At 30.5% G+C, this 72,089-nt stretch overlaps 3 protein-coding genes across 5 annotated transcripts; 2 read left to right on the forward strand and 1 right to left on the reverse strand.

Moving 5' to 3' along the window:
• Positions 1-3,305: 3,305 nt before the first annotated feature.
• LOC129309354 (putative chloride channel-like protein CLC-g) lies at positions 3,306-9,057 on the forward strand. Of its 3 annotated transcripts, none has more exons than XM_054950918.1 (7): positions 3,306-3,829; positions 3,930-4,130; positions 4,382-4,514; positions 5,110-5,372; positions 6,028-6,297; positions 6,377-7,505; positions 8,466-9,057. In XM_054950918.1, exons 1-7 carry the CDS (start codon positions 3,690-3,692, stop codon positions 8,598-8,600), a joined length of 2,271 nt encoding a protein of 756 aa, XP_054806893.1. In that variant the 5' UTR covers positions 3,306-3,689; the 3' UTR covers positions 8,601-9,057. The 3 variants fall into 3 exon arrangements, with proteins under 3 accessions (XP_054806893.1, XP_054806894.1, XP_054806892.1); XM_054950919.1 differs by having other exon boundaries at positions 4,382-4,493; XM_054950917.1 differs by having other exon boundaries at positions 3,307-3,829; positions 4,382-4,559.
• Positions 9,058-22,431: 13,374 nt separating this feature from the next.
• On the reverse strand, positions 22,432-27,068 carry LOC129309458 (calmodulin-binding receptor-like cytoplasmic kinase 3). The gene is made up of 8 exons (XM_054951045.1): positions 26,677-27,068; positions 25,992-26,304; positions 25,643-25,834; positions 25,092-25,357; positions 24,256-24,421; positions 24,081-24,170; positions 23,054-23,352; positions 22,432-22,721 (listed from the first exon to the last, which is right to left on the reverse strand). The coding sequence occupies exons 2-8, from the start codon at positions 26,248-26,250 to the stop codon at positions 22,512-22,514; spliced, it is 1,482 nt and encodes a 493-aa protein (XP_054807020.1). The 5' UTR covers positions 26,251-26,304; positions 26,677-27,068; the 3' UTR covers positions 22,432-22,511.
• Positions 27,069-50,775: 23,707 nt separating this feature from the next.
• Positions 50,776-54,136, forward strand: LOC129308897 (probable glycosyltransferase At5g11130). The gene is made up of 2 exons (XM_054950269.1): positions 50,776-51,117; positions 53,468-54,136. The coding sequence occupies exons 1-2, from the start codon at positions 50,776-50,778 to the stop codon at positions 54,134-54,136; spliced, it is 1,011 nt and encodes a 336-aa protein (XP_054806244.1).
• The last annotated feature ends 17,953 nt before the right edge of the window (positions 54,137-72,089 follow it).

Genomic DNA, 72,089 nt, shown 5'->3' on the forward strand with positions numbered 1-72,089 from the left:
TTTTTACAGATCTACTCTAAATTGAAGTTTGAAGAGATGATGGATGATTTATATTAAAATCCAGTATTGAGATTGATAAGGGAAAAGCCAAAATGCCAAATGCTGAATTATATCATCAATCATATTTGCAATTTTTGTTAAGTTTTACACCTTGAAAAGTTTCAATATCCATATTAATGTTTAAATTATCAATATGCCATGAAATATAAAAATGTATTAAAATTATGAATTATATTACACACACATATATCGTTAATAGCTTTAGATTTAATTTATAAAATAAATGGTTTAAGTTCTTCTATTTATGATAATTTTTTTACCATTAAGTTAAAGTATACTTTTTATTTTTTGGTTTTATATAAAGTTTTAATTTGATCACTTAATTTTATAAATTATCTTTTTAATCCTAACAACATTTGTTTTAAATGATTATTTTTTATGCCAGTTATTTTTATTTTAAAAAATAAAATATGTCAACATTTAAGAATGTTTTGTCAATATTATATTCTTTCTGTTAAAAAATATAAAGCATTTTTTAAAGAGTTAAATATTAAAAAATATAAGGTTAAAATCTTTCGAGATGTAATCATTGTATTTTTTTTAAAAGTACCTTTATTGATTAATGACTTTATATTTATTGTAAGTTGTTTAATATGAATAAATATAGAAAAATAAGGTTAGCTTAAAAGTAGATAACTACTTTATTGGGAGATGAGATTCGGTTGAAAATGTCTTATATTTTTTAACGAAGGGAGTATATAACTTTTTGTGATAAAACTAACAGTGTTGGGCTTAAATGATTAGAAATATACTTTATAAAATAAAAGATTAAAATGAAATCTTACATAAAGTTAAATGACTAAATATATATTTTAACCTTATTATTTACATATTTCATCAAATAATTTTATAGCTTATAATATTATTATTGAAAAACAATAAACACAAATAAATATTAAAAATAAAATATCTAAACTAACATTTGGCCCCCTACCATTGACCCATCTCCGTTATTGAATCATGAATCCTATTTTAATTGTATAGTATAACAATCTTAAGATACGTACGTTGAGATTCTTGAATGTAAGATTCCTTCGACAAATTGTATATAATAACATATGAATTTGATATATTATAAAATTTTGATTGGATAAGAGCTGCAAATTGAAAGGGATCGAAAAATAAAAATTAATGTGTAAGATGATTAAGATGCATCAGCAAGCGTATAAAAAATTTAAATACTCTCTCTTTTAAAAAATATAAGATATTTTTAACTGAATCTCACATCTCAATAAAATAGTTACCTACTTTTTAACTAATCTTATTTTTTATATTTATCCCTATTAAACACCCAACAATAAATATAAAATTATTTTTAATAGGGGTACTTTTGGAAAAAAATAATGATTATATCTTAAAAGACTAAAAATACCTTATATTTTTGAATATCTAACTTCTCAAAAAATACCTTATATTTTTTATTAGAGAGAGTATTAATTTAAATCTATCAAATTTATTAATAGTTCTAAAATCATCTGCTGATAGATCTTATACAGCACAAAACATGAACTTAAATTTTTTTAAAAAGGCCAACTCAAATCTAAATTATATATAATAAAATAAAATTTACAAAAAAAGATATACTCATACTAATTATGTACAGTTGTACACCATCTAATCCTAAGTCATTTTGATTTCAATGTGTTTATTCAATCAAGAAAAACCTTAAAATTTATTATTTTTTATTAAAATTTAATAATTTTCTAACTTTTTTTGGTAAATAATAATTTTTTAACTTTAATCTTATTAAGTATACATCTTTAATAATATACTCTCTCACACTAATATTTATTAGAGGTAAAAGAAAAAAATTTATAATAAAAATTAATGGTAGACTTTATAATTGGGATAAAAAAAATTTCCTTCTCTACCTTAAAAAAATAAGAAATGAGGGAATAATTCACTTATATTTTTCCAAGAATATTAGGGTGATGAGCATCAAAGAAGGTGATGAAATTTGTATCATCTAAAGCTATAAGCTATGTTTGGTTCAAGAGGAGGAGAGGGAAGGGGAGGAAAAATTTAATGTCTTTATTTTATATATATAAAATAAAAATTATAAAATTTTTAACAATTTTGTTAATCATCTATCTAGTCTAGATTTAATTTGGAGTGTTCAAATTTAATATTAAATTTTTTACACTTATTTTACTATGAATTGTTTAGATTTAAAATTTTTTTACTTATAATTTTTAAAAATATGTTTTTTGAAAGTACCAGTTAGGAGATTATTTTAATTTTTAATAAAATATTTATCAAAATAAAAATTTATAAAAAATTAATATTAAATATGAACTATTTAAATATCTAGATAGTTAATATATAAAAATTATAAAAATTTTTAATATTAAATTTGACCCCCAGTTAAATATAAAAATTTTAAAAATTTAATATTAAATTTGACGTTTCAAATTAAATTCGGACCAGATTGATGATGAATATATTTATTAAAAATTTGTTTTAATAAATATATATTAAAAATATAAGATAAATACTTTAAATCTAAATAATCCAAATTAAAATTTAGACTATTCAAATTTCATGATAGATGACCATAGAAGCTGAACCATGTGCATAGCATGGTGTTCGGTTTTATAGTTTGGTTACTTAAAATAGGGTTTGGTTCGAAAGAGGGAAGAGGAGGGGAGGTTAATGAAAGGAAGGGAATGAGAGGTGAAGGGATGAGTTTAGCTTTAATGAGTTCTTATTTGGTTTGGAAGGAGGAGGGTGGAAGTGTTTTAATGATTTTTGTTTGATTTGAGAAGGGAGGAGAGGGGAGTTAATTATAAAATGATATATATGCTTTTATGTTATTTACTTCTTTTCTTTTATAGAAAAATGTTTTTGTATCAAAATTTATTTTTTATTTTTGAATCTAAAAAATATTTTATCTCATCTATTTATGATATTCAACTAGAAAATTTTTTATAACAAATTCTAGTAATGTTTTAAGAAAATGTTATTTTATTAATTTTAACAAATTATCTCATTAATTTTAAATGTATTTTTAGTATAAAAATATGCTAGGGTTGGGATTGAAGACACATATATAACAACTAGTAATTGATAGTTGATGGCATGTAGAAGCGGTGTCATGTTTTTTATTTAATTGAAACAATAATATTTAGAATATAATAAAATTGATAAGGACGTTTTAGTCCTAAAATTTGCCTCGGCCCACAAATACTCCCAAATTAGAGGGGAGAATAGGAAAAGATGAAGAGGGGAGGAAAGAGAGAAAATTTGCCTCCTCTCCCTTCCAATTATTTCAACCGAACTTTTTTTTCCTCACCTTCCCCCTCCCCCTTGCTTCCCTATCAAGCACTTTGCCCCAACCAAACCCAAGCCTGATAGGAAAGTCCGGCCCTCATCCGGAGAAGGTTCACAACACAAGAAGCCAATCCCCGGAAGCCACGTACGTCGTCGTTTAGCGTTCGGGAATCGTCTCCACTCTCCACTCTCGTCTCTCGCCTACACGCACCTTCCGAGCCGAACTTCATATAACTCACAACTCAACCTCTTTTCAACTCTCCAACTCTCCAACTCCACCAGCACACTCATACTCTCTCTCTCTCTCCTTTCTACGTACTCATATGCTTATTTTCTGCGTACTCTTTTAGATTTCTTCGATGTCCCCAGACCACTCGAATGGGGACTGCGAGTCCCTCCATGAACCCTTGCTTCATTCCGAAAGATCCAGAATCAATTCCACGTCGCAGGTTGCCATCGTTGGCGCCAATGTCTGTCCCATTGAGAGCCTTGACTACGAGTCTGTGGTTTTTCATCTGCCCTTTGAAAATTTTCGTAGGATTTTGTCTGTTGTGAATGAATTAGTTCTCAATTCTTCACCTTTTGTTCTGGGTATGCAGGATTTTCGAGAACGAGTTGTTCAAGCAGGACTGGAGGAGCCGAGGGAAGATTCAGATATTCCAGTACCTTTTCATGAAGTGGGTTTTGTGCTTGTTGATTGGCGCGATTGTTAGCCTGGTTGGATTTTGCAATAATCTTGCGGTTGAGAATATGGCTGGTCTCAAGTTCGTGATCACATCTAACTTAATGTTACAAAGGAGGTAATGCCTATGATTCTGTATCATGTTACGTATGTGGTGTGTGTGTGTAGTATCTAATTTGACTACTTCCATCGGTTGAATTGATTGAATCACACACTACAATCTTCTTTCATATTGGGCGAGGACTTGATTACCTTTCAAGTTTTTTTTTCCCTTTTTAAATTTGTAGAAACAAATATGATTTGTTATTATCTCTACTCTTCTCAAGTAAAGCTACTTACGAATTTGAGTTTTTTTTTTTTTTTTTGCAGGTTTCTGTTGGCCTTTGCAGTATTTTTTTCTTCGAATTTGGTTCTCACGCTTTTTTCTTCTATAATCACGGCTTTTATAGCACCTGCTGCCACGGGTTCTGGTATACCAGAGGTGAAAGCCTACTTAAATGGGGTAGATGCTCCTGGAATATTTACCATCAGAACTCTGTTCGTTAAGGTATACTCCCTCCGGTCCTATTTATAAGTCATTTCTACCAACCTCATCAATACCGATACAATAAAAGTACAAGGAATAAAAGTAAGTAAAATTCCAAACATGCCCCTATATAACAAATCTAAAAAGTAATGTCCTGTTGCTTTTTCTCTCTCATGAAGGGTAATTTTGGAAATACCTCTCAAATATTATCTAAAAAGACGCACCGTGACTTATAAATGGGACCAAATACACCTTCTAGAATTGGACTTATAAATGGGACCGGAGGGAGTACAATACTTTTTCGGTATTAGAGATTTATTCATACTGTTACTCTACGTCGATTGAACTTAATGATGAGATGGGTTACTCTAATAAACAATCTATGATTTGTATACTTCGACAACCTTAGTTTTTGATGCTGTTGAATCAGTTAATGTTTGATTCATTTGATGTGAATTTTTTGGGCATCTTACATAATTTAGGCCTGCTACATTGAAGTGGTAGATGAAATCTGAGATTTTTCATATTTTTCTTGAAGAGCAGATTTAATTTATGTTCATTCTTTCTACAGATTATTGGAAGCATTTCAGCAGTTTCATCATCCCTTCTTATTGGAAAGGCTGGGCCTATGGTGCATACAGGTGCATGTGTGGGATCATTGTTGGGTCAGGGTGGTTCAAAGAGATATGGATTAACATGGAAATGGTTAAGTTTTTTTAAGAACGACCGAGATCGAAGGGATCTAATAACATGTGGATCAGCTGCTGGAATTGCTGCGGCCTTCCGTGCCCCAGTTGGTGGGGTGTTATTTGCTCTAGAAGAGATGGCGTCTTGGTGCGTTTTAGTGGTTTCATTTTCCCTTCCATCCTACGAACCGAAACTTTGTCACAATAGATGTACTGAGGACCTTTGACTAAAGATGACTGACTAACTTGTTTATATGTGTGGGGTGTGTGTGTGTGTGTTCAGTTCAGGCTTGTCAATACATTGTTGTTGTGGTCTTTTTTCGTTTCAGTGTGTTGGGTCTGAGGAAATGGCATCCTTATTTTCTTTGGCTTTAATGTTGTAATCTTTTTACTTTGTTTTTTTAATAAAGTCTGCTTCTTGATTAAAAGAAAAAAAACTTGTTTATATATGTGTTCTATACAACAGCCTGATCTAAATTGTCAGATGGCTATTATGATGGCAAATTCTCTCATCCCCCTTCTTGTTTTCCCTTGTCTATCTTTCTCATCAATGGTTTCTATAATCTATATAGATCTATACATGATATAATAGGAACTCACATTATTTTTAAGCTATAAACAGGATAACTCTAGCTCACTTTAGATTCAGTCCAAGTACTGGTTGTTTCTCCAATTTTTTCAGTTTCCATTAATTATTTTGGATTATTTTTGAGAAATTTGCCTTTTCAATCTAAAATTCCATAACTAGATTTTGTTTCCTTTGGCTTTCCAAATGTATATTATGTTTCTGTCCTGTTCTACAGGTGGAGAAGTGCCCTTCTTTGGAGAACTTTCTTCACTACAGCAGTAGTTGCACTTGTGCTTCGTGCATTAATAGATGTTTGTTTAAGCGGTAAATGTGGGTTATTTGGTAAAGGTGGGCTGATAATGTTTGATGTTTATTCAGCAAGTATTTCATATCATCTGAAGGATGTACCTCCTGCAATAATTCTTGGGGTTATAGGAGGCATACTTGGAAGCTTATATAATGCTCTGTTGAGCAGGGTTCTCCGTATCTACAACATAATCCATGAGTAAGATAATTGTATTGTATGCTAACTTTGTATAATGTTTTTTAGCTAAGCTCATACTTCTGATCATTTTCTCCTGTAGGAAAGGCATTGCATGCAAAATTTTGCTTGCTTGCTTAATCTCCATTATCACTTCTGGTCTTCTTTTTGGATTGCCATGGCTTGTTTCTTGTCAACCTTGTCCAGTTGATGCAGTTGAGGACTGTCCTACAATTGGCCGCTCTGGTAACTACAAGAAATTCCAATGCCCTCCTGGTCATTACAATGATCTTGCCAGCCTTTTTTTTAATACATGTGATGATGCTATCAGAAATCTATTTAGTGAAAACACAGATGAGGAGTTTTCATATCCATCAATTATCATCTTTTTCATCACATGCTTTTTTCTAAGCATCTTTAGCTATGGGATTGTCGCTCCAGCTGGTCTTTTTGTGCCGAATATTGTGATTGGTGCATCTTACGGGCGTTTGGTTGGGATGTTGGTTGGCAAAAATTCCACTCTTAACCATGGCCTTTATGCTGTACTTGGTGCTGCTTCTTTTGTTGGAGGATCCATGAGAATGACAGTTTCCCTATGTGTAATCTTTCTAGAACTAACAAATAATTTGTTATTGCTACCCTTGATGATGCTGGTTCTTCTGATATCTAAGACAGTAGCTGATGCTTTCAATGAAAATATGTATGACCTTATCATGAAAGCAAAGGGGTTTCCTTATTTAGAAACTCATGCTGAGCCATACATGAGACAGCTGACAGTAGGTGATGTAGTCACGGGCCCACTACAGCTCTTTAATGGCTTTGAGAAGGTTCGCAACATTGTGTTTGTTCTCAAGACTTCAAGGCACAATGGGTTCCCTGTGGTTGACGAGCCTCCATATTCGGAAGCTCCAGTTTTATTCGGTATAATCCTTCGTGGCCATCTTCTGGCATTGTTAAAGAAGAAAGATTTCTTGCCCACACCAATGGCAATGGGAGATGATGCCTTCAGTAAGTTTTCTGCAGATGACTTTGCAAAGAAGGGTTCTGACAATAGTGATGATATAGATGATATACAGTTAACTGAGGAAGAGATGGACCTGTTCATAGATCTCCATCCATTTTGTAATGCTTCACCTTATACTGTTGTGGAGACAATGTCACTGGGAAAGGCCCTTACCCTTTTTCGAGAAGTCGGTTTAAGGCATCTTCTGGTGATACCCAAGATCTCCAATGTAAGTCACTTTGTCTTGCCTTATTGCCACAAGTACGTTTTAGCCTTTTAGAGGGTTGTATGTTGTCTGCACATTTTTTCCCCTCATTAAATGTTTCCTTATGTTAATTTTGTGCCAACCTGTTGTAGCTTCTATTTTTTATGTGATGAATGAGCTTCTGTTTGCTTATTTGATAGGAACGTAAATTTATTAGTGAAAGAATATTTCCATACATTGGTAAATTTTCTTTGTTTTACTCAAAAGCTGCTCTGATTTCATCATGCATAGTAACTGCATCTGACTTGGATGTGAGGCATTTTTCGTTTAAAAGTGTTTAAAAATATAAAACATTTTTAGTTTTTCAATGTGCAGTTAATGAGTTCTCCCCCCCTAAAAATGCCTTTGATAAATAAATTACTCAACTCTTCACCTTTAAGTGTGACACCCTATTAAATAAGGGTATATATGAAAAGATGATGTTAGTTCCAAGACAATTAACTAACTTATTGGGGAGTGTGATTCAATTGAAAATGCCTTTTATTTTTTAATGGAGGGAGTATCTTTGACTTTTGGTGTGGGGAAAGAGCCTAGGTGGGCGTTGAAACCCCATGAATTACTTCCTGGTAGAAATTTAACAATCTATATCCTCTATAATCATAAAAGTTGATTCATATAGTGTGTTTAAAGAAAGATTAAAATTTGAAGAGATGATGGGCATGGAGAATTGGAGATGGCATGTTGATGTGATACAATTACATTCTTAAGCATGAATACATGAATCTAGAAGATTCAATTTTAGAGATTGGTTGTCACAATTAAAAGCCATTGGGTCTGTTCATAGTAAATTAAGATCTTCATGAACATAACTAACTTGTTTAAGAATGCCTTGTTTTGTGTTGTTCATGTTAATTATAGCTCATCATTACCATTAACGTTCTTTGTTTTTTTTACTCATGTTAGTTCTATGCTTACTAACTGCAGAGATCGCCCATTGTTGGTATACTGACACGGCACGATTTCATGCCGGAACACATTTTGGATTTGCATCCTTTGTTGGCAAGAAGCAGATGGAAAAGATTAAGAATTAGGTTGCCTTTCATGGACAAAATCTTTTAAGGATCAAGTTCGGCCTTCAAAACATGTAAATTGTCCCTAGTTGCATACCAGTAAAATCGTTCTTTTGCCAAAACTTAATGGAGGAGCTCAGAGTTATACAGGACTCTCATTGCCCACATTGCTTCTTATTTCTGTAGTGGGTTACATCAGAATTCAGATGGGATATGAATGCTTTCATTAGAAATGGAATATCAACTTGGGGATGTTGGTTTAGGTCTTTGATGAAGAGGTTTTTCTTTTTTATTTTATTTATTTATTTTTCTTCAATTTCGTGTAGTCATTGGGGTACTGGGTTAGTTGAGCTAGTCAATAAATGTCAGCTTTATACCTCATATCTGATATGGTGAACACAGAACACCCCCACCCCCCGCCCCCCCGGGGGGGGGGGGGGCCTCACTTTTTTGCTTGTAATTGGAATACATTTCTCTCTTTAGTGCATGCGTTTAGTTTCGAGGCTTCCATTGTTGAAGTTGGTTTTATTAATTTAAGGCTTTCTGTTAACATCCTTTTATTCAATTTATATTATTTATTTAATAATTATTTACTTCAACTTTTTATGTAGTTTGTAAATTTTGTTTTTGATGCACATTAAATTTTTTGCTTTAAGGCAAGAAGATTTAATGGTGACTTAGTATAGAAAGTAATTGTGTATAAATTTTTCAATTGATGACAATGAATTTTCAAGTAAATATTGTTCTTGCATTGGTTACAATTCTGGTTCATGAATAGTTTTGTTTTTGTATATTTGGGAGAATTGCAGTAAACAATCACAGAAGTAACTTATTTACCAACTGGGTCCCGGAATTTTGACAATGCATTGCAAGCTGTTAGGACTGAAATAAGAATAAGATTGAAAGGTAAATGACAAGATACCTTTAAATTGAAATGAAGAATAGTGTCTTTGAAAAATCTTTCCTCCACGATTGAAGAAATTCTTTGAGCAAGAACAAACTTCTTGTGGATGTCTCCTCTCGTTGAACACGATTTCCTAGAAGATTGAATCATATATCTCCACACTCTTCATCCAAAAACATTGCTCACTTTTCTAAATCCAAGTAACATCTCCATTTCCTTGAGTGCCTCAATCTTTTTGAACACAATCATCTAGTACATCGTTGTTCTGTGGAATTGAGTTAATATATGAGGATAAGATTATATTTAAAAGACTTATAACAAAAGGGATGGCATATGAAGAACTACTGATGAATAGAGGATTGACAAGTGGAAGATTGATAACTTTTTGCAACTTGTTTCTGTGTCAATTTGTGTAATCTGATTCAAATGGCTGTGAAATTTCATGATAGTACTTGCTCAAAAACTGTGACAAATGTCAATATGAAATTAATTGTCAATAATGTAAGTTTACTTGTATATCCAACCATGTGAAGTTGTTATTTTCTTAATAATTGTTGTTACTGATGTAAATCTATTCCCTCTTGTACCTAAACTTGTTAATCATGATATTTTACATGTCAAACAGTTGCTCTTGCTTGTCACTTTAGAGGGCAGGCCACTGATATCAAGTTCTAATATAAAAATTCAGAATTATTCATGAACATGCAGAATGATTCTATTTATAACTTAAAATTGACTTGTTATTTCATTGACACAACTTGTCAATTAATTGCAAAAGGATAACAGCTTTAACTTAACATCCCACTACTTGCATGAAGTTATTGTCAAAGGCGATTTTGCTAAAATTGGAAGGTGGTTTGCTTGTGTTATGAGCTATGATATAAATCTTCTATTGGGTGAATCGGAGTGTATGAACAAGTATCAGAACCACAATAACAAGTAGACTTAAAAAAATTAATAAGTAGATTAACAGAGTGACTTGTTGTGTATGTTCTAACAAATGATTAGACTGCAAGGAACTTTTTAAAGATGTACAAGTGAAGGCATAGCTAGAAGTGTGTAATTGAATATTTTTGTGAACAAGTACAATTAATGAATTAACAAGTGTATGCATGCTTGATTAATGAAGATGATCGAAATTGTTTAATCAAGTAGCATTTTGAAAATGACAAGTTGAGCATAGGATACTAACAAGTGAAATTTAACATATTAATAAGTGTAGTTAATGATAAACTTAATGATTGATTTATTGTTAATCTGTGCAGGGGTAAGGAAATGGTGAACAAAGAAAGAGGATAAAGGAATTAACAGATTTCATGAAGGCAAATGGCAATGTGTGAGAGAGAGAGAGAGAGAGAGAGAGAGAGAGAGAGAGAGAGAGAGAGAGAGAGAGAGAGAGAGAGAGAGAGAGGGAGGGAGAAGATTGGTTTTTGGAAGACTACTTGATATTAGGTGCAAAAGAACTCTCGAGAGCTTTGCATAGAGCTAATGCGCGCATTTGGCCTTGTCAAAAAAAAAAAAGAAAGAAAGAAAAGAAAATGAAAAAAAAGACTATTAGAAGGAAGACAATCAAAATGAAGGATGAAGATGTTGAAAGCTTGACAATAATGTTGAGGATTTAACATGTATAACTAAAATAACAAGTTACCATATGTTTATCACAATCAAATCTCCATTTTCACAGTGATGTAACAGGCTTTAACAGATTGACACATATGAGTTAACAAAATGATAATTCAACTTGCCAAAATGACAAGTTTTGTACCTAAGAATATGTTTCTTGTTAAATACCAACTAGTGTAACAACCCCGAAATTCTAGTTAAGTTAAAATTTATGGTTAAGTATTTTGACTTAATTTAATTTAATTTTGAAATAGATATTACACGAGGGAATGATGGGTTAGTGGAAATTGTGCCAGCAACTTATCCTCAGATTCTAGGTGTGAATCTTCTCATTGTGTAAGTGGAACATTTTATTGTTTGCCTTAGCCTCACGAAAGTACCAAAATGCCACTAAAAAAAGCGATGAACAATAGATTAATATTTTTATTTCTCTCCCAATTTTCATTTTGCTTTAACGACCAGAAAAGCAAAGCTTTGTTCAATTTTTATCCTCGTCCATTTGCTAGTTGTTGGTGACCGTGGTGTGTTTGTAACATCCTAAATATTTAATTTTAAATTTTTAAGTAAATAAGGGGTAATTTGGTAAGAGTCAATCAAATTGGAGATTATTAAGGATGACTAATGGGCTCATTAGATTACCAGCCTTGAAACTAGGCTTGAGAGTGAATTAAGCCACATTGACCTAGTTGAAGGAGCCAAATTTCGAGTTGAGCCCTCTGCATCATCCATCATGGCGAATGACACCTTGTATTGCAACAGATTGTCACGCTTTGACTTAAATTAGCTCGTGAATGACAAAAAGAAAGAGGAGGAAAGAAAGAGAGAACAAAGGAGAATGCCTTTGGCCACGGCTTTGGATTTTCACCACTTAGAGGTTATTTTGGATCTCAAAATACTCAGCTAAGCTCCACATTTCCCTCCCCTACCTCTTTACATGAATTTTAGTTAGGGTTTGGGTTGGATTTGTTGGATACACTTTGTTTTGGTAATTATAAAATTTGAAAAAAAGTTTTGTTACATGTGTAGATAATATAACGACAAAATCATCTAAAGAGAGTAAAGGAACAATAACAATAGAAGAAATAAATTCGATTGGTTTATTCTTTTTTTTCTCTTTGTTCTTATGTTAAATACTTTTTTAGAGAACTTGCATTTTCATTCAATGGTGAAACCATTTTTGAAAGACATGTCATAGGCTCACACACCTTGTTTTAATTTAGAAAAACATATTAGAAATCATTTTATTGTTTATAACCATTTTCATGAGTTCTAGTTGGAACACATGTGTTTTAGATGAAATGCCTAAAATTTATTTTGTGTGTTAAATGTATTTTCGGAAGTTTTGGTTTGCATGCTTACTTGAACTAGAATTTCAGAATAACCTTAAGTTCTACCATGCTTAAATACATGAAAATCAAAATGATGCACATGAGTTTTAGAGCTATAGAATGTAAGTTGTAACATCTCAAAATTTAATTCAAGATTAATTAACTGATTAATGAAAAATGAGTAATTTTAAAAGAATATTTAGAGATAAATAATTTTAGTGAGGGGATTATTATTTGGATCTAATTTATATAAAATACTAAGTTATAATTTTTTAGAAAATATAAATAATATTAACATTAAAAAGAAAAGAAGAAAAGAGATATAAAAAAACAAAGAAAAGAGGTGGGGGAAACAGTATTTCTTGTGTGCGCGTTAGTGGGTAAATATTATTATTAACAAAAAAGAATATAAGGAGGGAAACGGATTGCAAATCTGAGTGGGTGCGTGCGTGCGTTGGTTGTACCATTAAAAAAAAAAAAGGGCAAGAGAAAGAGAATGTGGGGCCCAACAATGTGGCAATTACATTGCCAATTTCAACACAACAGCTTTGTTTTGTTTTTCCCTTTCCGAGCGACACCAACAGGGAGCGAGAGGGAGAGTACATCGGCGAGAGAGGAGCTACTGGAAAAGAGAGCTTCATATTAAAATATTTTGGATGAGATTTCAAGACAAGTGCTTTAAATATTTTTTTTAATTATCTGTCCTCTTTAACTGTTGATTTTGAGATTATGAAAAATTTAAGATTTGTCAAAAGGATAAATTTTTTATGAATAAATATGGTTATTATGATTGTTGATAATATAATAAATATTTTAAAGTATTATTTTTTAATAAAATTTGATTTTGAGGCTTTTGAGTTAAACTTTAGACCTATATGGATAGATTTTTAGTTAAATATAAAAATATAAATTGATTTGTTGATATTTAGATAATTATTTGGGATAAAAAATAGATTATTAGGGCTATAGAATGATGATTCTAAACTTGAGACTAAGTTTGCAATTTTTGGGTATTCTTATGTGCAGATTTTTGGAATAAAAAGAAAAATTTTAATATTAGGAAATTGTTTGAAGGATAATTTTAACCAAACTTTAATGAAACTATTGCAAAGTACGTAAAACCGGACCGGTCATTAAACGAGTCATGACACTGGGTCATGGGTTAGTGGTTCAACTATGGTGGCAAATTGATCATGATTAAAATAATACAATTTAAATGAATAACATTGATTATAAAAACATTCAACCAAATCTAACCACTCAAAAGTTTAACAATAATAAAATATATTTCAAATATCTATCATTACAATTACAACCCTTTAATCATTAACAAGTCTAAAACTAATATTCACCAACACCAAAGTTATCATTAGTTTCATTCAAATCTTTAGGTATTCAGACATTAGGAGTTGAATGAGAAAAACTAGAACCACTAGCAACATCAACAGGCGAAGATGGGGGCTCTAGAACATTCATATATTCATCACCTACAATAAACAAAAATTAATACTAATGAATGACATTTCAAGAAATTCATATACTTGTATCAGACATGATAGTATATTTAATAAACCTTCATAATCCCTCTCAAGAGTTGAGGGAGCAGCTATGGTTTCATTGTGAATGTCACTTTCAAGATTTGCAACATCTTGAGAATTAAACTCAGGAGCCGGCTCTTCCTCTTCTTTAGCCACCTAAAAGTCAAGTCAACTTTGTCAAGTGATTCATAATCAATGGGATCATAACTTTTATCTTTCCTCAATTGTCTCCTTGAAAAAAAAAATAAAGTAATCAAATATGATAGACAATAATAAAATTCATATTCAATTATAAAACTATAAAAGCATTCAAAACTTTGATTCTTACCTATGCTTCAATCGCAGATTATAATTTGTAAAAACCAAATAATTCAATCTTTAATGTCGTAATCTATTTCTTCTTTTGGTATGGATGCGTTTGAAAAAATTTCAATTTCTTTCACAGCTAGAAGAAGAAGTTTGGCTAAAAACACGCATTACAAGAGTTTACAATTTTGGAACAGAATCTCCATATAATGACCACCATTCATCTGCAAATGAAAGACATTTAGTTAGATGTTAATCATATTATAACTAGAATTACCATAAACATGTTAACTAATAAATATGAATATTCAAAAGGATCTAATTTTTAGGTTGTTCTCTGATATGAAGTTTTGTCAAAAGATTCTTTATGATCATAATACAAACTCAACTGCTTCATCATCACAATATAATCAATTTCTGCACCTTCATTTGACTCAAATACATTAAGCATTGCATCCATTAACCTTCTCTTATGAACAAAGTTGTCATCACACAAGAATGCAATATTTAACAAATATGCTACTACATGAAGATTTGCTTTAAAGTTCTTATCCTATCGAACTTGAATAATGTTTGTGTAGGACTTGTGATGATCTTTCTTATTGTTGAATGTTGCCTCAATTGCTTTTTTTTCCCTTTGCATGCTTTCATAAACATAAGGCAAAGAAGGTTTCTCATTCAAATCTACAATTCTCAACAACTTTATAAGAGGAGACACAACCTTTACAATTTCTAAGTAATCACCCAAAAACTTGTTATGGTAGTAACAATTATTCCAGCTTTAGTCTTTGATAGTTTATGATCCACAAAGTGCTTATTAGTCACCAAAGCTTGCAAGTCATGCTTATACATATATATGCTATGCAATGTGATAAATGTAGTAGCAAATCTTGTTACACCAGGACGCATAATTTCTTTCCAACTTAGTCTTTTCCTAAGCCATCACAAGAAGACCATATGATTATAAACAAAAACAATTATCTTTAATTCCTTAGTTGCAAGTGCTAACACATTATCTAAGCTTGCTATGTCTTTTAAAGTAAGGTTCAAACAATGAGTAGCATAAAGTGACCAATAAATACTTTGATATTTTTCCTTAATTAACTTGCCACATGCTACATAGTTTATAGCATTATCAGTCACCACATGAACAATATTCTTGAGACCAACCTGCTCAATCACTTTATAGAAAAATGAGAACAAAGTCTTAGCATCTTTTACTAAATCTAAAGCATCAATAAATTTCACAAAAACCATTCCATATGTAGAATAGACTAAGAAATTTATCAAAGTTTGCTGCCTCACATCTGTCCAACCATCAACCATGAGTGTACATCTAGTGTTTTTCCATTTAGCTCAATGACTCTCAATAAGTAATTGACATTCTTTTTTCCAATATGTCAACAAATTGATTCTAAATTCTTAAGCATTAAGGGGTTTGAACCTTGTCCTAATTGAAGCAATAACATCTATAGCTTTTTGAAATAAAGGGAAATCTAATGCATTAAATGGAATGCAATTGATGATAATCCATTCAACAATAGCCATTTTTGCATTGTACTGTGCTTTTTTAGTTGCAAACACACTCTTGATGCCAGGTTGGGAACTAGGAATTGTCCTAAGGCAAAATAATTCCCAACTAAAGTAGTAGAAGCCTGCCTCTTATTGGTACTTCTCTCAGTGACTGTCTTAATTGAAGTAGGAGCAATTTGATTATTAGTTTCAAGGTCCCCAATGTCTGCTTGTTCTTGTTTTTATTCCTTTCTATCATCAACCTTCCTTTTTCTCCCACCTGTCAAAGACTACCATCCTATGATGTACATCATGAGGAACTTTCTTACAAGAAGTTACTTGACCACTCGCACTAGCAAGATGTTGTTTCATTCTATTAATCCCACCTCTTCCATTGTTTGATGCACAATAAAAGCAAGTGTATATATTTTTATTGCCCTCTTTTCTTAAGGCAACATGTGCCCAAGCAGGATCAATTCTTCCATGCATAGATGAGGCCCCAGATGTTGAGTCATTACCACTAAGAGAGGGATTATTAGAATTGGGGGTGAAATTCTCATTTCCATCACTATTGGGATTACTTCCTATATCCATGTTCAGTACAGTAACCATATTTTAATCTACAAGCTAAAATATTGACCAAGCTTCAATTTCATTTTTCAACACAAATGCAAAATTCAAAGAATAAATTAGCAACAAAGCTAAATTAAGAAACAATTAGGCACGAGCTGATAATCATCTCTAAGAACAACAATCACAAAAAGGAACAACAATCATGAGCTAAATCAAGAAAATAACAATCATCTTCTTCACTTAAGAAAAGAGGCCAAACATATTAGCAACAACCATATTCTTCATTTAAGCTAAATCAATATTAGCAATGAATTGTATTCTACATGAACAAGGCCAAACATAATTAAAGAATACAAAAGAGGTGACATAAAAAAATAAAAAAAAGCATGCCTTGCTAAATTTAAAATAGATAGTGGCTATTGAAAATAAACAAATAAAGCTAAAGGAACTAATCAGGAATTGAATTACCTCAGCAGTGAAAGAAATATATTTCAAGAAACAACAATTAGGAGCTAAATCAAGAAACAATAGAGTGCAATTGTAACTTTGTAAGTAATATTTTCAACTTCAAAGCTTAAAGTAACAATTAGCCAAAGTAAAATAAAAAATGCAAAGGGGAGAGGGAAGAGAAGACGAGACATGAGTTACAAAGACTGACTTGATACAAAGGGAATACGAGTACGAGATAGGATGTAGAAGACTTCAATAGTGAAGGTGAGAAGAGAAAGAACATCGATGGTGGACGATGAGACTCATAAAGACGAACACTAGGATGTGTTGATTACAACATCACTCGAGCACGAGCTAGGATGTAAAACTCGAGCACGAGCTACCGAGCAGAGCCATTAGGCTGTATGCTATTGATGGTGAGAAGAACTACAACATTTGATTAGGTTTACAGCTAGCAGAGGTTACAGAGCAAAGGAGAAGGGACAAAGATGAGAGCGATTGGATGATTAGGTTAGGGTAAGAGATGAATGTCTGCACTCTACTCTGCCTTTGATTTAATTTTTTTAATTTCTTCATTCAATTTCAAAATTTAAAAACTTAAAAAAAATCCCCTAAAACAACATCGTTTTAAGGGTTTTGCAAACAAAAAATAATAACCCAACCAACTTGATCAACCTATTGGGTTATCCTGAGCTAATCCTGGATTGATCAAGTTACATTGAATCAACTAGTGATTGGGTTAGGAGGAAACTCAGACCAGGTCGTCGGGTTACGTGTTGACTCGACCGGTCTGGGTTCCATATCATGAATTATTGTGAAGGAAGCTATTGAGCCAAGTTGATAGATTCAAATATATGAAATTAATTTTTAGAACTCAAGAGGCTAAGACTAAGATCTTAAAAAGAAAATGAAATAAAATAAAATAAATATCTAAGTGTTGGGATATGAGTGCAAATTTGTAATAATATTATTGACATATTAAGATATGATTAATTATTGATTAATTTTTATTTGGAACCATTCAAGCTTTGAAAAGCTTTGAAAGTATTAATTCAAGGAGTAACCCTTGACCATCCAAAGGTTGAGGTAATTGAGAAAAATCTATTTTATATAATTGTGTGTTAATTAATTGTTTATGTTTGTGAAACAAATATATGCTTACAAAGTAGTTAGCCGGAGGCACTCAATGTCCTAAAGTGGGAAAAAAAGGCAAAAATATTTATAAGATTACATGGGTAGGTATAAAGATAACCAAACCATTAACTTTAACCTAACGCCATTAACTTTAACTGTTAATTGCTAATTATGCATGCCATGTGTCAGTATTTGCTGACATGGACTAATAAAGGGACAAAAATATCCATGAAGTCATTGGCCAGGAGAAAAAAATATAAACTTGTCAGCTAGGAGCAAAAATACTCATAACATTTATAGAATTGGTGCAAAAGTGATCAATCCATCAAATCCCTTAAATGTTGATCATTTAGCTAACATCTAAGTAGAAGTTGACCATTTTTTTGCTGATATGGATGAAAAATATTTTCAGATAAAATTCTTTGGAGGTTAATTGGTTATTGCATGAATACTATGTGAGAAAATATCATTTTAATCGAATATCAAATTAAATCATTTGTTTATTTGCAATAGTGGCGAAAATCATATGAAAATTTTGAGCCTATCACGAATAAGATCACTTAAGGTTGTGATAATGTTCTTAAGGTAAGGCAGCATAGGAGGTATGCTCAATCTCGATATTTGATTGTGTACAACCTATCTCACTATGTTGAATCTCAAGTTTTGCAGAGAAAAAAAATGAGTAGAGAGGGAGGAAGGAAGGGGGTGAGATACATGGCGATGGAAAAAAATCATGTGACATGAATTTTGACAAATTAGTCACTATTGCACCTATTAAAGTAACGTTGTGGGTACTCATACGATAATCAATCAACATTCATAAAAATTCATTTGGGAATTTTTTTGTCTACATTAATGAAAAAATAATCAACTTTACTTAAATGTCAGCTAAACGATCCATATTTAAGGGATTTGATGAATTGATCACTTTTGCACTAACTCTAGAAATGTTATGGATATTTTTGCTCATGGTTAATGACTTTGTAGGTATTTTTGCTCCTGGTCAATGACTTTGTGGATATTTTTACACTTTTATTAGTCCTTGTTAGCAAAAACTGACATGTGGCATGCATAGTCACCATTTAACAGTCAAAGTTAACAGTGTTAGGTCAAAGTTAATGGTTTGATCACTTTTGCACCCACCCATATAACGTTATGAGTATTTTTTTTACTTTTCTCACTTTAGAATACTAAGTGCCCTTGACTGATCACTCTGTGAGTATTTTTGTCCCTTTACCCTTATTAATATTAATTTATGCTTTCATGGGATAATGTGACATGATTTGAGTAATGAGATTGAGGGTTGATAATGATATACATACTCTTGATTATAAATTGTGGATTGTACATAGTAATGAATTGTGTATGAGCATATTGAGTTTTCATATGATGCTAATGTGATTTATGTAGTAACATGAAAAATGACGCATGAGGTATGATTGAGATATGATGATTCTTGATGCTTATTAAGCATGAAAATTAAGGAACATGTGGGTTAATTGTGAATTACATATATGAGTTATTGAAATGGATTTTCTCATAAGTATGATCATATGGTGGGAGTTCGCCTTGGTGAAGGAGCTAGTAATTGTGCAAAATTCATATGGTACTTGGCTATTAATGAATAATCTTAGGTGTTATAACTGCTACTTATCTTGTAAGGTATTATAGCATTATTCTTATTAAGGGACTTAACCTTATTGGCCTACTTGGACTTTTGGGTAGAGCTAGTCTTGGGTATGGCGCCTTATAGTGTGTGATTTAGGGGAAATCATGTTCATAAGTGTGTAAGGTAACCCTGGCCTGATAGTTCTTATGAGGTGATTAAGGTCTTAGGTAGTCTTACCACATGGATGATTCCTTCTGATTGTTGGTCCATGGATTTCATGTCAGAGAAAATAAGGGAGGATATACGAAAGAGATTGATCATGCATTTTATTATTATTATACCATTTGAGTGATTGATGGCTATGCTATGATTGTAATTGTAAAAATGAAAACATGTGTTAAATATGTGAATAATGTATATGTGGCCACTTGTGTCAATTTTGTACGAACATTTAGTACTTATGGGCAATTGTGCTAATTTTATACTTGACTTTATTTTTGAAATTATTTATTTGAGTTAGATGTTAACGTGATTAACATGATCTTGATGTGATTGTTTACATAGTTATCTTGATAAATTTATCAGCCACTTGTATTCATGATTAATTATCATACATTTATATAACTTAGATGTACATTAGTTATTGAGTGGTTGTACTCACCCCTCTCTTTTAACATATTACAGGAGCTAGGTCATTTGAGATGAATAGAAGAAATGAGCATTAGGCCAAGTGATAATAATTACTTTTGTAGACCTTCCTTTTTTTTATTTTGATACGTGTATATAATTTATGATATTGCCAACTAGAACAATATATTCTTGATCCACTTGCATTATGAATTTTGTGTTGGATGAAAGTGTATTTTGGGCCTTTAGGAATGTGGTTTGGTGCCTATATTTATATTAGTGGCCCAAAATATTTGTGTAAGTGGAAATAGTTATTATATGAAAAAAAAAATTGAATGTTAGTAGAACTTGAATATTACTATGGTCTCCCATTGTATTTTTAATGTCCAAGGGTTAGGAATTGATATTGACTATACATGAATGAAAATAGAAATTCATACATGTGATGAACTATTGATTAATAGATGATATATAGAGTATGATAACTAAGTAATAATCATTGTGATAAATGTGAATGAGACCTTAGTCCTCCGCTACTAGTTATGGAAAGGTTTGAGTGGCTAAGTGTTATGTTAGTGAATATATATATATATATATATATTATGTGTAGTAGGACACAGAGAGAAAATAAAGGTAAAAGTTTTTCTCCCATCTTGAAATGTGTTTCTTAATGCTTAATCAATTTTATGCTTCTACACAGGTTTAATTAAATTGTGTGAGTTATTGAAATATTTTAAAAACTTGGGATCTCTTTATTTTAAATAATTTGTGAAGATACATGTTGATGACTTGTTTAGGTTAATCTCTTATAGGATAATATTTTTGGGTTAGTTCTTGATTAATCATAGTTAGTATGATAATTTAAGTCTTAATTTAGGGCATCACTTACATAGGTTGGTTTTGTCCATTTATATCACACGAGTTTGAGAGGTGATGCATGTAATGTCTCCTAACATTACCAAGACACTTAATAGAAAATGAGGAAGACCAATTTTTTTTAATTACTTTATCAGCCTTTACCCCTGAAATGCCTGGCTGTATAAGAACAAAGATTACATGTTTAAAGTTAGAAACAAAAGGATTTAATTATAGAGGGGAGCCTCTTATCTAAGGCTCCTTGGCAGTTCCAATCGATAATAGACATAAATAAAGCATAATTTATTGCTTTGGGTTTGAGATAAAATCCACCCATTCAACCAGCATGGCAATAGCCTCGTCTTTAACATTTTCTGCAACTTCCTCATGCATTCCGTGAGCAATTTCTTTCAATTCCCGAACAAAGGTCCAGCACCATTGTCACTGGGTTTGTCTTTAAGCTTGTGAATTTGAAGCCTAACGGAGAGTTTTCTGCCCACGTTTATCTACCTCAAGATCAAGACGTTTGGGCTGAGGTGCTACTTGCCCAATAGTTGAAGGTTGGCCTTGAGACACTGGAGAGCGGCCCAAAGTTTTGGGGGGGGGGGGTCTTGGGGTTGCTTTCACGGAGTGCCTTTGTCATCATGGATGACGACAGCCTGGTTGCAAGAAGTATCCAGAGTTGTAGTTGCTTGCATGGCCATACATGTATGTAGCTAGGCTGTATTATTAAAAATGCATTCCATGCTAGATGCCCCTAGACAGTTGTCCTTTGGCTTATTCCCTAATCCTACCTTTTTGTTATCTTTTGTCTCCCTAATTGTTCATTTTAGATAAGGCTATGTAAAATTTTGATTATCCTGTCCAACTTAGTTAATTAAATTGTTACCTTATCTTTATATTAACTTTTAGATAACTTTTAGATTTCATGCTTTTGTCATTTAAGCATTCCTTTTATTTTCATTTTTTAATTAAATTGTTACCTTATCTTTATATTAACATTCAATATAAGATTTAACATAGTTAATTACACCACAAATAATATAACTCTACTAATGCCATATCAGCGTTCCTATAAGAACATTTAAAAATAGATGGAAGAATGTTGTATGGGGGGGGAAAATTAAAAACACCTAAAACATTGAAAAAAAGTACAAGAACCAATAACTAAACACAATAATACTATAAAAATCAATAATTATGCTTTTTAATTAAAATATCCAGATCTAACAACTCGAGAGGGTATCTTTAGTTATAAACAAAATCTGGCACTCGATAAAATTAAACTCAATACTTAAAATAAGGCAATTCATTCTCGAAGCACACAAGCACATCATGTAAAAGGAGACCGAACCTAAAATCTACAATTTTCAGACCGTTGAGAACACAAGTTATTGTAGTGGACTAGTGCAAAGAAGATATGAATAATAATAATAATAATAACAACAAAAAGTAATGAACACTGAATCGAATTAGTACAATCTCGAAATATTTTCAATAATTACACCCTCTTTGGACTCTTGAGGAATTCTGCTCTGATCGTCCACAGTTGTTCTCCCACCGATTTCATGTCCGGCCTATCGGCTCGACTCGGTGCTGCACATTGAATTGCTAAACCAATCATCTTCATCAGAACCTCTACATTTATACCTTCCTCCATTAAAGGATCCGCCATTTCCACTACATTTCCTTCATTATACTTTCTGAAAGCCTGAAAGAGATCAGAATCATATGATCTTTGTTCAGCAGTAAGCTCGTTGTGCTTTGTTAATTAACAAGAATTCATGCATAGAATTTCATTGGGGGGTTTACATCAATTCACTTAACACATTCAAAACCATTAAAACATGCGCGAAAAATTGGACTTGGTAGGAAACCTTCGACAGAAAAAGTTGTCTAGGATGAAATCACACCAGTTTACAGCGCCGCCATCAACGTCATTCTTCTTTTAGGACAATAAACAAATATAAAACCAGTAAAATCATGACATATAATGAGATATTAATCTGAAGTAGAGAAGATAAGAAAAGGATATGAATTTACCCATCTCAGTGTCACCCTCTCTTCAACAGGCTTCTTTACCTCCACAGGACGGCGGCCTGTCACAATTTCTATAAGCAAAACTCCAAATGAATAAACATCACTCTTGGGAGTAAGCTGATATGTTTTCATGTATTCTGGGTCCAAGTAGCCAACTGTTCCCTTCACTTTAGTAGAGATGTGTGTTTGATCAGAGTCCATTGGACCAAGTCTTGCAAATCCAAAATCAGCTACCTTAGCTCTCATGCTTTCCGTTAGAAGAATGTTGGATGATTTCACATCTCTATGGATAATTGGCTTTTCTGTTCTACGATAAGCAAGAAGTCAAGAAACTTTTCACAAATTGATGAATATCCAGGAGTACAAGATATGTTGCATGAACCATGCTATATTAAAAATAAATAAATAAATAAGTAACTACACAATGGCATTGCGAGTCCATTGTCCCCAGGTATAAAATATTTATCAGTGTTTGTGGTAGTAGAAAGGAAGATAGCAGGTAGCGAGAAGAAGAGAAAGACAAGCATCAACTGACATAATTGTCAAATTCCCCTGTTACAAGCTAATATAGGCATTTACAGCGACTCTTAACAAACTGACTCTCCCAAACAGACATCCATCCTATAACAGAATTGACAACTATTCTATTATATTCCTACTATTCTTTTATTAACTATTACACCTAGCAATTTGACCCATAATAGAATAGCCAGTTCTTATGGTTTTCTAACTTGGAACAACTTAGTCCTTATAATTTCTTAACTTGATTAATTTCAAGAGTTAAATTGTTCTAAGTTGAAGTTCAACAATTGAATCAATAATTGAGAGAAAGTTCAGGAACTAAGTTATATTTTCCTTTTTTTTTTAAAAAAAGGTAAACAATCATGCCTAAAATGATTTTCTTTGATTCAGGCTTCACTCCACTCATTTACACTCTGAATTGAAGTCTAGATTCAAATGTCTGATATTCAGCTTCTGTGGAGAACGTGGAGAAGGTGAAAAGAATAGCTCAAGTGGAAGGATGTCTGACCTGCATAACGATGTAGATAGGTCAAGCCATGAGCAACATCAATGGCAATTTCAAGGCGCTGATTGAAGTCAAGGATCCTTCCACGCAAACCTGCAAGGAACATCCACCAAATATTCTAAATTAGCTTTTTATAGAGGTACAATCATTGGTCAATATCAAAAGTGCCTGAGCTTACCATCCAAATGTTCTCTAAGAGTGCCATTAGGGACATACTCTGCAATAAGAAGACGTTCATTTCCTTGGTCAATGTAACCTAGTAACTTCACCAGGTTTCGGTGATCAATTTTGGCCAGAAGTTCAACTTCACTGCTGAATTCAGTTCTCAAACTCTCAAAATGTTCCTATGCAATTTATTCATGTTAGCATAGGGAAAAGAACTATAACTGGAATTCCATTATAAGTCTTAACAGCATATATTTTCTACGGTAAAAGAAGAAATACAGACCTAGAACTCATTGACCTTCCACAGCCTATACTCTCCTTTGCAATTTTTCTACTGTTTGTTCTGTTTTTCACTTTTCTGTGTTTCAATATTTGATTGAATCAACGAAAAACGAGCAAATTACTTGCTAGATTACAATATTATGTTCTCCCTGGGAAGCTAGATTTTTTAAGTCACATTAATTACTAGTTTGGTGTAACTAGCATCTTCACCAAATACAATGAATTGAAAAGGCCACTAGATTAGATGAAGTCCTAAAGGCCGAGGTTTCCAGTGTTTATTCATGTGTTTAAACTAGGAATAACTTGCTGAAGGGTAGGATAAGAAACATAATTTTCTCTGTTTCTGCAAATTTGACCCAATTTTAGATGGATGCATCTCACAATTGAAGGTGTTTTAAACCTTTTCCAACAATCTGAGCTATATGCTCAGTGGTTCAAATGGTCCAAGCACTTTATAATACACAATTGACAAACAAAATCACTGATAAAACACAATTTAAAGCATTAGTATTCCCACGTTTACAGGAATGAAGAATTTCCAGCCACAAATTAAGACAAAGTTTGTACCCTTTTGGCACGTTTTACTGCCACAACCTGGCCACCTTCTAGCTGAGCCTTGTAGACAGTCCCAAAACCTCCTTCTCCTATTTGTAATTTATTTGAGAAATTATGAGTAGCTTTTACAACCTGATTCAAGCTGAGATGTAGTGGCCCAAGTCTACTGGGTTTTGGAGACATTGAAAATCTTGAAGGACTAGGTGGTACCCGATGAAGAGAGCCGCCATGGCTCTTCTCAGAAATAGAGTTTCCTTCCTGGGAGGAAGCTGAATCCACTACAAAAGCAAATTGCCCATTATTTTTCATTCTAAGGGCATAGGAAAAAGAGAAAAGAAAAGAAAGCATAACAGAAAGCACCAGCTACAAAAGGACTAAAGGAGTGTATAAGTTAATAATAGAAATGGAAAATTTAATATAGTATGATAACAAAATGTTATGAAGCGTCCAGGAAGTTATCATTACTTGAATGCACCTACGCCTGGCATGAAAGTTTTTTAAGACATTTCCAATTAAAAATGTCCAGAAAAAGATAATAATTTCATATAGAAATATCAGCTCACTTGAATTTGGATCCTTGGAAGCAGTGGCCTTTTGTCTCTTCCCATAGAAACAAGGACAAAGAAAAACACAGCATACAAACAAAACTCCACTTGCAACTATACCAACTTTTGGGGTTGATAGAGGCTTAGAAACATTCTTGTGGCCTGGGAATGTTGAGTTATTGCTTATATCCTTCTGCAAAAGCTTTCTCCCTGCATTTGAAGGTAAATTAACCGCACAAGTACAAAAAATCAATACATATGTTTAAAAAAAGAAAAGGCTCATATAAATGAACATCTACAAAAATGAGCACAACGGTTTTTTCTAAATTGTACTCAACAAATTATCACAAAGTTCAATATTCCATACCAAAAGAAACTTCCAGCCCACAGCTTGTACTTGCAAAATAGCACTTGGCATCACAACCATTTACCATATACAGCTGAAGGGCCTTGCAGAAAGTGTCTTTGTTAACAACATTCCCGTTTATGTAGAATAGTTCCTGACCATGAGAATAAGAATAGGCTACCCAGTTCGCACCACAACCCTTTGACTGTAAGAAATCCCCAAAGCCAAAAATTCTTGGCAACTGCAGTAATAGCATAAAAGCCAAAGCAGTGATAGCCATTCTTAACCAGTTCGTTTGCACTTTAGTGTCCAAATAGATATTGAAAGCTTTTCACTGTTGTCAATCAATGGAGGACATGTAGACCAACCAAACATAATTAGAAAAATCCTATTCAAGTAGTATATTATAGCCAAACACGTCAAACTTAATCCTCAAAGAATCCTTCTTCAGGAAGTGTCTAAACCCAGAGACTTAATGGTCTCATATCTGAAACATACTCAGCAGCCAACCAAATTATCAGTCGAAATCACCCAATAGGCTAAGAAAACAAAAACCCCGCCGGCCAAGGAGTCAATCATATAGCCAATGAAGCCACCGAAAGTTGCTGCAACTTCAACTTCTCACACATCACCACCAGTTACGGCCAAGCCTTCCAGTAAGAAATTTCCACGAAAAGGGATTAAAAAAAAACAGAATTTCAGATACCTATCACAGAAAGGGTTTGATGTTAAGAACCAGGATCTCCTTGTTGCCCGTACTACAGTTGAGTTCCACTGACGCGTGGTCTACGCAAAAACGGAGCTGAGCCGCGCGCGCGCCCACTTCAGCAAACCGGAGAAGAAACTCAAGCGCCAGAAAATAGATCAGCTAGGAAGAATCCGAATTCATCGACTTACACCTGAAGAATCCTCGAAATTCAACAAAGCAACTCACTGGGAACGCCAAAACCACGAATACGTGGAAGAATCACAGACCAGAGGACTTTTGTACGATCTGTGAAGGCAATAGTTACGAATTACCCAACCTGAAAGGAACGAAAGACGCTCCAGCGTGGACTCCGAAAAACAACAGAGATAGTGATAAGAGCGCGTTAGGATTCTGACTCAAAAGTTCATTCAATACGGTAAGAATATCCCTTGTATGGGACTTACGCCTCAATAAAAACAAATTAAATTTAATAATTAATAATTATTTTATCTTGTTTTTTTAAAAAATGGTTCTATATTATTTCTTTAATTAATTAATTTTTAATATTAATATAATTGAATGAATATTTTATATTCATTTAATATATAATATCAATTATTAATGTCAATTTTTAGAGAAATATAACAGGTAATAAAAAAAATGACAGAGTAAAAGTGTTTATGGGCATGCTTGAATTTCTGTTTTCAAAAAAGTTTTTTTTTAACAATATAAAATAAAAAAATTATTTAAAAATATATTTTTTGTTATTTATTTTTTTAAAAAATTAAAGTTATTGTAAAACACTAAAAACTCAAAATATCTTCATGATGTTTTGTTACTTTTAATTCTACAAAACAAAATTAGGGAAAAGCCAGAAAATATTGTGTTTCCATTAACGATAATTATATTAATAAAATAAATAATTTTTACACCTTTTAATTCACCGCTTTTGATATAGTTTTTGAAATAATGATTCAAATGTAATTTTTTATTTTTTATTTTTAAAAATTATTGTAAAAATTTATTATACATAATTATTTTGAGAGCATAAAAATAAAAAACAGCACCAAGCAAATACTATATTTTTCCCAAAACAAATGAACATAATTTTACTTTTTGGTAATTTTTATATAATTTAAGTTTAACCAAGCATGTCCTATATCATCAATATAAAATATAAAATTTACAACACATTATATTAGTTATAAATTATAAAATTATAGATGAATTAAAAGTTAAAGTTATACTTATCCAAAGAGGGATAATATCTCAAGTTAATTTTTTAATACTCCCTTTCAAATTATGAGATATATTTTTAGAAAGATTCAATGTCCTAAAATACAAAACATTTTTCATAACAAAAAAATTTTTAGTAATTATATTTTTTTAATATTGCTTTTTTTATTATATTTTCTCTCCATAATATTCTTTTATAAATAAAAATGCTTTCAAAAATTAGATTTTTATTTTGAAAAAATAATATTGTAAACTATATTTAATAAATTTTATTAAAAAGTGTAATTTTGTCAAAAAAAATATTTTCTAAATTGTGTCAAACGGAGTAACATTCAAATTAGAAAAAATCTCATTCAATAAATATCATATCATTTCGTTGAAAATAAAGAGGTGAACATCGTATCATATTTATGCTCAGTATAATCATCGTTCATGACGATTTTTTTTGGCCATTAATTCATTTTAGGACTTCAACCAATGGAGTTGAAAATTGCATCATAAATAGAGGGACGACCCCAAGCTACACGTCAGACATTGATGTCATCTCCTTAGCTGCCTACCAAAAACAAAACAAAAAAAAATCCAAAATAAATCATAGCCTGCAAAGAATTCTTAATTAATCTCTTTTTATTGATCCTCCACTTTGTACAGAAAAATAGGGGTTGATAAAAGAGGAAATACTAATAAAATTTTTTAAATTATTTTTTATTGAAGTATTTAAAGACTCTTATGTCACTAAATTTTAAAGTAAAAATATTATTTTATCTTTATTAAAATAAACAACCCCTATTCATAACATTTGCTTAAAAATAATAATTTTTATTTTATAAATCATAAGAGGTGAATAAAAAATTATAATTTATCAAATATAAATTGTGTTATTAAAAAACAAGGCTAATTGCAACTTTTACTTAAAGAATAATAATTTTTATTTTGTGAATTATAATAGTTAAATGAGAAATTACATCTTGTTAAGTGAAATTTTTATTATTGAAAAAAATATTCTTAAAATAGCAAGCCATAATCACAACTTTTATTTAAAGAATAATAACTTTTATTCAAAATTTGTAAAAATTGAACAAAAAAATCGTAACATATTAATAAAGGTAAAATGATATTCTTGATATAAAATTTCTTGACAGTAAAATTATAATATTTTAAAAAATTAAATTATTATTCATATAATTTGAGAGATTTTATTATTTTTTTATAAAGAGTAAAAAAAAATTGGGGCTATTTAAGGTGTGTATGACTAACAAATTGGCACGAGAATGATATTACAGATGTGACAATAAACATAGTTTTAAATCAAATTCGACAGTTTGATTAATTGAATTGTTGACTGGACTTGCTACTCTATTTGAATAAAAAATTATTTTTATGATTGCTGCCGTTGAATCCAAACCTAGAGTTAATTTGGATACTGGAGTGGTTTTCAAAAATTGAAGGAATTTGAATCTAATATATATATATATATATATATAAAGCTAAAAAAACTTTTAAAACCCAGAAGGCAAAAAAACAAAAAAGACCATTTTAAAAGGCAATTTTATTTTAGGCCCTTCACAAGTGTGTGTGTGTGTTATTGGGATCATTTTTCTTGAAAGATGCAGTTATAAATGCAAATGTATATATCCTTTTAAACTTAATCATGCCAAATATAATCAAAATTCACCTATATTTAATAAATTATAAAATTATAATTTACAATATTATTAATTTATACTCATATTATGTTATTATGTTATTTTATTAATAATTGGATATACTATGGATTTATTTCTTTTACATATAATATACATATAATATATATTATATACATTTAATGCTTATTTAATTATTATGCCATTGGACCACCGATCTAATTGATTAAACTATAAAAATTGAGACTTGCTTTCCATTTTAACATTCAATCTGATTTTTAAAACATTTCACAATAAATTTTGGCCCTAAAAATATATAAAAAGGGTAGCAAAAATGAAAGGCCAACATAAAGGTTAAATTATAGGTCCAAAATTGTTTGGGACCTTATAAACTTATTTTTTATGTAATATTTCCTTTAACTTTTGAAAATAATACAATTTGACTTCGATTGTTAATAAAAATTAGCTGTAACTATCAATTGATTAGAAAATGATAAAAAAAGACATCAAAATTACAAAAAAGAAAAAAATTGGTCGTTTTTTTGTGATTTTTTGGGTCCTTGTTGTAATTTTTTGATTATTTACTGTAATTTTTTGTAATTTTTGAGTTTCTTTTATGTCATTTTCTTGTTGACTAACCTGTTAAAGTTAACTTTTATTAACAACAGAAATTAGATTGCATCATTTTTAAAATAGAAGAGAAATATTATATAAAAAATGAGTTTATGATCTCATCTAGTTTTAGACTTATAGTTTAAGAGCTAATATGCTCATTTATTCTAAAATAAGCATCAATAATCAATGCCTACTTTTCAGTCCATAAATATCCCAACCATCTATTTATGATCATTGAGAATGATATTTAAACATTTATAATTAAATGGAAAAAAAGATATATAATGATTTACTTCTATAATATTATTTATAAGTCACTTTTAACATATTTTATCAGTATCAAGAAAAACTTTAAAATTTATTATGTCTTAAAATTTAATAAGTTCTCAACTTTGCTTTTATTAAATATACATATTTTAATAATATATTTTCTCTCTTCAACATTTAATGGAGGGTAAAAAAAAATTTGTTATGAAAATTTAATGACGTAACTTATAAATATGATTAAAGAAATTCTTCTCTTTCTGCCCTATAAATAAGACTAAAAGAAGTATATAACCAAAATTTTAAAACATTAATTAGTAAAAGAATAACTTGTATATTTGAAATTGAAGTATTTATGTTTAATCATTAAGGGATAAAATATATAATATCTTATAAAATAATGATATATAAATAATAATAATATTTCTTATTATTAATCTAAGTAATAGATAATAAACATAATAATTAAAGAAGAAGTGGATTGGGATGGACACAAGAAACCAGAAAGACAAGTTGGCTGCCAGAACAGGACAATAAGTGATAAGATAAAATTTATGAAGATGATAAGACGACTTGGGAAATAAGTTAGCAAATGATAAGATGAAATTTATTATGTAATTAAAATTAAAACGGCAATCGTTATCTCATATATGTTAGAATCTTTCATTATATTATATACAATGAAACATATCTAGAGTGTATGTCTATGTGGTTCTACTATATTATATGTATTTATCTTTACTCATAATTATATTCAAGAATTCTTCTTTCCTTGATTATAAGTACTGACGCGCACACATCAAGGTATTTCTAAAATATTTGACAAGGGGTGTGTGTATATATTACTCCATTTGTCTCAAATTATAAGACACTTTTAAATAAAATTTTAAATATTAATAAATCTCATTAAATACATTTAACAACCTTATCTTTTTAAAATAAAAATATAAACTTTTAAAAATAACCATCATTTAATATATTAAAAAGAGAAGATATAGAAATTAATTATAAAGAGAGAAAAGATAATATTAAAATTGATACATTTAATGAAACCTTAATCTATACAAAGTGTTTTATATTTTAAAATGGAAAAACTCTTTCAAAAATACCTTATAATTTGCTACGGGGGAGTATATACAATTAGGTTGCATTTGGATGGATAAATTTAAGTTTAAAATCTAAATTTAAAATCTCATATTTGATATCTCACATTTAAAATTCATAAATTTTAAATTCTCTTTTTGGATGATATAAAAAAATTTAGATTTAATATTAAAATTCTTTGTTTGAATTCTAATTAAAATTTCAAATTCTATATTTAAATTTAAAGGGAACTTGAATGACAGTGGTCCAGTCTCAACTGGACTACTGATGCCGAAGGGATCAAACCTTTGTCTTCAACTAGAATTGGACCGTTGATGCCCAATTTCTATCAGAACCAAACTAATGGTGCCAATTGAAAAGGCAGTGAAGTCAACGAACAAATGCGAAGCAAAAGAGAGACTTAAATAAAAATTTAAAATAATAAGAATTTAGAAAGAATTTTATATTATAAAAAGATTAAGGTAGGATTTGGATTTGAGTCAAATTTAAATTTATACATTATATTACACATTCAATTCAAATTTTATATTACACATTTTTAATTACCAAAACAATTGATTTGGTTCAAATTCAAATACAAATCTAGATACATCCAAACATAACATTATATTATTCTACTACTTTTCAACAAGATAAGTTTTTTTTAATTATTAGAGTTTTAAGGAATTTGAATTACAAGGAAACATTTTGTCTCTTAAATTTACCTTTTTATATGAATTCTACGTTTAATATATATATATATATATATACACCCAAATATTTATAAAAGTGCGCATAACACACTAAGATCAATCTAAGCACTTATATGTACACACATTTATTTCAGCTTTCTATGTGTATAGTTTCTTAGATCAATCTTATATGATTGTAAACTATGCAGCAGATAGATTCATCACTTATTTATGGTACTGTCTGTCATGCCCCTTAAAAACAAGCATGACTCGCATGAAATACAAGATAAACTTCATTTCATCAGCCTGATCAATGTATAGTGTTTCTAATTACACTTGAAGGAAAAATGACTACATTAGTATAATGACAATTAACGTGCAAAAAATTCAGTATTAACTCCTTCAAGAGTTGGATTATTATTATTATTATTAAAATGAAAATAAAAATGTTTAGAATAGTCAATCAACTTTAGTTTGAACAAGATATAAAAATTCTTCTCTCAATCTTTAAACAATACAAATCAAATAAATGGGCATATTGGTTCTAATTTTATAATAATAATTTGTTTTTACAACAACATCATAAAATAAATTTACCATTAATATGTCTAGAACACAACAAAAATTACAACTATCCAGCAAGAGATCCTCTTTCTAATGCAGGTGTAGGAGGTAGTACATTTCTATTATCTAAAATACAAATAATTTAATAAGTACATAATAAAAAAATTCATAATTAAAATATTTAAAATATAAATGAATAATTAAATAAGAATTTAATTTCCCAAGATGAGAGCTGTGCCTTGATAATTTAAAATTTTTAACATTTAAAGTACATATAAATTGACACGGATATATATTTGTAGTATTGAAGATAGAAATCAAAACAAGATTTTAAAGATATTTTTAATTTTAATTCAATAATAAGAATTTAATAAAAGCATTTTTTCTACAAAAAACAAGTTCATTCAGAGGAACCAACGTAGCACAAGATATCTATCATCGGTAGTGTGCCCATATGGGTAAATCACCAATTCGGCACAATGTAGCCATGAATAACAGACACAGCACAAATGTCATGAATAATAGGCGCAGCTCAAAGGCCTCAAATAACAGGCGCAACTTGAAGGCCTCAAACAACAAGCGCAGCTCAAAGGCCTCGAATAATAGGTATGGACACATAATCAATAAGGATAAATAACAAATTTGAAGTGGCAAGAAACCATGAAAAACAAGCATAAACATGAAATTCATGAATAATAGGCATGCTATGTTTGGTCCCTCTATACATGTTCACAATTATATATGAAATTCTATTCCTTCAATCCATATTTCTATTGTAAAATAAGTAAATAAATAAATATATAATTTCTATATAACATTCATAAACCATATATTAAACTTCCCCTCAAATGCATTACATAAATGTTTTTATATATTCATATATTTATATACACATATATTAAGATAATAGATTACTGAAAGAAATCAAATTAAGATTTCAAGTGAAATGACTAATCATTGACTTCTATTATAGTCATATGCATCTTTCATTGACTTCTATTATACTCCTATGTTTCTGGGACAAATCAATTATCCCAAATGCTTCATTCCAAATTTAGTGGGCAAGACTAAGGAGTTCTCTGAGCTCCTAAAGCTTAAGCACGTTGAGAAATTCATGTGGGCTGAACATCATCAGGCTACCTTTGGAAAGATCAAAGAGTATTTAACAAAGCCTTAGTCTTAGTAGCCTCGAGTGGGAATGCACTTTTTCTATTGTATTTAATTTCCACCACCATGTCCATAGGGGACGTGAGTAGGTGGTATATTATTTAAATAAGTGTTTAACTCTCATTGAGGCTTGATGCTCACTTATTGAGATATCATTTTTGGCCTTATATTACACTTGTACTAAGTTGAGACATTATATAATACATTTAGTTGTGTATGTGTTTTCACATTTTGATTTAATTAAGTACATGTTAAACTAATCTATTATGAAGAATGTATAGGAAAATAAAGCTTGGCCTTAGCAAAATTTTCACTAATATTTTTATCTCAAAAGTCATGAAGAGCCAAGCAATAGTAGACTTATTGGCTTATCATCCTTTAGCTGAAGTCATAGAAGAAGATAAAGAGTTACTAGTATTCTCAATAAACCTAAGGCCTAGGGTACTTAAGTTTGATAGATCTAGAATAGAATGAGCATTCAAGCCTAAGGTCATAATAATCTCTCCAATGAGCATAAAGACAATACTGTCACTTCAATTAAATTTAGAATGTACTAACGACCAAGATGAGTATGAAGCACTACTAATGGGGCTAGAAATATTTTAATAATTGAAAGCTCAAGAGGTAGTCATTAAAGAAGACTCTCAACTAGTCATCAAACACTTGTCAAGTGAGTACAAGTGTACGAGTCTAGCCTTGGTGATGTATTATGTAGGGGTCAGGCCATTTAAATTTTAGAAGACTTTAAGGAAGTGACAATAACATAAGTCCCTCAGGTCTAGAACTAGGAGGCCAACAAAGTAGCATATATAGCGTCGGGACTAAGACTTTCACCAAAACTTACTAGGAAAGTGATTGTGATAGAGTGAAGAGAGCATCCTTTAATACATCAGCAAGGCATAATAGTATAATGTGACATAGTCTCATAAGAGTTAGCTTAAGATAAGGTGTTGGATAGTTAGGGCTTCACTTTTGGACCATATTGGAGGCAATTTACACTAGCTTAGCACTCAGGTAAGCTTCCTAATCGTCCTCCCTTCTCTCAATGCAAAATTTTAGAGTATTTGGATAGAATACCTATTGATTTCTTCCTCCCTTGGGTTGTAACTGTACCCATTGGCTTAGATAGAGCCTTAGGAAGTTAAATTAGGTTTCTAAATCTAGGTTTAAGGATTTTATAGTGATTTGGAGTTTTGGGCTAGGGTTTAAACAAACTTTAAGTAAAAAATCTAAAGATTGGGAGCAATGTGGGTAGAGATTTAATGTTATCTAAGTGTTTGGATATTAAATGAAGTTAATGGAATATGTTGGGAGTGTGGAAATTATTAAAGAGGAAATTTCAATATTACGGGTACCCAAATTTAGGCTAAAAAAGGGGTTATATAGAGTTAAAAATTGATTATTAGTATTTAATCTTGTAGATTAAATACCAATCAAGCTTTGTTGAGCTGGTGGACTCTTGAGGAGTAGCTATTTTGCCATGGTGAGAAAAAGGTTGAGGTAACCTGATAATTTAATCATTTTACTTGTGTATTTGAATGGTTATGAGTTTTGAAAAAGTATACATATATAAAATCTATTATGAAAACTAGTGATTTAATTGTAAGAGTGTTAGTATTTTAGAAACTTGTGTGAAGTGGTGTTAAACTATAATATTATTTCTATGTTTGAAACCTACTTATACTTATATGTAAATCTTTGTGAAATTGGATACAAATTTAAAATGCGAGTATTTGTTGTATGATCATTCCCTATGAACATGATATGTATGACTGGTTAGTATGAGCACGATCATTATGAGGGGTGGGAGTCCACCTTAATGTTATAGGAACATATTGTATGAAATCCATATGGTACACTAGCATTGTGGAGACCTTGTGCAAAGCCTTATTGTTTAGAAGTCTCAATACTATATTGATAATAGATTGGGCATACGACACCCTGAATATTCGAGAAAGAGAGAATCTATGGTTCAAAATGGGTAAAGGTGTCTTTAGCTAAGGTTGTTTCCTATGATTGGTAAGTTTAAGTCGGTCCAGTCACATGGACTTGGTCCTATTATGTTGCTAACACATATATTTAGTCAAAGGAAATAAGGAGAATATAAAGCAGAGAGTGTTGATCATACATTGTATGAAATAGGATATGACAAGCATGTGTATGTTATGTATCTGATGAACTCATTTTATATTGCCACTTTATGCACTCAATGCTATTTTTGTATACTTATTAATATATTAGATTATTTAGTTACTGAGACACCATCTCACCCCGTGATTATATTTTTACGGGTAAAGGCTCTGATAGGGACAAAGGAAAGGTAGATACTACTAAAGACAATTTGAATCTAAAATTGAAATAGAAAAGATTTGAATGTAATTGTAAGAATATGCATGTTGTACACTTTTTTTTGGGATCATAGTTCAATTTGTCAAAGCACAGCCTTATCAAGGCAAAAGTTGCAGGTTCAAGCCCTATCAGTCCTCTTGATGGATAGAAATTCAATAAAAAAATACATCAATTCATTTCTTCTATGAAAGGTATTCAAAATAACAAACATAATCTCATTCCTAACAGGGATCTCTCTCTTTTTCTTTTTATTTTTAATTTCACATTTCTCATCAAACCAATAGGGTAATTTCCATTTCTTCAACTAATATTAATTGATGAAAAAGAAACATTTGTGGAGAAATATTTGAATCTCATCGATCTCATAAGTATCATATCAAATCCCATCAACTGAATCACTTTTTTTAGAAATATGAGACATCTAAGGATTTGAGGAGCTTGTATTTGTATAGCTCTCTCTTTTGGTATTATGTAACAAATTATTTATAAAATTATGCCAACTTAGGACATACATTGTTTTGGGTATACTTGCATGAGAATATAGTGTTTTAGGTGTATTTCAGCCTAGGATATTATACTGTGATGAGAATTATAAGTGGTCAAAATATTAGTGTAAGTGTCGTTATTGTGTTAATTGTATATGTATGAATGATCATGAAATTGTCATGAGAAATTATTGCTATGCCTCTTGATTTACATGGAATTGGGGTTTGGATGGCCAAATTGTGTATAAAAGACATGTTTGTTTGTTTGTTGATTTAATTAGGTGCATTATGGCCCATTTAAGATGGTTTAAGTGATACTAGTGCTATTGACACTTGGTTGGGGGTTTGGACACCTTGGGGTGAGTTTTGAGGGAAAAAAGGGTCATTTTATGCCTAAATGTTCAACTTTTTCATGGTGAAAAATTTTATGATGAAACTAATGCCAATAGATAAGTAGCTCAAAAAGCTACATATGAATACTTGAATTGTTTCAAATCGAACATCAGATGGTAAAATAGTGCACTTTAAAAGTTAGTCCGGAAGTGCTATTATGACAGTAAAAATGTGTCATAGCAAAAGATGTGTGCACCGTAGCGCACTCCACAGCGAGGGGCTTCCCCTATCTATGCCATCCATCGTGGAGGATGAGGCATTATAGGCTATGCCTAATTTGTTTGTTTTTTATCATTTAATGTGTTGATTCTTATTTTCATGCTTCTGCTACTTATTAATGTATGTTTTAAATTATTGTTTGAGTTCGAACATCTTTTCAGAAAGGATTGATTGGGATCCTAACTTTTGAACTTTTTCTTTTAAACCCTTGTCCATTATAGTTACCTAATATAATGATATGCTTAATCTTGATCATTATGATAGTGGTGTGTGTTGTTCTGGTAATGTTAAGATGGGCATTACAACGATGATCTTTGGCCAAGTTACCCCTCTAACATTGGAGAGCTTGAACTAGTTCAGTCACACAAATTGTTCTAGTTATGAATTGTAGCCTTGGACTCAGTCAGAAGAAATGAGGAGGAGATAAGGAGGAAACTTAATTGATCACACATATTTAAATTTTTATTTTGATCTAATATTGTCAGTTATTGTTTTACATGTTGTTAATGCTTATGATTGTATGTGTTAGAACTTAGGATTTTTTGATTACTGAAATGTTTATCTCACTCTGTGTTTAATATTTATAGGTAACACTTTAGGTAGTGGCAAATGGAAGGATTTAGAGGCTTACAATTAGATTGCACCTTGTATAGCCTCTTTTATATTTGTGTACTAGGATATATATATATATATATATATTTGCCAACTTAGGGACATATTATGCATCTATGATTGTAATTGATTTTGTGACTTTAATTTATTGTCTGCCTAGCTTTTTATGTAGGCTAGTGAAATTATTGTGAATTAAATATTGCATTGAAATATTGTTGAATGCGAGATGTCTAGTTGTTTTTGTTAATCCAAGTCTTATCAACTTGTGACATGTTTAGCAAAATTGTGATTGACACTAATGTATGATTTTGATGATAATGTTCATGATTAAATTGTGGTTTGAAATGTGCCATTTGTCTCTCAAAAATTGCTTAGTTGAATTGTTGAGTTGGGAAGTCAACTATAATGTGAATGTTTGTTTTTATGAAAGAACCAATTTATCCCTGTACTGTGGGGTAATCCCAATTAATGGATTATATCTTACTTTTGTTTGTTAATAATTTTGATATAGTGCATTTTTGAGTTCAATGGTTTTGAAAATTGTTTCATTTGAATTCCTTTTTCAAATAGTTTTCTTGTGTCCTGATTTTAGTAATCATGGTTAAACACATTTTACCATGCCAATGACTAATTAGGGACATTGGCTTTAATTATCATGGCAGTAAGGTTTAATTAGTGGGTTAATTGCCTTTGGTATTTCACCTAAAACTATTAATGCTAAATTTAAATAACTTAAATAACTCTCATTAACTCTATTTAAGTTAATGGGTTTGAATCATTATTTCATAAGTTTAAAAATTAACTTCCCACCACAAACCCTAATTCACAAACTTGAAGAAAAAGGAAGTGGGAGGAAGGAAAGGGATTGGAGACTTACCTTAGGTAATTATAAGCTTCAATATGCTCCCAAAGATCTAAAATCTGTAGCCCTAGTAGAGCTAAACATGAATTCCCTCTTTTCTCTCATTTTCTCTTCTAATTTTTCAAAAGTTGCACGCATGCAGCTCACGCCGCTGTGAATGGTACAAATAAAGCATTCATCTAATTTGCTCCCTAGTTGACCTCAAGTGGCCTAATTTCGTTCCAGCTCAATCTAAAGATTGTAACCAAAACCCAAAAAGTTCATTAGCCTTCTCTAACTATCCTTAACTCAATCCCACTCACAATTACTTGATTAACCTTATTAAATTAATTTAGAAGTTAGATTTTAGGATGTTACAAGGCCTTAGAATGACAATTATATATAGTTTTTGAGATCTTGTTTTTTGTACGAAAAATCAGTTTCCTTTGTTTTAATAGAAATTAAAAGAGGTTAACACACTTTGGTTTTACACGTTTTAGAAAGTATAAAAAATGATAATAATTAATTTGTTTGTGTATAAAGCCATTTCTAATACCATTTACTTTTCGGGAAAAAAAAATAGGATCATAATTTATATGTCCAGACTAATGGATCCCGATGTAATCTCATTAAGTCTTTTATCTTTTTTTTTTAAATTTTTATGTCAATTATACAGCGTTCAAGACCATATATTAATTAATTGTTATGTTTAGAGTTGGAAAAATATTAGCTATCCACTGATGATATAAAATGGCAGTTAAAATGGCGTTAAAAAAAAAAATTGAAATGGGATAGAGGGAGTACCTAGTGCATGGATTTTTTTTTTTTAATTACAACTTGATATGATGACGTTTTTATCAAATAATGATAACAAATTAAAACATCTAGTAATGCCGGAAAGATCAAATTCTAAATTATAAATAATTAAAAAAGTATTAAATTTAGGAAGTGCATGCAATTTATTTTTATTGTTGTTGAGAAGTCTTTGTAATATCAAGAAAAAAATGAAAGTTATAACTTCAAAAAAATATGAATATCACTTGAAAAAAATATGTAAGGAAAATGATATTAAAGAATCAAAAGATTGAATGAAATTTATATAATTATGAATGAGAACTAAAGGTTTTTCAATGAATTCACTTAAATCATTTGTTACTATCATCCTATTATTACAACTATCAATATAAGAATTTGTAAGTGAAGTTTGTTAGTTTGTAAAGAAAAAGCTCGTCAAACATGTCACCACTTCTATTAGTTTGTTACTCATATCCTAATTTGCAACCTACAAAGCATGAATTTGCATGTGAAATTCATTAAGTTGTAAAGGAAAATCAAGATATAACTTGTTAAACACATTACCACTTCCAGTGGCTTCCTATTCTCACATCAATGGATTTACGAGTGAATTTTGCTAATATATAAAGGAAAAGTGATTATATAAATTTTAAAACATATCATCGCTTGCATTTTTCTACTCTTGTTCTTTTATTTTGCAACTCATTCACAAATTGCTAGTTAGATTCCTGCTTTCATACATGAAATGAAACTTTTACAAATAACATTATTAGAATAATAAATTAACTTACAGTTTTTATAAGTAATATTATGTAATAACAAATAGTTGTGTTTACTTATAAAAATTATAACTTGACTTGTTATTTCAATCCTCCGAGTCTACGTTAAAATTTTAGAATATTTTGATCCTCAATTAAAATCATGTCACATCCAACAGCCTTTAATGAAATTCTCTCTAATTTTTCTTTTCTTCACAAATAAACCAATTTCACTTGTAAATTCTTGTTTTGATGATTATTAATCATAAAATGAAAGTAGTAGACATTTAAATCAATCATTATATATATAAAATAGAGTTTAAGACTATGAGAGAATGCCACGTGTCCAATTTTAGATTTGCCACATTTTTGTGCTTCAAGATACCTTTTGTGTAATTCTATGTTTCGGAATTAGGTTTGGAGTTAGGTTAGGAAAGTTTTATTATTTTTTATAAAATATAAAATATATTATTTAGGTTTGGAGTTAGGTGTAGAATGAATTATTAATTTTAGATGTGTTTAAAAATCTATTTTTACCTATTTGAAATTCAAGTTTAATTATATTTAAATTTTAATTAATATGTATCTATTTAATAACTCCATCCAATCTAAATATGTGGCAGAATTTTAGGTTCATAATATTTAGAGTATTTTAATAAAATATAAATTAACTGTCAAAATAATCAATTTAATGTGTAAAGCATGTTGATTATTTGATGTATATATGTAGTTAAATGTGAATAAATTAATTCTTAAATCACTTTGATTTTTATTTATATAATCCATAGAGCTACATTTTGTCATTTTGCATTTTAAAATTTATGAATTTTTTTATCTAAATAATTACACTTTCTTTTTTTTATAAGCAATTACACTTTATTAATTTATATGGTTGCCATCAATATTCTATAGTTTACGTTAGCATATTTTAATTGTGTTATCTTCTCTGTAAATAATAAGGATTAGATCAATAAAAGTTAATATCTATTTATTTAAATACTCTATTCAACTTAGACATATAGAGAAGATAAAAGGTGAGAGTGAGAAAAAAGTATTAATTTCACACTCTTGATTATATGTTTCTCTATGATCAAGAGTGAGAAACGTATGACATTTCACATGCTACAAAAGAAACCCATGTTAATAACAAAAAATGGATGATTGAAAAATATAATTTCTAAAAAATACCAAGTATTATATATTTTAGACTAAATTTAATTGAGAAAAAAAGATCTCATAATTTGGATTCGATGCAGCAAAACTTTAAACACTCTATCCACCCTAAACATATAGAGAAATTTTAGGGTATTTGTATGCAAATATATTATGTGTTTAAAAATTTATTGTTACCTATTTGAAATTTAAATCTGATTATATGTGTATTTAAATTAATATCTATTTATTTAAACACTCTATCCAACCTAAATATATGGTAAAATTTTAGGTTCATAATATTTAGAGTATTTGTATGCAGATATATATATATATATATATATTGATATTCAAATTTAAATTAATACATATCTGTTTAGATTAAAAATTAAATTTTTTTTACTATTTAAATCTATCTTCTTGAATCTCAAAAATTATAAATATGATTTTTTATTAATATATGAAATTTGAAATAATATATTTATAGTTATTATATCTAATCTCAACGCTCATAATTTCGTGTATATATACTATATATTATGATTAAAATTTAGAAAAAATTAATCTTTTAGTCTCTCAACTTTTAACTCACCTGTAACTCAGTCCCTCAACTATGACTCGATGCGACTCAGTCCTTCAACTATAATTCGCTGTAACTCAGTCTCTCAACTTTTGATTTACCTATAACTCGGTCCTTATTTTTTAATTTTTTTAAATTTTTTTATCAAATAAGAGGGGTAAAAAATGCTCATATGTTATTTTAAAATATCCTCTTCTTATTCATTAATGTGAGATAGAAGTTAACATGAAAAAAAATTAACAAAAGTTAAGGGACTAATTTGTAAGTGATTCAAAGTTGAGGGACTGAGTCATAGGTGAGTTATAGTTGAGGGACTAAGTCACAGCGAGTCATAGTTGAGGGACTGAGTTACAAGTGACTTAAAAGTTGGAGGATTAAAAGATTAATTTTTCCTAAAATTTATATTAATATATATCTATTTAAATATTTAGAAAAAGTATTATGTGTTTAAAAATTTATTGTTACCTATTTGAAATTCAAATATGATTATATGTGTATTTAAATTAATATCTATTTATTTAAACACTATATCCAACTACAGGGATGAAAGTATGTATACCTCGTATTGCTATGTGTCCATCTGATTCTAGGTTTCCATTATGCTGGCTTTTGCAATGACCATTAATAAAAGCTAAGCCAGAGCATGTGTAATGTCAATTTTTACTTGCCTCGTCCTGTTTTTACGCACGGCCAATTATATATTGCTGTTTCTCGTGTTTGAAGTAGGGAAAGTTTAAAAATATTGATTCTTGATGAGGATAGTCAATCCACAGACAAAACTTTCAATGTTGTTTATAAAAACGTTTCGATAATTTGGTCTAATTAATTATAAATTTTTATGAATATGCTTATTATATTTATTCACACTGTATTCATTTAGTTTTTACATTGACTTAAAACTAATATGCATATTTAACATTAAAAATGATAATTATATAGCCCAATTACATTTATGATGATATGGAGTATTAGAGATGATATGCTATAAGTTATTCTTTTGAGAAAATCTTCCTACAAGATTAATATGTATTTATAAAAACTTTAGTTCGTCGTAAATGACGGATATATCACTTATTAAAAAAATATTGTATATAGCCCATACATCGCATGGGTACTTTACTAGTTCACTAAAAGACTTAGTCCTCATTTATGATTTTCAATTATTTTAATTTTTATTTAAGTTTAATTCAATCGTTTAGGTCTTTAATACTATTCCTCAATAATATATATGCTCGATAAATTAGCTTTAGAGTAAATCAGCCTAACAGTCATGAAAAATATAGTTCCCATAAATTATAAATGAGATTTTTGAATATTTTGAAATATGGCTTATTAACAAAATCGATTAAAGATGATTTTTCCTTTTTATTCATAAAACAAATATATTATTAAAATGTTTTGCATAAACTGGTCCATGAATATATCTCCTATAATTAACTAAATGATTTTAACATTTAACCAACTGAATCAAATCCCTACATCTCCCCCTTTCATAATAATTCCTTCCCTTTTTTGGTAAGTAGAGCAATCAAGATGATATTCATAGATTATTTTTTTTTATTATTCTAACAACTGCACTCTCATGCAAGAGATGTCCCAACATGAGTAGTTCAATTTGTGCCCTGTAAGAGAGTCTCATTGCTAGGCTTCCTTGCGCAAAAATGAATGTAAACTCAAAATTTTCATTGCAGAGGAGTGTTTGATTTTTTATGATAAGTTAGATATCTAGAATTTTTCATGGATTGCATTTGATTTGTTTTGGATAAATGATTATATTTTTTTTTCTAATTCATGATAGTATATCATTGATATACAATTGTTTATCATTAATAAACCATATTAGTGAGAACTTATTAATACCATTTAATTTTGTAGATATGAGGATGCTTAATCTCATCATTTCTTATGATAAAAAATGAGATTTATTAACTTAGGTATTTGATTCATTATGACAAGCTAAGATGTTCAAAATTTTTTACAAACTATGTTTGATTTATCTTGGATAAATGATTGTGTTTTTTTATATTTCTACGATAGTATATCAATGATATATAATTACATACCATTGATAAATTATATCAATGAAAGCCTAACAACACCATTTTATCTTATAGATATGAGGATGTTTAATCTCATCATTTCTTCCCTCCTGATGAAGTGGGTCAAATAAAACTCTCTTTTGTCTTCAGTATTTGAAAGAAGGTTTTTGTTTAAAAAAAGTATTTGAAAGAAGGTCTTCTTTCATATTATTTACAAAGAGGATAGTTTTGTTATATAAAGCTCAATTAAATATTAAAATGACTATAATACAAAATATAACAAATGCCAGATAGTTTATTGAATTTAGTTCTATAAAATGGGCTATATATGCAAAAATTCCTTAGCTTTATCATCCACAAAAAGATTTCGTCTGTGGTATTCACACAAAAAAGAATTTTTATTTTGAAAATCTTCACCTATATATGTAAATTAGAAGTTTTTTCAAGGCTTTTTCTGTTTGATTTTGATAGGAGTGATTAAGATAGCCACATTTCACCGAAAAAAATTAAGATAGACCCAAGTACTATTATTATATAATGTGACCGATATCTTCTTTGTGGCTGATGTAAGCGACAAGAACTCATCACATCAAAATCTCTCTACAAATTAACAAAAAGTTTACTCAAAATCTGCAAAATACAAAAAATCTTTATCTCTTTCATCATTTAAAATCCCGTTTGTTAATAGTACACGACCACTATATAGTAAGTTATGCCTTAAATACATTTCTATGTTAATTTCATTGCGTATTAAACAACGTTACAAAATCAGGTATCGGGCATAGAAAATGCTGCAAGTACTTGTACTCAAGAAACACATACGAATGCAATGGGGACCTCAAACATTAATTACTTTTTAATATGAGTTTACTATTTTAATTATTTGGATCTTGAGAGCTTAATTAATGGTGTATTAATTAATTTAACATTTGGTTGGTATAGAAATGTTTTAGCATTAATACAAATTTATCTCCATTTCTTTAAGAATTGGGTAGATATTTTTTAAGAGTTTCATAAGCCATACGATTCAATTTTTTTAGATTCCATGCCAGGTACGGAAAGTTGTATATATTTGTTTTAAAAATAAATTTTTTTAAAAAAATTAAATTAAATGTAAATACTTAATATATTTTTGCCAAATCATAAAACTTTTTTTATTTCCAAAACTAACGCTATAAATTTTTTTAAAAAAAATAAAAAGTTGTGTGATTTTAGAAATTAAATACTTAAATAAAACTTATGTAAACTAAATTGAACTTAAATATAATATAAAAACTCTAACAAGACATACAACAATAATGTTTCTTTTTCTGATCCACTTCGTATTATGCTCAAGATTCACACAAATATTTATCATTATTCATCAACAACAAAATTGTGTTGAAGATATATACTTCCTCAATTTAAAATTATAAGACATTTTTAATATTTCAAGATGTAATTATTGTCTTTTTTTAAAGTTCCTCTAATGAATAAATTATTTTATATTTATTCAAAGTAAAACATCCTATTAAATAGAAGTAAATATAAAAAGATAATATTAATTTTTTAAAAAAGTAACTACTTAATTAAAGGTGATGTTTGGTTAAAATGCTATATATTTTTTAACAGAGGGAGTATATAAGTAAAATTTGCATAATTTAACAAAACTCATGTATGAGAGGTACTATAATCCACTTATTATTATTATTTTCCTAAGACATGTGCGTGGGTAATAAGTTTCAAAGATAAAAAATGAAACTTGTCCATTTTTAGAAAGCTCAGTCAAAGTCCATGTAATATCCACATTATATTTCTCATTAATATTTATTATAAATAACATTGGCTATAGCTTGAAGAGATCTAGAACTAATAAGAAAGCATCGGAAGTAGCCATGGCAGCAATCTTCAGATTATGCTTAAATCTTTTGATAAGTTTCTTGTTGAGCCTTCTCTTCGTTAGCATCTACACTTTCAATTACCAAAGAGATCATGTTAGCAATATTCTTCTGCCCCTAAGACTCCAAACTCAAAATCACAAACCAACCCTTCAAGATCCCAATCCTCATTATTATATTAAAGTGAGTCCTTTTACTTCGATGTTGTCATTTGATGTCTTTGTTGTTGCTTCTTATTGTTTCTTTTGTGTTTGAAGTTAATTAATTGATTCTGTTATATGTTTATAGGAGAAAAAATGGAAGACGATGGTTGAGGAGTTGGATGAAGCAAGGAAAACTATAAGCAAAGCGATTAAAAGAAGGATATTTTCTTCAGACAAAGATGATAGCTTCATCCATAGAGGAAGCATTTACCATAATGCTTATGCTTTTTATCAGTTAAGCTCCTCTCCCCCTCCCTCCCTCCCTCCCTCTCTCTCTCTCTCTCTACGTTCTCTCTTGTTTTCTGTGTGCGCAATGTATGTGATATAACAGATGAACATTGGATTTGAATCTGGTAAGTGATAATCTACTCACCCAATGAGTGTTATAATTATATTCATTGAATTTCATTAACCGTTGAAAATTATCAATATATATATATATATACATATATCAACAATTCAAGACAATTTTTGTGATCAGAACATCTCTCGCATACATTATTCTCTTCAAAAATTTAAGATTTAATACTTCATGAGTAGTGTATGCCAAAATTTCTAAAAACTGTTTGATTAAACTCACGGTTGTTATCATATCATGCAGAATACTCATTGAATAGGTGGATTTGTGCCACTCACTAAATCTAAATTCATGAATATCTAGCATTAGTTAGTTAGCTTTAATTGTTGTCATGTTAATATGAGTTTTTGTTCCCATTCATAATATTTGAACCATTGACTTTACTTGAGGAAAATCAAATCTTGTATTTTTTTTTTTTTTTGTTTTTATTTTGATGACTACAATTTTAGTCATTTTTACTTAACCCTTTATGGTTTCTAATCTTTGTTAAGTAGATTTAATTGTAGACTTAGAATGTGTACAATACGCTTTTTGATCAGTTCATCTGTTTTTTTTTTTTTCCTTTTTAGTTGTCCCTTTTAAATTTATGCTGTCTTTATTTTTTAATTATTTTGGGCAAAGAATTGGAAAAATTATTACAAAGACTAATGCATTACATAAATAAAAGCACCAAAATTTCTTTAGTGGATTTGATTTTGAGTAAGTTAATTATTTTGATTTCTAGAGGATCAGGACTACATACTGCAACAAATAGCAGCACAATGATGCCATTATTTTGCATCTGATTTGAATTATATAGATCAAATGTTGAGGAATCAATTTTTATGTATTTCATATTTTCAATCATTTTTTTATAATTTTCAATCATTTTTTTAATATTACGCTTGTATTAATTTAGTTCTTTAAAAATAAATCATTTTAATTTCTTATATTTTTAAAAAGATGAAGCTTCTCTTTTGTTTCAAAAATATAATACCTACTCAACATAAAAATAAGCTAGATTTTAATTCAGTAGAGAATTACATAACGATTCCTGCAAGAACAATTGTGGTTAGAAGAGAAAATTTCTAGAATTAAATCAAGTGGTTATGCCTTTAAGAAATTAAATTAAAAAATGATATTTTAAGAAATAAATTAAAAAGTCTTATCTTTGTATGACCAAGCTTCGAAGACAATAAGAACAAATCGCATCAAAATATAGTATATTTTATAAGGCCATGATAAATACTTTTTAAAATTAAGAAAACTAGTTAAACTTAGTTAAATGTAAAAAAAATAAATTTACGAAATTACCATGAATGAAATGATCAAACTCATTATTTAAGCCAAGAATGAGAGAGAAAGAACATTTTTTGAAATGAGTCATAAATATTTCATTAAATTTTGTAAAGAGTCTTGAATTAAAAACTAATTGATGATTTTTTTTTTTCAAAATATATATGCCAAATTCAAATTATGTTTGTGTAGTTTTACTTTCTATATTAGAATTAGAATTCTCCATTTTGCAGCAAACAACAGCAGTGTTATCGCCTTGCACATTAATTTTCATTAATCTGAAGTTTACTTTGTTCCGTATGTCTTTTAAAATAAAATTATCGGAAATTTAATAAAACTATATAAAAATAAGATGGTTGAAATTAAACCTGGTCAAATCTATTACAAATTGCTTTTTGCAGCAATAGAGAACTTATTATTCCCATTCCTAATTAAAATATTCCTCTTGTAACAATTTAGTCCCTTAAAAAATAAATCATTTTTTATTTTTAATGATCAATTTCGTCTCAATCTTTTCCCTTAAAGACTAAAACTCAAGATGAACGACTTAACCGAAAAGAAAAATAATGCTCCCTTGACGAACAATTTTGATTAAATTGACTATTTTTATCTTCACTTGAATTATAGAAAATGATATATTAAAAAAAAAAGAAATATACCAGAATAGAAAGCCTAAGAAAAAATTGGGCGGAGAGTTTAGTTTGTTACATCATTACTTTTTTGTTTGATTTATTAATTACAGGTGGGTCACATTAAATTTGTAGAACTATAAACACGGATGTTAGAAATAAGTCTCTTTCAAAAGCATACGCCAACTTAATGTCTATAATTCATTGTCTCTATTTTAAACAAGAATATATAATTTATTTTCTCTATTTTAAATAAAACTATCTTACCTTGATTAGGATTCAAATTCACTGATGGTTAGTAGTACAAGCATTGAGAGCCTATATTATGTAATTCATTAAAATATAAATTAATGGTTCTAAATACATATTGCACTTGAGATTAATGATTGAGTAAATTTATCTAAATTATTAATATGAAATTTAATGATTTAGATAATATAAGCACTTAGTGCCTAACGTTACCAAATTCAAATCCCTTTAATTGAATTTGAATTTAGTGACCGTATTTAATATAGGTATTAAATACCTATATCATTTAATCTGTTAAAATTTAAATTAATAGTTCTAAATTCATATTCTATTTAAAATTAATAAATGAATGAGTTTATTTAAATTATTAATATGAATTTTAATAATTTTAATAGTACAAGCACCAGTGCCTACCATAATACCATTGCCAAATCCAAATCTTAATTGGGCCAATTTTTCAAATAACTTTCCTCAACTTATAAGGAATAGAATCTCTCTCCAACAATTTACATCTCTCTTTAACAGTGTTTGTTTGATACCTCAAAGTATTTTGAGAATAAAATTCTACGTACCAAAAACATCAGGGGCAAAGCACGATTTAAATTAGAGTCACGTGTTATAATTATATGAGACGTTCAAATTTAATCGATTGATCCACAGTCTAAATCTATTTTGTATTTCTTAATTTAAATTATGATTGTCTTTGTACGTTCATCGTTATAAGATTGATTTTTTTTTTTAATATCATACTTCTTTCAAAATAAAAAAAAAAACTTAAAAAAGATTAATTTATATCAAAGGTACAAACAGTACATTTATAGGAATTAGGAAATGTACGACACAATCTAGGTAATTGCATGGACAGAAAAAGGGGGAATGATACTTAGGTATAAAAAAATCAATTTAGCTACTAAGGTATCAAAAAATCAATATAGCAACACTTAAGTCCCAAAATTTTAAACAAAATTAATTGCAAATATTGATATAGATAATTGCAAATGTGGAAATCTTAGCTGCAAATTATGCAATTAAGTTCCAATGATAATAAGATTTCTATATTTGTAACCATTCAAATCGAAATTTGTAACTTAATTATTTGATAACTTATTAAATCTTATTTAAAGATAACACAATTTCATACATCACATAATTATACAGAACACCAAAATGCAATTACAAGTCGACAATAATACAAACAAGTTAATTTGTTCATGACACAAGTACATAATTCAAATCTAGCCAAGCTAGAGACCAACCCAACAATTCAACAAATGAAAATAAGTAGTGAAAGCCTAAAAGATGATTTTATAGATAATTAAAAAAAATACAAATAAAATATAAACAAGCCAGTTTATTAAACAGGCCATAAGCCACCTGCTTAGCTCCTAGCCTATTTCCACCCAAGAGCAGCTACATTTTGATGGTTTCCATCGTTCGAAAATCTCTGAACCTGTAAGCAAAATACTACCTTCAGTCTTATTTATAAAGCAGAGAGGGAAGCTTTTTTAGTTCTATTTATAATTCATATTAATAATTTATCACAAATTTTTCTTTTGCTTTCCATTAAATATGTCCTTTGGTCTCCATCATAAAACACTTCCAACAACCTTAATGGAACCAATGAAAAATGGTTAAATAATTAACTTTCTTTAAAAAAAGAATAACCTTTCAATTTTACCCATACTTAAATAAAATTTTTTCAAATTTGCTTCACATCTTCTCACATAATTAATCAATTTAAATAGAGATAATATTGAAAAATTGCAATTAATACCCCACCAAATGCCTTATATTAAAGACCAAAGAAATATTCCAGAAAGTGCCCTATAATAAAATCCAGAATAGCATTGATAAAAGAAAATACATTTATTTAATAGGGATAAAGTTAAAAATTTATTAAATTTTTATCCAAAGTTAATAAATTTTAAAGTTTTTCTTAATTTCAATGAAGTATATTGAAGGTTACTTATAATTAGACCAAATCCAAGAGTAACATTGTCTTGCATAATATCATTGGCTTATTCAGGAGTCACACAGAGATGGTGAAGAGATTCAAGGTGTGGACTTACAGGGAAGGTGAACCCCCTTTTGTGCATGAAGGTCCCATAAAATCAATTTACGGCATAGAAGGATACTTCATACAAGAAATTCAGAGAGGCAATACCTCATTCTCTGCTGCTCATCCAGACGAAGCTCATGTCTTCTTCTTGCCCATCAGTGTCGGCAACATTGTGAGCCACCTATACAACCCTCTGGTCACCTACGCTCGAGATCAACTCATCACAACAGTCACAAATTATACTGACCTTATAACACATAAACACCCATTCTGGAATAGAACCAATGGAGCTGACCATTTGCTGCTCTCTTGTCATGACTGGGTAAATAACTTGATCCCTCTACAGACTTGCATCGTAAACTCATTTTCTGTTTGGGGTAATTCACTCTGTTATTTTATTTTAGAGTAAATAAATCAATTTGACCCATAAACTATACGTTCAGGAAGTGAGACCCTAAATTTTTTTTTTTGTGCAATATTTTCCCTCAATTTTTAAAAACGGTGTAATATAACCTCTACTATTAACACAAATTAACTTTAACCACTAGTTGACAAAAAATAATAAAAAAATACCTAAAAATTACAAAAAAGGACCAACAAAATTTTCCTAGTCCTTTCATGTAATTTTTTAGGTCCTTGTTTGAAACTTTTGCTTTTTTTTTTTCCTGTAATTTTCATGGTCATTTTCAGTGATTTTTGTCTTTTTCTATCAATTTTTGGTCAACTAATAGTTAAAGTTAGCTTTTGTTATTAGTAGAACCTATGGGCCTGTCTGTCAACCTGTTCTAAAAATAGTTTTCTATTCTCTAGAATAAAGAGAAAAAAAAAGATTTGTTTGATATCATGTTTTTAAAAAGTGTTTAAAAAAATATTGTTTTGAAGAATAGAAAAATGGAAACATCTTTTAGATGTTATGGGATTACTGTTTTGGAGAATAAGGAAAAATAAAAAAACACCTATTTTCATTATTTCTTTATTGTCAAAACATGTTCTACAAAACACCAGTTTTCAAAACAACAAAACAAAAACAATTTCAAACAAGCCCTATATTGTTCCTTTTTCAAAAGTTTAGGGGGGTACATTGCTCAAAAAATAAGTTTAGAATTCTAAATACTCTTGGACTTATAGTTTAGGGCCTAAATTGTCCAATAACCCTTTATTTTATTAATAATGGTCTCCTAGTTAAATATTAGATATCATACTTCTTTTAATATCTTTCTGTATATTAGAATTTAAATCTAAGATTGCTAGATAATGAAGATTGTATCCTAGGAGAATTAGGATTTTTCTACCATTACGCCGGGCTGTTCAAGGACTAAAATTGAAAAACAGAGGATCACAAAGCCTCTGGTTTCTACAGAATGCAACTTCAAACAAATAAAAGAATAGCACAATTTCACTTCACAGAGAAAAAACTTTTTAAAAAGCTTTAACCGGTACTGCCAAGTTCGCAAATCTAACAAAAGTTAAAAAGTTTTGTATTTTTTTTTTTTTAGGGGAGTTAACTTCCTCGAGAAACATTCCAAAAGACATGACAAAAAGTATCCTCTGTTTCATTTGTCCCTTATAGATGATGGTGCCTTCCATAAAACAACTAACTCCCACGGGCAAAACGAAGAAGCAACTCAAGCAGCTCAAAACAGAAGTTTGAACACAAAACTATAGAACTCTAAGCCAGATGATGCTACAACTTGCCTGCTTAGTGTGTAAAACCACACCTACAACCACCACTACTAGTTTACACTAGTCATACACTAAGAAATCTTCCATATAGAAGTTTCTTCTTTGAAGTCAAATAAAGAGCAATAAAGGCCATGGGTATTCTCTAAGCTCCCCTTTAAAGATATAAGGCACATCAAAAGCATGTCAGGCAAAACTTCTTCCCTAAGAAGTGAGCGGGAAAATTAACGCACTAAATTATAGCAACATGTGGCAAGTCAATGGACGAGCATGTGCATGTGCTTATTATAGGTAAATGGACCCATGTCCCTTCATATCCAAATTTTTAGAACATGGAAGATTCAAACTTCAAGGTAAAGCAAGGGGGGAAAAATCTATGGACTCTTAACCGTCACATATACTGCAAGAAAGCAAGGAATAAAGCCAATGGTTCGTATGAAGCTCATGAAGTCAATTGATAAACCTAATTTTAAAGAGTCAAGCCAAGCTAACCAATACGCATATATTTTGTAAAACATGATTTTAGGTTCGATAATCTGCAAGATTCAAGATATTTGTTAGATGAATGGCCAAATATGAAATGCAATAAAGAGTAATAGTTAAAGTAGGGTTGGCCATTTACCTAAAATAAGTAGGTTTGACTTTGACCACTGTTTGGAATTTTTTTAATGACGAAATGAAAGAGGTAATGAATGATTTGTATGTTGTAAGAGCCCTCCTTGCCATTGAAACCTCAGTTTTTGTCCCTCCCTTCATAAACATCATTCCTTGCTATCTAAGACAGATCCCTCCTTCTTTCCATTCCATTATTTGATATTTTATGTCATCCCTTAAGAAATTCTAAAACATAGCCTAAGAACAAACTTACTTTATGGTCTAGAATATTTAAATCCATGCATATTTAAAATTTTAAGTTTTACTGTGGCAAAAAAAAAGGTTTTACTGTAGAACTCTCTCTCTAATGGTATAGCTCCATATTCAACTGGCTTCAGGCACCAGAAATCTCAACGAAGAACCCAGATAAGCAATTGTACAGGAACATAATAAGAGCATTATGCAACGCCAACAAATCAGAGGGTTTCAATCCCTCAAGAGATGTATCCATACCTGAAATCAACTTGCGATACAGTGAATCCAGCAATCCTCGCAACGGCCAACACCCACAGAATCGATCCATCCTCGCATTCTTCGCCGGTGGGATCCACGGGAGCATCAGAAAAACCCTAATCGAGACCTGGAAAGGCAAAGACAAACAACTCCAGGTGTACGAATACCTCCCCCCAAACATCAAGTACTTGGAATTAATGGAGCGAAGCAAGTTCTGCTTGTGCCCCAGCGGATTCGAAGTCGCGAGTCCGAGGACCGTGGAAGCCATCTATGCAGGTTGCATCCCCGTGATTATCGCCGACGACTACGAACCGCCGTTTTCCGATATTCTTGATTGGAGCAAGTTTTCGTTGCATATTCCGTCGGAGAAGATATCGGAATTGAAGGTGGTGTTGCAGAGTGTTGAGGAAGGTGAGTATTTGAGAATGCACAGGAGGGTGCTTCAGGTGCAGAGACATTTTGAGGTGAATCGGCCGTCAAAAGCTTACGATGTGTTTCACATGATTCTTCACTCTGTGTGGCTTAGAAGGATCAATATATCGATTCGATCATGAACGGGCGAGGATGGGACGGCCCGCGGCTATTTTTTGGGTTTTTAAATCATTCTTGTTTTACATTTAAATAAAAAGGGATTTTGTAAAAAAAAAAATAATAAAAAAAGGAATTTTTAGTTAATTAATTTTTTTTACCAACAATTAATTTTAGATTTAATCCAAAAGCGTGGAGTCAACTGAAATTTACACTTTTTAATATTTTTCATCATTTTATTGTTTTCATAAAGTATAAAATATTTTATCTCTTTCTTTAAAAATAAACTTTACTGAAATCCAAAATCCTAATTTTTGAAGATTTAAATCCAATAATTTTATATAAAATTTTAATTTGATATTTTAATTTTATAAATGGGGATGATGTAATTTTTAATCTCTCAAATGTATCTTAATTATGATTTGATTTTTTAAATTTAATTTTTTATTAATTTAATCCTTTAACTTTACCTTTATTAATGTATGTTTGGATTAACTTTATAATTATTTTTTAATTAAAAAAATCAATTTTTTTTAAAAAAATACCCAAACACCAATTTAAATAGATAATCGATTATAAAAGCGAAAATCGATTTTTCCCTTAAGTTGAATCTGCGCGCTTCTGGCGTTTCAACCAGGGAAGAGAAAACAAAAAAGATCGGTTCAAAAAGCACATGGAAGAATTACAAAAAAAAAGCCCAAGCAAAAATTATATAAAAAAAAAATAAACTCCCTTATGTTATCTATTTTTTTTATTTTAGTAAAATTTAAACTTTGAATTCTTAAAAAAGTTGTCAACATAAGTTCCTATCAACCACCACCTTTTACTTAACACTTATTATAAAACTAATTTAAATAAAATATTAATTGGTAGAGAAAATTTAATTAAACTAAATTTAATATGGTCATTGCAAATTTTGCAAATGTTCAGAGAAAAAGAAAGATATTTTACATTAATTTGTTACATCGTATATTTTTTATGTTACCAAATTTCAAGACAGTGCTTAACATCTTGGTTAGATATGGCTCATATCTGTGATATCATTAGAAATCAACTTATATATTGTCATTTTTATTAGTTATTGAAAAATTAATTTTGGTATCTAAGAATTAAATCTTTTTTACTAAATTTATTTGAACTAAGACATATTGAGTTATTTATTTACATAAATTAAAATGGTAATATTAATATAATTTAAAGTTTATAATTAATTAGATATGTGATTTAAATAATATATTTTACTTCTTAAATAAAATTTAACAAATTTAATTATATTTGATATAAATTTATCAATAATTTAATTTTAAAAAAAAATATTATTTATGGTAATTTACATAGCTAAAATTGATTCTAACTAAATTATCCAAACATCTTCAATCCTGTTAAAAATAATTTTAGAAAAAAAATATTCAAATAAATTGTATTATAACATAATCAATTCTGATTAAAATTAAATATTTAATCAATTATTTTTATAATCAATTATACCAAACTGAAATCCAAATAGGCTCTTAGTCGATTTGGTTCTTATTGATTAAAAAGAAAGTAACATTGTTGAATTTTGCTGACATGAATAACATAATATTAATGGAAGCTATGTAAATTATTAAAAAGAATTGTAATGATTTAGTCAAGGAAAAAATTTTTTCAATTTTTTAAAAAATTAAGAGAATAACATATAGTATTATTGAACCCTGATTTTAATGATTATAAAATAAAGAAATTTTTGTTGAACAAAAAAATTTAATTGTGTTTGATGGCAGTTAAGAATAATTGGACTCACATGCTTTAAACTATGAATTCTATCATCTTCTCTATCCTTTTACCCTTACTTATTCACTTTTATCGGGATAAGTATGAATATCCTAAATTTTTAAGTTTTGATTCTATGAGATTCTCTCTTATCTAAGTATTTCATTTTTCTCATAATTATTTTTTACCTTAATTTGTTATTTGACAAGTTTTTCAATTGGATATAACCTTTCATGCATATTGATTTTGATCACTAAAGCTTCTTTGTTCCTTAATTGATATTTTTTCCTTTATACTAGTATAATATTGTTTATACCAGTATAGCTCTCTTTATTCCCTTGTTTCTTGCTTATTCCCTTAAAATTTCTGTTATACTTATACAATGTTGAGTCACCCTTTCCTTACTACTATAGCCCTTCTCCTCCTTTATCAAAACCTAAATTGATCTTCACAAAACTACTATCCCCAAGATAAAGGTGGGAGAGTTGATAAATAGGTTGAATAGACTCGTTAAAGGGTATAACATCAAAAGCTTTCTAATGAAACTCTAGAATTGAGTGCTAAAAGGGATGAAGGTGATGACTGAACCAAAAGAGTAAGAGGAAGGTCAACTATTTTGCCTTCTGCACTCAAAAAACTTGGCCATGGAATTACAAGGGCACTATTGTAAATATAAATCCTGCATTGCTTGCCATGGCCAAAAGCATGATTGGCCGTGGTGAGTAGATGCAAAACATGACATTTTCATAAATAACTATAAAGTCTTTATTTCATCATACAAGACTTGACTTGGCAAATAATCAATCAGTATTCATACTCAACTTATGTCATTTCTCAATTTCCTTGCAAATTGTATAGGAATGTAACAAGGTTTAATAGTTTATTTCTCAACCTATGTCTTGGTTCTGTTATGGCTTCGTTGGGGGAGCATTTTAGAGCATTTTGAGCTTGCAATCCTTATTCGTAAGCTTCCTAAATATCCTCCCTCTATTCTATGTGAATTTTATGTTGTTTTAGGTATGATTGAGGCTTGATTTCATTTGCCTTGGGTTTTGACTGAACCTATTGACTTAGTTAAGGTCTTGGGGAGTTAAATCAAGTTACTAAAACTATGTTTATAGATTTTATAATGATTTGAAATTTTTGGTTAGGGTTTGGATGAATCCTAAGTGAAATTTGAGAGTTTGGGAGTAATGTGGGAGGAAATTTATGTTTATCTAAGTATTTAGGTGCTAAATGGAAATAACAGAGTGTGTTGGAATTGTTAATGGTGTTAAAGTAGGAATTTGGATAGAGCTCGTACCCAAAATTTGATTAAAAAGAGGGTTTTTAGAATGAGAATTGATTATTAGTGTTTAATCTTGTAGACTAAATATTGATCGATATTATTATGCTAATGGACATTTGTGGAGCTAATATTTCCACCATAACCATTTTAGTGACAAAAGGGTTGAAGTAAATGAATTATCTACACTTATTATTTGTGTGTCTGGATGGTTGTGTAGAATTGTGAAAATTAATGCATTATTATTTGAATTAGTATACTATTAGTATAAAATGAAATTTAGAAACCTTATGTGAAGTAGAATGTACTTACATGTTTGCATATATGGTTTTAAAAGATTTATGCTAAATCTTAATGTATATGTGTATATACTTGTGAATATGTATGATTCATTATGGAAATGATTATTCAAGAATAAATTACATGTGTATGGCTATGTGTGAAAATATTTGAGCATGATTATTATGAGAGGGTGCAAGTTCACCTTAAAGCTATTTGGGAACATTGTATAAATTCTAATAGTATATTGGCACCATGGAGGCTTCAATGCACTACCCTATTCTTATTTGAAAGTTTTAGTACTATTTGAGATAGATTAGGCATATAACACCTTAAGTATTTGAGGAAAAGAAAAATATGTGGTCTATGCTGGGTGAAGGTGCCTTTGACTGGGGATGCCTCCCATGATTGGTGAGCTTGAGCCAGTCCAATCACATGGACTTAGTTCTATTAAATTGTCAGCTCATAGATTTAGTCAGAGGAAATAAGAAGGATATAAGGTGGTATGTTGATTATGCATCATTATTATATATCCATGTGTATTTGTAAACTTGATATCTAAATCACATGTTTCATTGTTACTTCACATACTCATTAATTGTTCTTAGATACAAGTAGTTTGATAAGATTATTTGGTTACTTAGTCCTCAACTCACCTCGCGGTTACATTTTATAGGTGAAGGCTCCAATAAGGGAAAAAGAAAGGAAGACTTAGCTAGGAATATGATGAGTTGAGATTTGTATAGCTCTTCCCCACACTTTTGGTATTGTAACAAATTATTGTATTAATATGCCAACTTAGAAAAGTATGTCATTTTGTTACACTTTCATGATATTGTGTAATTGTAGGCATCTTAGCCTAGGAGGTTGTATTTGTGATGAAATTGTTGTTGGAGGCCTAGATACTAATGCAAGTGAGGTTATCTTGATATTTGGAATATGTGTAGATGGCCATGAGGATTGTGATATGTGGATAATGCTACCTCTTTGATTTACTATGAAAATGGGGGGTTTTTAGTGGCCAATATTTGTTTGGATTGCTATTGTTGTATGAATATTCAATCAAGTTATTTATGGCTCATTTAAGTTGGTTCAATTGATTCTAAGGTTATTGGCACTAGGTTTGGGAAATTGGATACCCTTATGTGCGTTTTGAAAGGGAAATGGTCAATTTTGTGTTCGAATGTCCAATTTTCAAAAGGTATGGTGTTTAGTTGTGAAACTAGTGCTAATGGCTAGGTGGCTTTAAGAGTTACGTGTAGTGTAACATCCTGAATTTCAATCAAAAAAACTAGTTGCTAATCAGGAAAAATTAGAAATAGTGGATTGATTATGATTTTGGGTGTTAAACTAATGTATGATGTTGTTTGAATGTTATGAGGATAAGGTTGATTAGTAGCATCATGATTCAGGGTGAAACACATAAGCATAAGTGAGATTAAGTTTATTGTGCCACTTATCATGGCGAGTGCTACATGCGCTGTGCCGCATTGCACAGATCTTTACTTAAAAGCTAATTTTTAGATCGTGAAAATAGAAGAAAGTGGGGAAAACATATTTGAAGGGTGAGGAAGGCTTGGCTCTGCTAGGGCATCAATTATCTAGTAACCGAGAGTTTGCTTCGGCCACTGACTTGTTGAGTAAGTATTGTGCAGCCCTACACTTCATTTCTACCTTATTTTCATTGAATTTGATTAGTTGAGAAATTGAATTAGGAAGTTTTAAGGTGTTGGAATCCAAAGAAAATGTTTAAAAAGGGATTTCAAATATAAAACTAAGGTTTTGTGACTAATCTAGAGTTAAATAGTTGAACCTTAATGATTCATGCTCAATTAGCCTAAATAGTTAGTTAAAATGATGAAATTGGTGAATAAACGAGTTAGGAAGGTGTTATGATCATTTGAATAGCCTATATAGGCCAATAACTATAGATAATGGACTTTATAAATTCAAAAGATGTTAATTGAATGATTTTGTATGTTAAGGATTCGGTGTAGCTGAATCATTGCCTATATTGAGTGCTGTGAATTGACTAAGGGACCTTATATTGTGTAGAGTGAGCATTTGAGAAGTTGCTTATGAGAATCTATACCTTAGGAGTTCACTGTGACTGATAACCCTTAGTAGGAAGGGTAAAAAGGAAATTGAAGTAACCTTTTTACTCATTTATTTGTGAAATTATTTACAAGTATTTTATATAACTATGTGCATAGCGTTATGGACTGATAGAGTAGTAGTATTGTGAAAGAATATGCATGTGGGTGTGTGAGTATTGATTGAAATGTATGAAATGAGACATATGCATAGACATGCGCATTGCATCAGTAAGTATACCTTAGACTAAGATAGGGGGTCTTGCCCTACTCTGTGTAAGGCTAGAAAGTCCTGAAGGTCTCGAGCATAGAGCTTGACTCCGCCAGGAAGAACTAGGAGATCTTGAAGGTCTCGAGTATAGAGCTTGACTCTGCCACGATGGACTTAAGATAATGATCTAAAAGTATATCTTAGACTAGGGTAGGGGGTCATGGGCCTACCCTATGTAAGGCTAGAAAGTCTTGACAATCCAAGCATTGAGATAGAGGTTTAGTGGGCCCTATTTCATGTAAAACTAGAAGTCCTAATTCAAGTATAGAGCTTGCTCCATTAGGGAGAATCGGGAATGTATGAACATGAGTGTGATGGATGGATGAGTATGAGTTTGTGTATATGTATATTATACTATTTTATGGAAAAGCATGCTACTTTATTTCTTGTTTATGATTTTCTCACTAACTAGTATTTGGGTTATATTTGAGTTACTAGGATATATGTCCCACTCCATTACCTTTGTACACAGGTGAGAAGTGCACGAGAAGGCTAGGAAAGGAAGTGAGGAAAGAGTAGCTTCAATTAGTAGTGGTATGACTACCATTGTGTAAATGAATGTATAATATGTTTTTAGAGTTAAGTTGTCAACTAAGATGCATGAGAGTATGTGAAATGATTATGTGAATGTATATATGTATATTGTGGTTGAGAACTTGTTTGTATACTTCAAATTGTGTTTCACTTAAGGTACCATAGTAGTGGGTACGTGGGTAGGCCTAAATGCCAATCAAGCAAGTGTATGTTATTATGTAACTTGTTCTACTTGCATGAGTGTGAATTGATTGTGAATTGTATGTATATATCAGAACTTGACATAAATGATGAGGCTGAGTGCCATTTGAAAGAGTTGAGTATATTTATGATTCTCAACCGTATGGTATAACATCTTGAATTTCTTAATCTTATGATTAGCTGTTAATTAAGGGTAAAGTGGTAATTAGTGTAGGATTGGAGATTTGGATGATTATGTGATTTGACTCATTGGGGTCTTAAATGAACAAGTATGGGTGAAAAGATTGTGTTTCAGGTCGAAGTATGTGCACGGTAGGAATTTTTCTCATTGTGCCATGCGCTGCAGCTTGTGTTGCATGTGCCACAATGCATGGACCAAAAAATGACCCATTAAGTCATGAAATTTGGGTGAATTTTAGAAAGGGAGATTTGAAAACACATGAAAGGAGAGGAGAGAAAGCTGAGGTCTATTATGGAAAGAGAGATTAGCGAGTGCTTCTGATCAGTAACATAGTAGGTAAGCTATGTATAACTCTTACCTTCCATTCTACCCTAATTTCTCTGAATATGAGTTATAAAAAAATTGAATCAATAAAATTTTAAAGGGTTGATTCTTGTCCAATAGTAATAAAAAGGTTCTCGAGAGTTAAGTGCGACTGGTTTAGAGCTGAGCGATAGAGCTTTGAACTTGCAGACTCAATTTGGCCCTAATTCAAAGAGATTTTAGGATAAAAATCTTGTTTAATTAAAATAAGACTAGTTGAGGTGATGTAAAGTGGTAATTGAGTAGTAATGGATTTAGAATGGATAAATGAAAAAGAATAGATAGCTAAATATAGCCATATGTGGTAATTATGTACTTTTGGTCAAATTGGATCAAATGACTAAATTGTACCAAATGTATTTAGATTGGCATATCGAGCATGTGAGTTAAGAAGGAAGCTTGTGATAAGCTATAGTGGTAATTGAAATTCACGGGTAACCTTTCTAGTGACAAAAGGGTTGAGGTAACCAAATAACTTCCTTTATTTGACTATTTATGATAACTGTGTGAAAATATGCTATGTAGTGCATGAAATTGTTTTGAACAAAGCATGTTTTATATCATTGTATGAATGTTGTATGAAAATGGCTTTTGAGCAAAGAAATGAGTAAGCATATGATTTCATACTTTACATAAATATATGTTATGCAATGAGGATATATGTGCAAATGAGGAACCTATGAATGGTTCAAAAAGCATGATCATAAGGGTGGGAGTTCACTCGAGTGGAGTAAGAACATATGGTATATTCTCCTTAGCACTCGATGGGGTACAGTGTTGGAGAATTATATCTTCTTAGTGTCTTTCAAGGTATGGTGTTGGAAATGATCTCCTTAATGCTTATTGAGGTATGGTGTCAGAAATTTAGGACTCTTTAATGTCTGTGTGATAAGGTGTTAGAGTTAACAACGCTCCATTATGTGTATTAGGGAAAACCATAGTCTGAAAATGAGATAGAATACCTTTGGCCAAGTGATTCTACCATTAAAGGTAAGCTCAAGGCCAATGAGAGTGTACATTAGTCTAAGGCAAGCCTATAGTTTCGTGTCGAGGTGAGTTTAGTTGGTAGTGATCATGCTATGTGATGTTATGTGTATAGATTTATGGTAAATTATAGCCCATGTGTCAAATTATGATGAAATGAGTAATTTAAGAATAAGATTGAGTGGTGAATATGATATGTGTGGATATGTGATAAAGAAAAATGGCCAACTAGGCCAAAATGTGTTAAATTGTGTAAAGTTGAGAAATGTGTAAATTAACTTGTTAAGGGGTCAAATTTTGATATATGTGTATATATGTATTATTTTATGGTCAATCAGGTATATTAGGTTCTTTTAGACAATTGGTTCAAGGCCTTATGTGGTCTAATGAGAGAAAATGATTGATTTGAGCACTTGGCTGTGCAAAATTTTTTAAAAAGTGACTTTATGCACTTGGGTATCTAAAATTTGATCGGACCATTAGATCGTGTCCAAATTTACCTCATTAGTTAGCTTATAAGATAAGATTCATATAGACACTTAAATCACTTCGATCGGACGTTGTATGTGAAAATAGCGCATGTCAAAAGGTTGTCATTTTACTATCAAAATGATAGCAAAAATTTCAGACTAGCATGTTGTGGCACATGTCATAGAGAATCAAGTGTGTGGCTTTGTGCCACATGTCGCGATGCATATATTGCATGCTGCAACACATGGCCCATATTCTAACCTAATTTTGTAATTTGAGATGCATGTATTTGGTGCTATAAATGCGTATAATTTGCTTCTGCTATGCATTACTCAAATGTATTATGATTTTATAAAATAAGTCTTTGGCCAAAGCTTTTCAAATAAAATATTTGACTTCTGATTAGTATCATTGATGTGGTGATTTAGTTAATCTTCTCCTGTATCGAGCAGATATTGGAGGAGGTTACATATGGTAAGGCTTAGCCCTATATGAGGAAGTCGGATGATTGAAGTGAAACAAGTATGTATGTGTATGTAGTTATATGTGTTATGCGTCATATAACTTGACAAGCGTGTAATATAGCATTGAGAGGTTAAAATAAGTATTTGATGTGATATGTTGCGTTAATTAGGTGTATATAGTCCCTTTAGACTTGGTTCAAAGCCTAGATTGTCTAATGAGATAAGGATTCAGAATTGAGCAAGTATAAACTTGTCTCATAAGCTAGAATATGTTGTAAGCTTCGTGTGGGCATTTGAGTCATTCTAATCGGATGTTGGATGTGGAAATGGTGCTAGATGGAAGTTCGTCTTTTGAGTTATCATATGATAGCAGAACTTGCTGTCACATGCTCCGCAACGTATTATGTGACACACTTCAATGCATGGTACAGAGAAGAACACAACATGTTGCTTTGTACCACATGCCGCGGCACATGGCACTTTTTCAAGGAAAGATGTTGTGTTTCCTTAAGTTATTGAATTGTGTTTATACTTTTGTTAGCCCTCTTATTTAAACATACTTTTGAAAACAATTTGAAGGCTATTACTATGATATTATGTGATTATTGTTTAGTGATTGTGTGTTTGGAATGGTAAAGTTCGATTAGAGTAAGGGACTTTATATATGCACATTTAAATTGCTCGAATTTGATGTTGGATGGAAAAATGGCATGCTTTGGAAGTTAGTTCTAGAGTACTATCATGATAGATAGCTGTTTTGTATAACTCAAGTTATGATTTTTCAAAGAAAGGTTAAAGAATCTAGAAACTGGATATAGCTAGATTGGAGTGCTGGTGAGTTTCTAAGAGTTACATTATAATAAGCTAAGTAAAGTGACTAGTAAATACTTTTATCACAAAGTTCATTTATCCAAATTTCCATAAAAACTAAAATCATACAAAAATGAGTTGTATAAAAATTATGGTGAGTTTCCAAAATTTGCTTGTCATTTTTGGATAAGGATTTGAGGCCTAGCTAAATGATTCTATCTTTTTAATAAACTATACCAAATGGGCTATGTTATACCATGACTAATATTTTTTCTTTATCAAAGGACATATTTAAGTTTCTATAGACCCCAAGAATATAATTTTTAGATTTTTAGAAGATAAGATATGAATTTTCAAAGTAACATCTCTAATATTTGGATTTCTAGAAAGCCCATAGTATATGACTTTTGTAAAACAAGTTTTGGGCTATAGAAGCTTTATTCAATTTCTAAGAAAATATTCTAGGGTATTTAAGAACCTCTCAACCTTTAATCCAAGACAAGCTTTACTTTCAAAGTATTTTTATTGAGTTAATTATGTTTTTATTAAGTAAAATTAGAATCTAAAAAAAATTCCAAAACTATATTCTAATTGAAGAGCACAAGTTTTTCCAAAGTGAAGCATTTTCCTAAAAGTTAGATCCTGAAATCATACCTTAGTTGTCTGTAAAATAAGATGTGTCAATTTAAGTGTTGGAAATTATTCAAAGAATGATATTAATAATTATCCTTATTGTTTAATTGTAGACTAACTATTTTGGCACCATTCAAGCTATTTGGAAAGCTTTGAAAGTTTGTATTTTGAGGGGTAAACCTTTAACCTTTTAAAGGTTTAAGGTAACTAAAGGTAAATTTAGTTTGTATAGGTGCTTATTAGTTAATTATTTATTGAATAATTTTTTTAAAATTTGTTGGATGTTTGAAGACCAATTAATGCAAATTTTAGCAAATTATGATGAGTTATGTGTTGGGTGAAAATTGTGTTATATTGTTGAGAACAACATACATGTTTATACATATGTGATTAATGATAATGAGTATGGGCATGTCTTTGTGAAAATGAATTATATGCTATACTAGGCATGTGGAGGTATGTGGGGTATAATAGAGGAAAATTTGTTGTGAAAGTGATATAATGTGATAGTTGTGGGTAGTGTTGCATAATATGCATCCATATGTGCATAGCATGATCATTATAGCCAAAGTTTGCCTATAGAGAGAGGAGTAGCTGTGCTAAATCTATGTGGTAGTGACGGCTTACCATTAGAATCTGAAGCTAGCCTAGGCATTGACCATTGGAATCAGGAGGTAGCCACTATCCCAAAATTGATTAGGGACTATCCTACTTGCTTTACGAGGGACTCAAGCTTAACTAGTCCTTATTAGTCTATGAGGAGGTTAGATTAATGTTCGAACACCTTATGGTTATTAGTATTGGGGGAAACCATGGATCACAAGTAAGTGACATAGCCTTGACCAGGCAGCCTCTCACGAGTAGAAGGCTTGGTTAGTTTGGGATTATGGATGTAGCCATAAATTAGCCACCGGTTTCATGTCGAAGGTATTAGGAGGTCATAAGGTTGACATTGATTATGCATTTTGTATTATCGGCCACATGGTTGTTATTATTATGGTTTGACATGATTTGATAGGGGCGTATAGTTGTTATTATTGTGAATCCATGTTTGTATTAGTGTGCATGTGTTTTGAAATGATGGGTGTTATGCCCTACCATATGGTTGTTAGTTTTGTTATTAAGGCAACCCTTTAAAAATCTTAAACTTTGAAATGATAATCATTGTTATTTGCATCTTATAATTAATTGATATACGATTGTATATACTAGATTGACCTTTGTTACTAAGTGGTTGTACTCACCACTTATTCTTTAATATTACAAGGCCTAGCTCATTGGATCAGGATCTAAGAAAACATCTAAAGGCTAAGGATTGTGTGGAAATCCAACTAGTAGGCCTCTTAGCTTAATTATTTGTATTTTAAATTGTTATTGCTAACTACGATCACATGTGATTATTTTAACTACTTGCACTACTATTGAAAATGATTGAATGTATGTGCCTTGGGTTGCCTATGACTAGGTTGTAAGGTCTAAATAGGGTCAAAATACCAGTTCAAGTAGAAAATTATGTAATTTGTTGAGGTTTATGGTTGTATGTGGATTTATGAAAAATTAACCCCCTTATGTTTTTGTAAATCAAGGGGTTGGGTGTTGAAATTATGATATAAGCTTTATTGTTTAGCTGTGATGTGTTGCATGAATTTTGTACAGTCCATTAAATATGGTCTAAGGGTTAGTGTAGGCTTTTGACACTTGACTTATAGTTTAGACACCCTAGTTGTATGCTTATGTAATGGATAGCCAACTTTTGATAGGAAAACAAATTGATTATGAGATCTATGCAATTAGTTAGAGCAAGAGAAAGCTCTCTGTAGACACTTAAATTGCTTCAATCCGACATCAGATAGAGAAATGAGGCACATATGTTGTATGCCATGATGCATGTGCTGTTTTGGGCTGAAATGATTTCTCATCTATTTTGCAAATGCAAAAATGTGTTTATTGTAACCTCTCCTAATATCCACCTAATATTAAGAGGGATTAATAAAATCACCACATATTTACCAAATTGAATCAAGTAAATTTATTTTAAAACATTTGGGACCTAAGACTTCATTTAATAAAAATCATTTGAAAACAATCACACATTGAGCATTGCACAGTGAAAGACAAAACCTTGCTTCAACACTCTCAAATCATAATTTGGAACCCAAGAAACAAGATTAGAAATTGAGCCATGTGTGCGGCGTGTACTACATGCACCGTAGCATGTGGCACAGAGCTACAGGCTCTCCTTTTTATGCCATATGTCGCAGTATGATGCTCAATGTATTGTGGCATACATGACAAGATTCTGTTGTCATATATTAGTTCACAAAAGTGAACTTTTGGCTTGTGCCATTTCCCCATATTGTTTCTAATTAAAGTGGTTCAAGTGCCCACACAAAGCTTATTTTATAAACTAGCTAATGAGATAGGTTTAGACACAATCCCACGATCTAATTTGAATTTGGACACTCGGGGTGTAAAAATTCATTTTTTCTAAAAAATTGTGCACCAAATATTCAAATTGCACACTTTGTTTCATTAGACCATTTTGAACCTAGAATTAAGTCCAAAAGGATTATTCATACCTGATTGACCACAATTCATATCATATATATACACGATTCAAGATTTGGCCATTCAAATGCCTATTTCCACACTGAGGGCTATATTCACAACTAAACACAGTACAACAATGTGTTCCTAGCCATTCTATTCATAATCTCAACACAAATACACCACAAATTCACTACTATCAACACAGTTACACACAATCATAACAAAATGTTAGCCCACGGCCATAATTCACCACTTTTCACATTAATGAGCTAAGTTTCAACAACTAAAACATTTTTATACATACAGGGCTAAAATTCCTTAAATCACTACTAGTCATAGTTCACATCATGCAAATAATCCTATGGTAACTTAAATCATTTATAGTATTCACAATAACTAGGTTCATTTCACGAACTTCAAGTTGGTATGGCTTTATGATCATTAAGCCAGTCCTGAGTCTTTCCCTTTACCCAGCTCATTATTTTGACTTGTAAAAATGTAACTATGGGATGAGATAATAATCTCAATAACAAAATAACTCATTACTACTAACTATCATAGGTTAACTATAATCAAGTATTGCATAATATACATTTGAACAAAGCATATAATATAAATTTCTCTTCAAAACCATTTCACAACAAATCACCATAAATTATCAGCATGATCACTACCATCTGAACCTCTGAATCACCCTGACTAAAACTATAGGCTCTCATTAGGCCAACACCTATTAACTTGAGTGCATCTTAAGTAGTAGAATCACCTAACTAAAGGTGTTTTGCCCTACTTTCAAACTGTGGTTTCCCCTTATCACACTGATCAGGGTGTCGTTACTTCAATATTACATCACACAAATACTAAGGAGTTCAAATTTCTAACATTGCACCCCACATGGGCACTAAAGAGATAATCTCTACCACCAAACCTCAATAGGAACTTAGTAAATAAAATTCTCCAACATTGTAGTACTAAGAAGAATATGCCATATGGACTTTCACTAGTTTTCCTTATGGGTTAACTTGACCCCTTATGATCATGCTTCTGTACCAATCATTGGTTCCCACATAAAATCACATTTATATATAGTAAATGATCACATATTTCCACTTATTCACTTAACTAAAATCCATTTTGTAACATCCCAAAAATTTTAAGACTCGAATTTATTTAATAAAATAAAATAAAATATCTATAATTAAATTAAAATTTAGAATAATTTGATAGAGGTCTAGAGTTTGAATTTTTCTCAGTAAAAGTTTGATTTTATTTTATTTTTAACTATGAGAAAAATTACCAAAGTTGACTTGGGCTTTTGTGTTATAATAAAAAATATTGGGTCCTTTATTATAATTTTTCCTAAGTTTTATATCAGCATTTTAAAGAGCAAAAGAAAACAGAAATGAAATGGAACAAAGAAAAAGGAAAGAAATGAACGTGAGAGAGGAAGAAGAGAAGAGAAAGAGAGGGAGTTAGGCTTGAATCTAAGAGGCTTTGTGATCGTTGCGAGCTCGGCTAAACGATAGGTAAACTCCCTACTTCAATCCTCTTCCTTTCCTCTTGATTTTCTTCAATTTTTGAAAGAAAAAATTTCTAGATTTTGATTCCAAAGGCTTTATTCTTGTAAGCTTTCATTTCTTTAGATCCTAGGGAGGATGTTTTGAGTTTCTATATGATGTTCTAATGTTTTGAGTGGATAATTGGATGAAAAGAGGTGTTTTGGGCACAAATCAAACCCCAAGAGGTTAGGTTTTGCTCTTCAATGGTTTAAGTCTATTGATTTAGTTATAATTTTGCCATTTGAGCCCAATAAAATTTAAATTAAGGTTTAGTTTTCATTATAAGAGCTAATGGTGAAAGTTGGTGACACTAAGTAAAGGTTTCTAATTGTTAAAAATTATATAAATTGAAAATTAGCCTAGTGATGGCTAATAAATGATTTTGGTGGTTAAGTGATACTATGTGAATGGTTGGTTTAATATATGGACCATTAGGATGGATTATGATTCATTGACTCAAGTTGTGTGGTATGGGTTATAGTCTTCATTAATGCTATTTGTCATGATAAGTGATGTGGATCACTTATATGTTGTAAGGATTGTTGGTGGAATTTGTTCGGAAGTTAAGGAACAAGCCGAGTCCTATTTTGTACAAGAGGAACCCTTTTGGTACTAAAGGGTGAGGTAACAGGAGAATTTATATTTCTTATTACTTTGTTTTAGCTATTTTTGAATAAATATTACTAGCTATCATACATTACATGTTTTAAAAGATTAAATGTGCTTTATAAGGGGTTATGGGGTACTACTTTGATTATAGTGCAAATATGTTTTCTAATTATTTAACAACAATATTTTTATGGAAACGGGATTTTTTTGCATGTATTGTAATCATAAAGAATAGAAGTTGCACTTAAGGAAGTGTAACTAAGTAAGGTACCTTAGATAGGCTAAGGAACCGTTTAAGGGAGGTTTATAAATGTTATACTACCTTAGAGTGTTGAAGTGGTCAATACGTGAGAAAGGCAAACACAAATAAAAGGCATGATCTTGGTAGGAGTTCACCAATGAGAAGATGTGAACTTTTGATATTCTGTGGCACACTGCCAGTACTCAGTGTTGCTTTACATATTGTGGGCTCAATGCACTAAAGTGGTTAGTGTATTGAGTGTTCGAAACTTCTCAGTGGGAGAGGGAATCTGATATATGAAATGTGAGGTTAAGTGCATAGGCTAAGGTAGCCTTCACATGGAGAGTAAGTTAGGCTGGCTCTAGGAGGGAGTTAGCTTTGACTGTTCAGGATTCGCGTCGAAGGGGCGTAGGCGGTCCAGTGGATTAGATCATGCCTTAGATTATATTTTGTACTTGTGAAGGTATAAGTAGGTATAAGGTTTACCTGCGAGTTAAAGAGTGCCAAGGGGCATTTTGTTGGTCATGAAAGGCCATACCAGCCTATATTATGCATTCATGCATTTTAAATGACTAAATTATATATTATGTTGAATTTATTATTCATTTATTCGATTATGGCTTACTTTGTAATAATCAATGTAGATTTCACTGTTATTAAGACTGTGGTTGTCTCACTCCTTTCTTTTTAATATTTTCAGGTCCAGGTGAAGGAACCAGTGGAGGACGAGGAAAGGAGCAGAGCTAAGGGTTATTTGTAAATTGTAAAGAACTGCAACCCCATTATTTTGAGCAAATCTATTGTAATGAGTGGATTGTATGGCTTGTGTATGAATTTTTATTTGCTTGTAGACTTGTGGTTAGGAAACTTGGCTATGGTGTGTGGTTTTGATGGATTTATTTAGTAGATCAAGTTTTCACTATAAGCAAATATTTATTTTGGTATATATGTGATTCCACAAGCAAATGCAAAGTAGTTGCATTGTAAATGGTGTGCTATGGGCAAATATACACCTTGGATAAAGAGAGTGGGTGCTTGGGCCCTACAGAGATCTCTGAGCTAAGTGAAAATGTTTAGCATGTATATTCATATGTGTATATGATATTTGGAATAATTTTTGGCCACTCTTGTGTGATTTGTGCATTTTTGGGGTTTAAGGTCCACTTTGGGAAATGGCACCCGAGGGGTCAAATTTTGGTATAAAGGGTTTTTCTATCATTTAAATGTTCTATCAGGTTTTTTCAGTCCTATTTGACATGTCCAAAGTATTCCCATAGGTTTGTGACCATTAGGATGGGATTTGGACAATTTTGAAAATGATTTTTATCAAAAAACTGTACTTTTGCATTTGGGTGTCCAAATCTTAATCTAACCATTGAATTTCTCTAAAACTTGGGTCACAAGTAAAATCTTTTATAAGTTTTGTGTAGGCTTTGGAATTACATCGATCGGATATTGGATGGAGAAACGGCATACTCATTAACAGCGATAATGTTGTAATATATATGAAATTCAATCCGTCCATTAGATCTTTTCAAAATTTAGTATGCTAATATTACTATTTAAAAGTGACATATGAGCTTTAGAATCGCTCCGATCGGAGGTCGGATGATGAAATGGTGCACCCCGAAAGTTAGTCCGGAGGTGCTGTCATGATAGCAAAAATAACCAATCTTTTAACATGTCTAATTTTTAATCCGACCGTTGGATCTTTTTAAAATTTAATACACTTATAATACCCTTTGAATGTGACGTGTGAGCTTTAAAAATTACTTCAATCGGAGATCGAATGACAAAACGGCACCTCCCGGAGGTTGGCCTAGGAGGGCTGTCATGATAGCAATTTAATGCTGTCATGACAGCATTTTTTTATTCCACTTTCATCTAGCTTGCTTCCTGTGCTATAGGTAGAACCTATAATTTTTTTTAAGGTTTTAAATGATTTATTTCTTAAGTTGGTTAGAGGATCAACTCCTTAACTACATTTAGTTTATTTGAATTATGTGATTTTTGGATAACACTTGGGGCAAGTGTTACACATTTCATGTAAAAATCATGCATTGTCTTAAAACATACTCAGTTTAAAATAATTTCATGTATTATCTATGATACTTTCAAACAGTTATAATAGACAGTCAAATAGAGTAATTCATTCGGTTACTTTAACCTTTCTGTTACTATAAAGGTTATCCATGGATTTCACAACCATTAATGCTCGCATACACGCTTCATTTCTTAACTTACATATATAATATGTCAATCTACACACAATTGGCACTATCAGTCGATTAATGAAATTAACCAAAAGTACTTAAATATTACTTTAAACCATATCTAGCCATTATTTCTCTTCCTCTTAGTCAATTTTAGGTTTGTCACTACTCATTCACTATTTTCTATCACTTCTACTAATCCTAATCCACTTCTACTAAAGTTCCATTCCCTTTTGCTATTGATTTAGGGCTAATCCAAGCCTATATCTTTAAAGCTTTATTGTTTAATCCTAAGCCAGCATGGAACCTTAATTTAACTCTCAAGAACTTTTTGATTACTAAAAGATAAGAAACCAACCCTTAACATTCCCTGATTCAATTTCTCTATAAATTATTCTAAGAGAAATTATAGTAGAATTGAAGTTAAAAGTGGTATGAAGCTTGCCTGATAAGCTACCGGTTGAAAATGCCTTCCAAACTCTAACG

The sequence above is a fragment of the Prosopis cineraria genome, unplaced genomic scaffold, assembly GCF_029017545.1.
Source record: "Prosopis cineraria cultivar Desert tree isolate PC_DT_omini unplaced genomic scaffold, ASM2901754v1 PC4, whole genome shotgun sequence".
Lineage (NCBI taxonomy): Eukaryota > Viridiplantae > Streptophyta > Magnoliopsida > Fabales > Fabaceae > Prosopis > Prosopis cineraria.

What these genes read in the sequence shown, in the direction of transcription:
- LOC129309354 (XM_054950917.1), top strand. Translation starts at nt 3,690, where the DNA reads ATGTCCCCAGACCACTCGAATGGGGACTGCGAGTCCCTCCATGAACCC. An exon ending in AACTTAATGTTACAAAGGAG is followed by an intron (nt 4,131 to 4,381) that starts GTAATGCCTATG and finishes TTTTTTTTGCAG; the next exon opens with GTTTCTGTTGGCCTTTGCAG. An exon ending in TCAGAACTCTGTTCGTTAAG is followed by an intron (nt 4,560 to 5,109) that starts GTATACTCCCTC and finishes TTCTTTCTACAG; the next exon opens with ATTATTGGAAGCATTTCAGC.
- LOC129309458 (XM_054951045.1), bottom strand. Translation starts at nt 26,250, where the DNA reads ATGGCTATCACTGCTTTGGCTTTTATGCTATTACTGCAGTTGCCAAGA. An exon ending in TGGGCTGGAAGTTTCTTTTG is followed by an intron (nt 25,835 to 25,991) that starts GTATGGAATATT and finishes CTTCAAATGCAG; the next exon opens with GGAGAAAGCTTTTGCAGAAG. An exon ending in CTATCTACATCGTTATGCAG is followed by an intron (nt 23,353 to 24,080) that starts GTCAGACATCCT and finishes ATCGTAGAACAG; the next exon opens with AAAAGCCAATTATCCATAGA.
- LOC129308897 (XM_054950269.1), top strand. Translation starts at nt 50,776, where the DNA reads ATGGTGAAGAGATTCAAGGTGTGGACTTACAGGGAAGGTGAACCCCCT. An exon ending in TGCTCTCTTGTCATGACTGG is followed by an intron (nt 51,118 to 53,467) that starts GTAAATAACTTG and finishes AACTGGCTTCAG; the next exon opens with GCACCAGAAATCTCAACGAA.